Source organism: Sarcophilus harrisii, chromosome 2 (genome assembly GCF_902635505.1).
Source record: "Sarcophilus harrisii chromosome 2, mSarHar1.11, whole genome shotgun sequence".
Classification (NCBI taxonomy): Eukaryota; Metazoa; Chordata; class Mammalia; order Dasyuromorphia; family Dasyuridae; genus Sarcophilus; species Sarcophilus harrisii.
Window position 1 is genome coordinate 193,458,859 of NC_045427.1, and position 72,089 is coordinate 193,530,947.

Genomic DNA, 72,089 nt, shown 5'->3' on the forward strand with positions numbered 1-72,089 from the left:
TTAAATCTTTGTTCTGATTTTTCCAAAAGCAAAAATGAAATTGTTTCTGTCCTTGGTACTAATGGTATTTGTACTACCTTTCACACAGAGTTATTGAGAGGGAAAGTATTCTGTATATCAGAAAACACTATAGAAAATTCAGGTATTATTATTGTTGCTATTATCACCTTCCAGGGAATTTATATTGTGATAAGAAGTTCTTAAAGACCAAAGAATAGTAATATCAAAAGGAATGTTGCTATAATAATGGAATGACTATTATTAAGACTATCATTTGGGTACTGGAAACTGCCCAGAATCCCCTCAAAAAATCCCCATCAATGCTACAAACTTCTATAATTCTTTCTAGGTCCTAGGCCAATTCTAAATGGATTTTTTTAAATAAGGAAATACAAAATTTGGAAAGTTTTTTGTTTTGTTGTTTATTTCAAGACAATTGAGTTAGGAATCTAGCATCTAACAAAATCTAGAAACTCTCAGAAATTAAGGCCAGACAAGATAAGAACACTTCATCTGAATCTAATACAAGGTTTTTCACATTCATCTCAGTTTTTCCTTTTAAAGGTAGGTAAGGATACTCCTTTTCCTAAAGTTCTATACTTTACATCAATTTGCCCATATTCATTCAGACATTAGACAATTTAGACAATAAGCCACAAAGCCAGGAAACAAGCTTATAGCTTTTTTAAGTTCCAAATGTATTGTCTTTCCATGACATCATGTTAAATCTGTTATAAGCAGGAGAGAAAATGGATCATTACTGGAAAAGCACAAATTAAAGTGCTATATGTGAGCTAACAACAGAAGGAGTTCATCTTAACATTATGAGGGATAAATGGAAAAAAGAAGCAAAATGAATCTGCAGCCCTGCCTTCTAGTCCTGATTTTTCTATTGATCAGCTGTGTCATCAAAGTTGCATCAGTTTTCTAGGTCTCAGTTCCTCCCCTATAAAGTGAGCTTGGGACCAAGTAATCTAGAAGTTTACTTTTGACTCCAACAGCACAAATGGTATTAACTAAAGCCTATTTTCTTTCACCTCTGAACATTCCATATTTCATACTGTATAGATCAATAAACTTGCATTTATTAAGAACCTGCTATGTGATACACACTGTCCTAAAGGCTAGATATACAAATTGAAAAGATGAAACAACCCCTTTCCTCAAAGAGCTTATGTTCTATCAGGGGAGACATGTACATATGTAATTATGTGTTAAAAATATACAAAATAAATACAGAATAAATTCAAGGTAAAGAGGGAAGATGCTAGCAGTTGCAGGTATCCAGAAAGATCTCATGTAGAAAATCTTCCTTAAACTCTATGTGAAAGGAGGACAGGAAATTATGAGTTGCAGGTTAAAGGGGAATGCAATTCAGGCACCAGGAACAGCCAGTACAAGGGCACAGAGAGGAGAAATGGAAGGTCATGTGTCATGACAGAAAGGAGGCCATGGGAAGAATGAAGCTGGAAGGGTAAGTTGGAACCAGATTGGGAAAGGCTTTTTTTTTTTTTTTTTGAACCATATTATTTCTACTTTATTTTTTTCTTGTTTTTTGTTCTTTTGATCTGTTTCTTCTTTCACAACTGTGATTAATATGGATATTTCACATGGTGATGCACATGTAGACAATGTCAAACTGCCTATCATCTTTGGAAGTAGGGAGGGGAAGGAGTAATGGAGAAAATTTTGTAGTTCGAAACCTTGTAAAAATGAAAGCCAAAATATTTTGACATGTAACTGGGTAAAAAATAAAATATTATTAAAAATAATTATGACTCATCTGGAATTATGCCCAAAAAGTTATCAAACTGTGCATACCCTTTGACCCAGCAGTGCTACTACTGGGCTTCTACCCCAAAAAGATACTAAAGAGAAAGGGACCTGTATGTTCCAAAATGTTTGTGGTAGCCCCCTTTGTAGTGGCCAGAAGCTGGAAAATGAATAGATGCCCATCAATTGGAGAACGGTTGGGTAAATTGTGGTATATGAATGTTATGGAATATTATTGCTCTGTAAAAAGTGACCAGCAGGATGAATACGGAGAGGCTTGGAGAGACTTACATGAACTGATGCTGAGTGAAATGAGCAGAACCAGGAGATCATTATATACTTCAACAATGATATTGTGTGAAAATGTATTCTGATGGAAATGGATTTCTTTGACAAAGAGACCTAACTCAGTTTCAATTGATCAATGATAGATAGAAGCAGCTTCTATCCCAAAGAAAGAACACTGGGAAATGAATGTAAACTGTTTGCATTTTGGTTTTTCTTCCTAGGTTATTTTTACCTTCTGAATCCAATTCTCCCTGTGAAACAAGAGAACTGTTTGGTTCTGCACACATATATTGTATCTAGGATATACTGCGACATATTTAACATATATAGGATTGCTTGCCATCTAGGGGAGGGTGTGGAGGGAGAGAGGTGAAAATTCGGAACAGAAGTGTGAGTGCAAGGGATAATGTTGTAAAAAATTACCCTGGCATGGGTTCTGTCAATAAAAAGTTATTATAATTTAAAAAAAAACTAAAAAAAATAAATAATTATGACTCAATATTGTAAGGTAGCAATAATGTATTTTTTGCTTTCAAACTCATTTTAATCATAATTTAATTATATATAATAAATATATAAAAATTATGTAATAATTTTATATACATTTATAATTTTTGACATTCACTCCTACAAAACCCTGTGTCCTAATTTTTTCCCCTCCCTTCCTCCTCCTCCCCTAGTCAGCAAGTAATCCAGTACATGTTAAACATGTATAGTTCTCCTATACGTATTTCTACAAATATCATGCTGCCCAAGAAAAGTCAGATCCAAAAAGAAAAAAATGAGAAAAAACAAAATGCAAGCAAACAACAATAAGAGTAAATATATTATGTTGTGGTGCACATTCAGTTCACAACACCATTGGAATTGGTCTGAATCACCTTATTGTTGTCAAGAGCCATGTCCAACAGAAGTGATCATTATATAATCTTGCTGTTGCTATTTATAATGATTTCTTAGTTTCTGTTCATTTCGTTTAGCATCAGTTCATGTAGGTCTCTCTAAGTATCTCTGAAATCCTCCTGCTGATCATTTCTTATCAAACAATAATATTCTATAACATTTATATACCATAATTTATTCAGTCATTCTCCAACTGATGAACATCCACTCAGTTTCCAGTTTCTTGCTACTACAAAGAGGGCTGCCACAAACATTTTTGCACATGTAGATCCATTTCCCTCCTTTATGATCTCTTTAGAATAGAAGCCCAGTAGAAACACTGCTGGATCAAAGGGTATGCACAATTTGATAACTTTTTGAACATGGTTTCAAATTGCTCTCCAGAATGGTTGAATCAGTTCACAACTCCACTAAGAATTTATTAGTGTCCCACTCTTCCCACATCCCCTCCAACATTCGTCATTATCTTTTCTTGTTATTTTAGCCAATCTGAGAGGTGTATAGTGGTACTTCAGAGTTGCTTTAATTTGTATTTCTCTGATTAATAATGATTTAAAGTACCTTTTCATATGACTAGAAATGGTTTTAAGTTCTTCATCTGAAAATTGCTGTGAAAGGCTTTTAAATGAGAAATTGAAGACTTTATATGTTATTCTACCAGCATTAGGGAGTGACTGGAGTTTATTGAGTAGGAGACTATTACATATTCTGAACTGTGCTTCAGGAAATTCTCTTTGGTGATTGTGTGAAAGATGGAATGGAATGGGAAAGGAATTGAAACAAGAATACCAATTAGGTGGCCATTGTAAGTCTAGGCAAGAGGTGATGAAGATATGAACCAAGATGGTGGCTATGTAAGTAGAATCAGAGCAAGAGATACCTTTGCAGAAGAGACAATAAAATTTAGAAACTGATTGGATAGCAAGTTGAAAAGAAAGAGAGGAATAAATGTTAACATCAAGGTCACTAAATCTGAAAGAAAAGAAGTAACTTTTACAAAAATAAGAAAATTAAGAAAAAGGATTGATTTGAGGGGAAAGACAGTAATAATTTGGACATGATGAGTCTGAGATGTCTTTAGGATATTTGATTTGGAAATGTCCAATAGACAATTGGTGATCTGAAATTGAACCTTGAGGAAGAGAGTGGGGCTACATAGATATCTCTACAAATCATTTCCATTGTGGTTATAATTCAGGAGAAACTCTCAAGAGAGAGTTTAGATGGAGAAAGGTTCTTAGGAGTAAGCCTTGGGAGACACACATAGTTAAGGAATATAACCTGGATAGTGAACTGGCAAAGTGACCTGAGAAGGAATGTTTAGGCAGGTAAAAGGAAATTGGGGAGAAAGAAAGATGAAAACACAGAGATTATTGAGAAAGAAAATTGTGTTAAATATATCAGAGAAGTCAAGAAAGATCAGAATTGAGAAAAGACCTTCAGATTTCATTACTAAGAAATTACTGGTACCTTCGGGGGGAACATTTTCTGATGATTCTACAGAATACAGAAAAAATGGTAAGAGAGATCTAGATAGAACCATCAAGTGTATCTGTTGCCTAAAGTCCTCATGTCACTAGTGAGACATATTTCATGACTTTTTTAAAGAATTTCCACAAATAGGCAAGGTCTTTGATGATAACATTTCTAATTTCTGACACAAAAGTTCAATGTCAAGGATGCTGATAATAATGAGGGAAGTGCAAACCAGTTACTACTCATTTTAGGCCAAGATTCTCACCACTGATTAGCCATGAAAGAATAAACAAAACATACTGCCTACATAAGAACTGGTCCAATTTAAACTTAGCTCATTTAAATGTAAATGTGGGAACCACTTGGGAGCTGGTCCTAGATGATGATGACAACAACAACAACAACATTTATATAGTGCTTTAATGTTTGCAAAGAACTTTATGTATGTTTTCACATTTGAGCCTTACAACAATCCTAGGATATAGAGGTTATTATCCCCATTTTACAGATGAGAAAAATCTAAAGGCATTCTTTAGCACTATTATGAATAATCATAAAACATAACTATGTAAATATTTTCTTCTCAGCCACTCTGTATAATGTCTAGGCCAATAGTCCCTAAAAATCATATCATTTAGAGGCATCTAGGTAGCACAGTGGATAGAGCATCAACTCTAAAATCAGGTGTTCAAATTTGATCTCAGATACGTATTAGCTGTATGACCCTGGGCAAGTCACTTAACCCCAATTGCCTCCAAAATTAATTTTTAAAAATAGCATTTAGAGTTAGAAGAAGGGATCTTAGAAATTTGTAAGAAAGTGAGTAGAGTGATGGACTAGAGCCCAAGAAAAACAAGATCCCTTCCATATAACTAGCTATATGATTACAGGTAAGTCACTTTACTGTTCTGAGATTTAAGATGCACATCTGGAAAACAGGGCTAATAATATTATCTCTTAAGTTTATTGTGAAGCACAAGTAAACTAGCCTTCTTAAAGTGCTTTGCACATTTCCTAGTACTATTTAAAAAGTAATTATCATTATTTCCTCCAATCCCCACATTTTACAGGTGAGGATACTTGAAGATCAAAGTTAAATGATTTGTTTGAGGTTAAACAGTTAGAGAGAGGAAGACAAAATTTGACTATAACTACTGACTCTCTTTTCCTTCCCTGCAGTAAGTAAACTGTTTTTTCTTGTTTTAAGGCCAAAAATACAAACTTAAGAAGAGTGTGAATGGCTTATCATTGAAAAGTTCATTTGGGGGGATTTGCCAGTTAAACAAAGCCATAATCTATGAAATATAGTTGATATCTCATGGGCATAGTTCTCCATGCCTGCAAACATTTAAAATTGCACTTGTGGTCCATAAAAGATTTATAATGATCTCACCCACAAATATAAATTTTATCCTACACAGGATAAAAAGACCTAGAAGCAGAGGCAGTGAACAGCTGAATGTGAGCACAGTGTCATAAATTCATAACACTTACAGCTTTTTAACAACCTGATCATAAACGTGACTGATTTCAATTTAATTTATGACCCTTTGCAATGGGGTCCAGGAATATCCTTTGAAAACTAATTTTTGTTCTTTTTTTTTTAAAGGAACAATGTTGTACTGTTTGGTTTTCCATGAAGGAAGCTTTGCAGTTGGTTTCTGGAATAAAAATGCTTAACCCACTGGATTGCCACTAAACTAGTTGATAGCCTCTGTTGTGTTGATACCCATTTAGAATTCCAGTGATGTTTTCACACCTTCGTAGATTAAGGGGTTGATCCAAGAAGAGATTAAAGAGATCAGCTAGTCCAAACACCTCATGTCATAAAAAAGGAAGATGAGAGCTAGAGAAGAGCTCATCCTTGCAAAGGTCACAAAAGCAAGAAGTACTAGAGGAATTATTTAAACCCAGGATCTCTGACTCTAAAGATAATATTTTTTCCCATTACACTACTTATTTGGTGCTTAATCCTTCCTGCAGCTTGTCCTCTTCATCCCTCAATATACCTCTTAGTCATCAAAGACATATCTTTATTTAGTACTTGACATATTTCCTCAATGTGTTGTCTCTTCTTTTCATAAAGAACTTGTTTCCCTGAAGAAAAGATAGCTTTGGAGAGAGAGTGTGTAGATTTGAGTTATTAGTCTGTCACTCATTAGTTATATAACCTTGGGGAGGATATCTGTTCTCTTTGGGCCTCAATTTACTCTTTTACCAAATGAGTGGAATGGACCATTTAAAGATACTTAATGTTTTGCATACCATGGACTCTGGGAGGGTAGTCCCTAAAACTATTGTAGTCTGTTGGCTTACATTCAAAATCGAAGGAAATTCTCCTTTCAGTTAGAAGTTAGTGGACTTTTTAAATAGTATTTTTCCCATTCAATTTCATGAACCTCTAGAATTCTAAAATGCCTAAGAAGCTCTGGCCTGTATATTCTAGTTTTTTACCCTATATCACTCTGCTAAAGATGGGGGGAGGTGAAAAAAACAGTATACTTCAGGCTGTGATAGAGTATCAATACACAGCATGTGCATTTCAGATAATCAGTCATTAGATGCACAAGTTTGCAATTGACTGTGGGAAAGCAGCATGTCCTGAGGAAGGGATGATCAATGGAATTCCAAATCCAAAGACCTGTGTTTGAATCCCAGCTTCCTTACATGGTCATATTATCTGTATGATATGGGCAACCAATTAACTTCCCTGAGCTCATCTCATTACTAGAAAAAATGGAGAAAAGAATAACTATTGCATCTAGTTTTTATGATTGCTATGAGTGATCCTGGTGTAGTAGGAAGGGCTTTGGATCTGGAATCAGTAGCTACTGTTCAGTTGTTTCAGTCTTGTCTGACTTTATGTCCCCATTTGGGGTTTTCTCAGCAGATACTGGAATGGTTTGCCAGGTCGGTGGGCCTGGTTCAAGTCCTAACTCTAACTCTAACACATACTATTTGTTTAGTCTTGGCCCAGTCACCTCTGTACCTCACTTCTTTATTGATCAAATGGCTTCAGGTCTAAACTTATGATCTGAATTAGATAATTAAAGGAAAATATGGTGACTAGCAGATAGAAGACTAAGGAGATAGAAGATAAGAGAAAAGAAAAGGGGAATTTATTTAGGTAGAAGAAGAGAGTGAAGGAGAAAGAAAACAAGAGAAAAAGAAAGACTGAAGTGAAGTCTAGGAGGTTCCCAATCATAAGAGGATTCACAATAAACACCTGGTAATATAGCTCTCGACTACGGAGGCAGGCTCAGTTTTCCCCTTCTTCCACAACTCCTGCCAGAATCTGTGGCCCAGTTCTAATGTGAACAGTGACAAATGCACTACAGAGGACATTGCTTCCTCTTCAGGATAACGTTCCTATTCAGAAACCAATGAGGATAACGTTCCTATTCAGAAACCAATGTCTGCGCAGGTGAGAATGCTAATTTTTTCTCTACATTAATAATTTGGAAATTATATCAAGTTATCAACTTTATTAAGAAATACCCTTTGCTCTTCTTTAGAAGAACACTTCATGAAAACTGTATCATCACATAAATGGGCAGACTTATTTTTCTTTTAAAATACTTTTCTAATCTCTATCTTGAGCCTTTATTATAAAATTATAAAACTTGGTACTGGTACAAAGGTTGTAATCCTGCATTATTACTGTTTAGTGATAATTTTGAGATGGTTCATTTTAGTCCATGTAATATCTAGCATTAACTTCAAGTAGTGCACAGAAAAGAGTATTGACTTGGAGTCAAAGGCCATGACTTGATCCCAAGTACACTGTTTATAAATTGGGTGTCCTTCTATAAATACCTGTGAATCTCACTTTCTACCTCTATAAAATAAAAAAAGTTGGACTAGATTGGGATCCTTAAGTCAGGGTCTATAAACTTATTTTTAAAAATACTGAATAGTTATTTAATTGGTTTCCTTTGTGATCCTATAGATTTTATTTTATGCATTTAAAACATCATTATGAGAGTTCAAATGCTTTACATATTGTCAAAGGGGTCCATCCTTTACACACACACAAAAAGTAAAAATCTCTAGTCTAGATGACTTCTAAGGTCCCTTTCAATTCTAAAGCCAAGAATTCTACAAAGACTTTTTAGTATCCAAAGACAAATTATAGAAGAAGTTGAAGTTTTATTCTCAATGGAATTCCAATTCTTTTGTTGTCCATTTTCCTGGTTCTAATGGCAGCAATTATGCTTTCACAGGCTTTCTTTTTGTTACATTAATCTTTGAAAAGCTGAAATTTTAGTTTTGAAAATGATGTCCCAAGAAGGGACAGAATAAAGTTGTACTTTACTAGGAGTCTGGATATCTGGGTTCTTGTTTGAGCTCTACTAGTAACTGGCCCCAGAACTTCAGGGAAATCTCATTACTTCTTTGGCCTTCATTTTCTACCTTGTCCAGATGGAGAGCATTCAGAGGAGCATTCAAGATGATTAAGGAACTCAAGATTATGAAATCTGAGGATAGGTTGAAGCAAATGGGATATTTCAGCTGAAAAAAAAAAGGAATAAAGGGAGAACTGAAAGGAGGGAGAAAGGGACCTATCTTCACATATTTAAAGGCCTGTGAAATAGAATAGGAATTCAACTTCTAATATAATAACAGCTAGCATTTATATAATGTTCTAAGATTTGCAAAGCACATTACATATATTGTGTGATAAACATAATGACGTACCATCTCCACCAAACCTCCTGACTTTAGAGCATACTTTATTCTTGGGTTCCACACACTAGAAGGACCCTGTTTCCATCCTCTGATTGGTCATTTTCTCCCAGAACCTCCACTTTAAGAGAAATTTTTAGGCCAGCCTGTTTCACTAGTTTCTGGACTAAACTCCTGATTCCCCTGGATTTTTTTTTCTACAATGCTTTTATGCATGGGATACCTTCATGTTTTAACTTTACTTTGTCTCTTTTTTGTATGTTGTTTCCCCCATTAGAATGTAAGCTCCTTGAGACAGAAACTATCTTTCTTTTTGTTCAGAGTTCTATTTCTTTCTAAACTTTCTTCAGAGTTCTAAACTTTCAAACACGGTCATATTAAGCACAATAAATAATTGCACACTTGATTCACAAAAAATGTAGAAAAAGACTTGCCCAATGCCTAACAGGTATTAAGTATTTTAGGCAGGACTTAATCAGGTTTGACCCACGGCCAATGTTCTACTCAGTAGGACATCTCACTATCTTATTATTCTGTTTGGCTCTAAAGGGCAGGTGTGGAAACAACACATAGACATTATGAAGGGATTTAGGCTATTTTTTCCAATTCATAATTAAGTGACCTCTGAAGTCCTTGCAGCTCTGTATCCAAGATCCTATGTCTTCAAAAGATCTCATCAATTAGTGTAGGAGCACTTAAATTTGGCTTTTATCATATGCTTAACTCATGATAGAAAGCTTAAGGTCTATTTGAAACAAGGAGAAGGAAGAGAAGAAGGAGGAGTTGGAGGAAGAGGAGGATGAAAAAGAGGAAGAGGAAGGGGAAGAGGAGGAGGAGAAGGAGAAGAAAAGAGGGGGAGGGAGCGAGAAAGTCATAGGGAACAGAGAAAAGAGCAAGAACAGGGTAGCGATCTTTGTCCCACTTGTCCCACTTTCTTTTATGGTCATTAAACAACAAGAAAACCTCCAACCTGGAACTCACAGAGCATCTCTGGCATGTCAGTGTTGGTAATTGGACACCCTGAATGTCTTTGCTAATTCTGGTTAAAGCAATGAAGGAGAATCATATTTTCTAATGTGAGAGCAAATGCAGAGAAATTTAACTTTGGTGATTCTCCAACCAAACTTTGGCTCTATCCAAAAGGAAAAATCATTTGAAGAAGAAACTCAGTGCCAATGCAAGGCTCTATGTGGTAGGAAGTAGAATCTTCCCAAGGAGCCACATATATACCTAGGTGAGTCTACTTCTAAATAAAATGATGATTTAGATAAATTAAAAGTTATAGGTAGTTAAACCATAGTCAAGGAATTCAACTAAATCCACCCTAAACAGCTTCATGTAGGAAAGGAATAGTTTTCTCTTTTCTTACCTAATCCTCATGTTATGATGCTTCATCTAAGGAAGAGAAGGCTTTCACAGTCATAATAATCCTAGGTGGAAGCAGACACTATGGAATATTCTTGTTCAAACACTGAAGTTGCCAGGATCATCCATCGCATTCTGAGACATTTCTGGTCAGCTTGACTTTTGTCTTGCTATGGGACTTTCCTGACTCATAAAGACAAAAGGAAGCTGATGATGCTGACTCACTTAAAGGCAATTCACTTTCAAGTCACCAGATTACCTGTGATGTCATTGGTCCTCTTCAAAAACAAAGAACAAACAACAACTAGCCTAGACATTCACAGGCTTAGTATGGCAAAGCAGTCATCATAGAAGGTGATGATCATTTGGAGTTGTAAACAAACAGGGTTGAATTGTCAACCCTGTTTTGCCAACCTTATTTAATAATCTTTCAATAACTATCTATTAAGGGTTGATGGAGTGCCAGGCATTCTTTTAAACACTGAAGATAGAGATTGAAACAAAAACAGGTTGTGGTCTCTAGAAGCTTATGGTCTAAGATTTTAGAGATGATGATGTACTAAGAAAAAAAATAGAGAAATGATCACTTATAAGTCAGATAATGATCATTGCTAGTGTGCATGTAAAATATGCCTTGTAGAGCACTGTGCCATATGTTCCTATGCGCAGTTCATGACTAGCAAGTTTTGTTACATAACATGTTATTGTAGTTATATAGCTAATATACGACATTAAACATGTCACATTGCTCCATATACGTACCGTGTTATGTATTGCATAAGACTTGTGATTTGGTCTCTGGAGTATTATATGTTTTTCATTACATGCTAAGTCCTTTATTTCAAATGATCCTGTTTTCTGTATGCCATTATACAGTGGTGATATACTACAAATGAGACAATTAGTGGCAATCTATTAAACATCAATTTCGGAGGCATGCGATGTAGTTGATAGCGCATGTGAAAAATATTTAAGTATGTCTCCCACATACATCATGTAATTACTGGGACTGAAAAAATGTTTACTCTAGGGAGACCTGACTGTAAATTATTACTGGAGAGTAGACAAAGCTGACCAGCCTTTTCTGTTTCCCGAAACCAGACAAGTCTTTTTAAATGACCCAGAACAGAGGACTAGGATAGGGACAGATGGGAAGCAGTTTCCTCATCACAGTTCAACTTGGTTTCTCTTCTCTCTGAAGTGGAGTCCTGGGAATTCTTTCCTAAGTCATTCCAGAGACTATCAGATGAGAAGAAGGAAACCATAACCACAGCTAGACATGGTTTTTTTGTTTGTTTTTTTGTTTGTTTTTTAGTATTTTAACATTTACAAAGCCATATTATCTCAGAGAACAGGACCTTAAGTCAGAAAGGCCTATGTGCAAATCCTGCCTCAGATATTCACTGGCTGTGTGACCCTAGACAAGTTATTTAACCTTTTTGGGGGGAAGGAGAATGTGAGGGTTGGGAGAGATCCTCAGTTTTCTGTCTCTAAAATGAGAGGCTGAACTTGGTCTCTAAGGTACCTTCCAGCTCTAAAATCTATGATCCTATGACCTTTGACCCTATAAACTCTGGCAAATGCCCATGAGAAAAGAGATGGGCAAATTACTAATCCTGTTTTACAGATGAGGAAATCAAAACTGAAAGAGGTTAAATAACTTGAGCAGATCTGGGATCCAAACACTAGTCCTCTGTTTTCAAAAGCAAACATCTTCCTTCTTTAAAAGTGAATATTTTTTTAAAAAATAAGGGAATTTCGACTTTAATATTTCAAATGACCACTCTCCTCTGGTTCTTTCCTTAGTTGTCTAGGTTGTTAGTAGATTATTTTCCAGGTCTTATTCGCTAACCATGGGTATCTATCTTAGACCCTCTTATCTTCTCCCAAAAAACTTAAGTTTGAGTTAACTTAAGTTATCATCTCTAACCTTCATCTATCTTCAACTATCATCTTCTAACCATAATCTCTTTCTTCACCTTCAGTCTCCTATTTCCTTCTGCCTAATGGAAAATTTGATTTTCATTGTCCAACAAACATCCTGAGCTCAACATATCCAAAACTCACCTCATTATCTTTTCCCCAAAACCTACACTTCTTTTGAACTTCCAATACCTATTACAAGCCATCTCAGATCAACATGATTTTTGTCTTGTCACTGGACTTTGAGGATTCTGGAAGGATGAAGCTGATAACTTTGGGCAACTCTGACTCAATTAAATCCAATTAATGTTCAAGGCAAACCATCAGCCTGTGATAATATGGGTCCTCTTCAAAACCTAAGGACAAACAACAATTGCTGAGGGCACCATCTTGCCACCAGTCACCCAGGCTTGCTACTTAGATATCTTATTTAACTCCTGACTTTTTCTCCTATGTCCTATCTGTTGCTAAATTTTGTCAAATTTTGCCTTTCCATACTCTCTTGTAAAGACTCCCTTCTCCCTTCTGACACTAACAACCATGGCACAGGATCTCATCACCTCATACTTGGATAATTGTAACATCATTCTGATTGACCTTTCTTCTTTAAATCTCTCCTCTCTCTAATTCATCCTCTATTCAGCTATCAAACAGAGCTTTCCAAAGCTCAGGTCAGATCATGTTACTCTGACCCTCTTCAATAAATTCTTAAGCATTCTCTCCTATCTTCCAATAAAACATACAACCATCTGCTTGGATTTTAAAGCTTTTCATAAGCTAGATTCTTCCTTTATTTCTAGTCTTCTTATATCTTACTCCCCTACATATGGCTTTCTTGCTATTCCATATAAATATATGTGTGTATATTACAAATACACACACACATTGTACATTGTTGTTTGTATGTTATTCCCCTAGTTATATCATGAACCCCTTGGAGGCCAAGGATGCTTTTGCCTTTCTTTGTATCCCAGCATTTAGCATGGTGCCTGACATATAATAAACACTTAATAAATGCTTGTTGACTTGATTTTTACAACAAAATTTGAGAAGTAGATTTTTTTTCCTTTTTTCATTACCCTACACACAAACTCAAGAGTACGGAAATCCTTTGTTTATATTCCTTCAGACATAACTAGTAATTCAAATAATAGCTTATGTTGGATCTGCTTTAGATGCTTGAAACAGAATTTCATTTTAGAAGAAGTATGTTCCTATCTGCTAATAATAATAACTTTTTTTTCCTCTGGGTCTAGCAGTTCATTTACACTCTGGATGATTCTTTAATAACCTTGAATATGCCATGGGATTTTAAGAACTTCCTCTTTCTTTTTGAACCCCTCTTATGTTACAATTTTCCTCCTAGCAGAGATGAATCTTTTATCTGTTGTACCCTTAATACCACTGCTAATCTCAGTATAGAAAAGCTTCATAATTTGAAAAGGAGAAGTTTAACAGGACATGGAGCTGATTGTTTGCACAATCAGCCCATCTAATTGAGCTACAGTATTCTAAGCCATGCTCGCATACGGAGAGACAATTTTTCCTTCATTTTCCATTTTATCAGAAAATTAACCTTCATTTAAAACGCTGGAGTTGAAAACACTTTTATAGCTACAGTTTTGCTGCTGTTCATAAGAATCTGAATTTTAAATTTGCCATCAGTCCTTTGAAAATGGAGCAAACTGCAGGATGCTTCAGGGAACAGGTGTTTATGATCAAACAGACGTCAGGATGTGACCCATGTCCAAGGTATTACAATTGCCAACTAAGTGAATGGATAACCAGGTCTTCTCATTGTTCTTTCAACCTTTACAAAAATAATTATGCCTGCTTGCAATTTAACTAATGCCTTTTATTTCTCCCAAGAAACCAAGAGCCTCACCTACATTGTCTTATCTATCTTTCCTAGGACCAAAGGCATTTATTATATCTCTGTATGTGATATATTATGAAATTATTCAGTAGAAAGCTATAACATGACTTGGTGGATTTTTTTAAAGATTTAGACACAGAGCAAGTAAAAAAGTTGTCCAATAAATCAACATACCCAAGTGAATTAAGAAATAAATAGAGATTTATTAAATATCCACTATGTGTTAGGCACTTCAGTAGGCTCTGAGGATATGTAAATAAAAAAATTAAAAATTCCTATTCTCAAATCCCAATTTTAAATGGAACATACTGAGTCAACCATGAAAAAGTAAATGCTTTGGATAAAATTACTTTCTTTAAACTAAAGTATAAAAAATCAAGATCTTTTAAGATTTTTATGACATGATTTATTTTTTAATGGAAAGAAGACTGGATTAGAGTCAGAGTACCTCAATTCAAATATTAATCCTGTTATATATCACCTGTATGCCTTAAAGAAATAATCCCTAGATTCTATATATATAAACTATATCAGATTGCTTGTTGTCTTGGAAAATGGGGTGGGTTAAGGAAGGGAGGGAGAAAAATTTGAAACTAAAAGTCTTACAAAAATGAATGTTCAAAACTAAAACAGAAAAGAAATAGCCTTTACTCTATAAATTTTATAATCCTAATCAAAGAAATTAAAAGGCTAGACTGGAAAATCTAAGGTCCTTTCCAGTTCTGAAATTAACAATTCATAATAATAGCTATCTTTTATATAACCTTTTAAGACTTACAAAATGTTATACATGTTATCTCATTTTATCCTCACAACAATCCTGCAGGATGGAGGATTAGAGATGCCATTATCATACCCATTTTATAGATAAGAAAACTGTGACTTGACCAGGGTTCCATAGTTAGTAAGTATCTGAGAAAGGATTTAAACTCCTGAAGATAAAAACAGAGGTTAAGGTCACACAACTTGTAAATTAATTCTATGTAAGCATATCTATACACATGATTTCTACCACTTGAATATAAATTCCCATACAAATAAGGATTGTTTTTATAGCAACTAGCACAGTACCTGATACATAGTAGGTGGTTAATAAATTTTATTGATTGATTCATTTGGTTGATTCACAAATAATAATTGCTACTTGAAGAGATAGGCAGGTACTTGAAACTGCTGTGAAATAGCAAAATGTAAAGTCTCAGTGAATCATTACTGAAGGATAGAACCTGTTACAGACAGGGTCAAAATTTTGACCTCGAAAAACAGATCTGGGATCCAGAGACTAAGAACTGGACCTGAGAGACCAATGTTAGACAGTTTAGTAAGTGGGTAAGCCAGGCATGTGGTGCTAAAAAGTGGGAGGCACATCTACAAACAATTCCCCCTTCACAGTATCAGATATTGCTTAAAATACTGAACAAGAGGGTCCCAAGGGTAATGGTAATCCTTTCCAAGTAGCCTGAGCTGGAAAGAGACAGAACAATGGTTCCAGAAACAATCATGGAATCTTGAGGAGTACTGGCTTCATTTTTGTTTCTTTGTGACCTACCTGAGGAGTTAGAATTATTTAGACAGAGAACATGATCTTGGTATAAGTTCCATCTCTTCCATAAAATTATCGATTTTGATTTGGAGGGTCATTTTATAGATGAATAAACTGAGGGACTGAGAATGAAAGAAATCTCCCCCTGGCCATGCAGATAATAAATGGCATGGCCAGAATTCAAACCTCAGTCTTAACTTTATTCTAAATCCAGAGCATTTCCAATACTTTTGCCAAGACAGTTTCCTATTCTTTAAGATGGGGGGAGTGAGGGAAATAATACTGACACGGTCTATATCACAGCATCATTGGCCTTTTACTTTGCCAAAAATCAGCCCCCCAGAAAGATTCTCTATGCTTGCATTCCATCCAGTGGTAAAATGGAACATTGCTGGTGATTCAGCTTCTGCCAGGTGCACCAAGGGGGCCTGGCATATACTTTCTGAATAAATAAATATACATCCTGGTCATTGGCCATTTCAGTCAGGATAACAATAATTGCTGTTACTTGCATGATGCTTTAAGTTTGGCAAAGCATTTTACAATTTTTTTTTTCATTTAAGCCTAGCAACAACTTTAATTATGTTCATTTTAGAAATGAGAAATTAAAGATAAAAGAAGACATATAACTTATCCAGTATCTCATAGCTACTGAATGTCAAATTGGATTTAAATACAAATACTTAATGGGTAAAATGTGTTAATAAGGGAAGATAAAAGAGGATCAGGTTGAGCATCTTCCATCTCCCTCAAGGCCAATTCCCCAGTTCAAAGAATCTGGGTTCTTTGCTGTCTAATTTCCAAACTCCTTGGATTCAACTTTCATTTCCTGCTCCACTCTTTCCTGTCTAATCTCCATTCTTTGAGGAGAAGAAGGAGAGATTTCCTGTCTGACACTATGTAACTCTAAGGCTCTCCAGCCTTCTTTGAAAAGTTAAGTGCTACCCTTTACTCAATGATGAACATTCTCAAACCTGTTCATATACTTCATATCCCAGGGATTCTGGATGCTTGGAGGTAATCATCTAAACTTCATGCTCCATCACCCACCTTCTTATTCACTTTAATCTTCCTAACTCCAAATTTCAACTAAATATTATCTAGTGCTTTTGCTGTGTTCCATGGAATGTCTGTTCTATAGGCAACAAATTTCCCTTAATTTTAAATCTTTTTTCTCCAATTTTTATCTACTAGTCATTACTGAAACTTGACGCCACCTGATAACATGTCCTCCCTGTCCATCTTTTCCAGTACTGAATGCACCTTTACTTACTCCTCTTTGCTCATTTTTGAGGCAGGAAAGTTGGAATATTCCTACTCCCAATTGCTGCTTTTAGGGTTTTCCTCTATCTCCATCACTCAGTAATAGCTCCATCTTTGAATTTCATATCTATTTATATCCACCACCCAATCAAAATCCTGGTAGTTTTTGCTATAGACCCCTGGGTCACAACCCTTCCTTCCTCAATGAGTTCAATACTTTGCTCAATTTTTTCTTTTCTTGTCAATGCCTGCCTTCATACTAAGGGAATTCAGCATACATACTGACTAGTCCTCAAACACCCAAACTATTCAAATCCCTCCACCCAATTCATTTTTGTGATCATCTAGCTCACCTCAGTCACACACACAGATGGCTATACCCTTGATTTTGCCATCACCCAAAAAATGTAACACCTCCATATTGAAGAATTGCAAATCCCCTTGTCTGACTATAATATATTATCTTTTCACCTCTCCTTCTGCCTTCATACACCAAACCCTCCTCTCCAATCCTTTAATCCCTCAGTACTCTCTTAGACATCTCCCCTACATTATTGACTCTTTCCTCTTTTCCCTATATTGATCCACTGGTGAAGTAAGTCAACTCTCACTCTTCTGCTCTCATGAATCTCGAGCTTCTTTATCATTTAGCTGATTATTATGTTCTGCCAAGCCTTAACCTTAGATTCCTATCACCATTCATTGCATTTGCTCCCTTACATATATCCATATCCAGTTCAAATTTATGTTACATAATCTCAATTAAACACCTACTGCTGCTAAACTGTCCTTCTAGACCTCCCTTATCAACACACCATCCTACTCTCCATACCAAGTTTTCTAAATTTTTTCATCTCTTCCTAAACCTTTCATGGTTCTCTCCCCCCCATAGTTGACAATCTTGCCTCATATTTTACAAGCGGGTAAAATGAGAACAGTCATCCTGAACTCCCTCTTCTCCTCTCTTCCTCTCATCAATTATATTTTTCTGCCACTAAATCTTCATTTATGTCTCTCTGACATTATGATATGGCCTTTCTCCTTACCAAGGCTAACCTCTCTTAGCCCAAGCAATTCCATTCCATCCTATCACCAACAGATTGCTATCTCTGCTTCATCCAGAACCATACCATCACTTGATCTTTTCATTGCTATTAACTATATCTCTTCTCCCCTTTGTAGCTAAACTCCATAAAAAGGTTGCCTAAAATAGGTACCTGTATTTTCTCTCCTCCTTCTTACAGTCTAGTTTCTGAACCTCTCACTACACCAAGACTATACTCTTCAAAATTGTTATGGACCTCTTAGTTGCCAAATCTCACTGACTTTTCTCACTATTTATTGTCCTCAACTCTCTGCAGCTTTTCACACTGTTTATAATGCTCTCTTCCTTGATACTCTCGTCTCCAGGTTTTCAAGACTACTGTCTCCTGGTTCTCCTCCTATCTATCTGATCATTCTTTTTCAGGGCCTGTTTGATACTTCTTCATTCAGTTTGCACCCTTTTTACCTTATATGTTCCATAGGTGTCTGTCCTAAGATCTCTTTTCTACTTTTCTCCTTCTCTTAATAATCTCCTCAGTTCCTATATATTTAATTCCCTTCTCTAGTCTGACAATTTTCAGATCTATCTTGCCCTAACATCTCTACTGATTTCTAAGCTCACATTTCCAAATGCCTTTCAGACATTTCAAACTAGATATTCATAGACATCTTAAACATGTACAAAACAGAACTCATCTTCTCTCTAAACCACCCTCATTATCCTTTTCTTCTCACTATTTCTCATATTCCATATCTACACTATTGCCAAGACCTTTGCCTTGAATTCACCCACCACCATTCTAGTGTGGTCCCTCATCATCTTATACCTGTTGGTAGGTCTGCCTGCCTCTGCTCTCTCCCTCATTCCAATCCAAACTCCATTAAGACGCTAAAATGATTTGTTAAGCACATGTTCCACCATGGCTACCCCCTACCAAACTCCAGCGAGTCCTTATTGCCCAGGACCAATGACAAAATCTTCTTCTTGGCGTTCAAAGCCCTTCATAAGTAAACCTTCTCTTAACTTTACAATATTTTACTCCTTGCCAAGTATTCTTTGATATAGTAATTGTAAGCTACAACTGTTCCATGAATTAAACTCTCCATCTCTTGGTTCCAAACATTTTCTCTGACTGTCCCCCTTACCCAACATGCTCTCCCTCTTAACCTTAACCTACTGGCTTTCCTGGCTTTCATTATGCATGAATTAATATCCCAACTTTTACAGGAAACCTTTCTCAGTCTCTCTTAATTCTTGTTCTTTTTCTCTATCATTCTCTAGTTTTGTTTTTTTTTTTTTGCATGTAGGTAATTTGTGCACATATTCTCTTGTTGTTTCTCCCATTGTACTGTGAGTGTCTTGAAGACAGAGACCATTTTATCTCTTTCTGGGACCTCAGCCTTTAATGAAGTACCTGATATATAAAAATATTTAATAAATATTTGTTGGTTGATTTACTGATAAATATTCCTGGCTGCAAATCCAATACTCTATTCACTGTTTCATAATACTTCTGAAATGTTTGAGTTGACCCAAAATGATCTTATTTCCTTAATGTGATCCTTTCTGGGTTTGTGCCAGTATTCCTCTGTGGCTACTTACAGATTGCATGAAGAGCTTGAGACTGAAGATGTAATTTTTTGTGTACTTGGCCTTCAAATTTAGCAGAATTTGGATCTTTTTAAGTGTTTTAAAAACAATCTGTACTAATGGCACAATGTTCTCATTAATGCCCTTTGAGGGCCAAATTTTTTTCAAATGGCAAAGGAATGTGTTTGCAATTTTACTCGTGGACTCATTTGAGGGTGTAAATACTCTAAGTAGTACAAACAGTTGATATTCCAACTCAGATAATAGCATCCAAAGCTTAGGTAAAGTAAAAGGCATCAAGATTCCACTACTTAATTATTCTCAAATTATATGATACCAATATGTAAATCAGTAAAATGTTTTATGCACACTAGATGTTCATTTTAAAATGTTATAGTATTAAAATACCTTTTGTTTCCATATATCATGTATCACATAACATAGAACATATTGTTATAACAAAAAACAAAAACAAACTGTAAGTCAAGTCAATCAACATAACAACCATGTTTGATAGCATATACAACATTCTAGTCCTAGAATTGCAAACCTCTCTCTTGTAACAAGGACTTGAACCTGGGTTTCCCATACTCCAAAAGCATTCCCATTTCTCATATTTCACTATATTCACATAATACTATTTGCTAAGCCATTTTCCAGTCAATTTAAATTTGTTTTATTTTCAGTTTGAGTTTACCACAAAGGTAAGTTATGAATATATTAACCTGTAGAAGATTTTTTCTTTCTCTTTGGTCTTCTTGGGGCCCAAGCCCAATACTAGGATCACTGACTATGAAAGCTTCATAACCTTTTCATATATTTATAAATTGTTTTTGAGAATAACTGGGCATATTCTCGGCTTCACCTAAAGTGAAATTAATATGCCCTGTTTCCTATAGCTTTTCCAATTCTATTTCCATCTTCTCTCCTCTTTGCAAATTAAATGGGTGTGAGGTGAATCATTAGAATTGCTCCAATTTGCAGTTCTCTTGCTATTAGTGATTCAAATCACTTTCTCATGTGGTGGTCGATGGTGTACAATTCTTTTGAAAACATTTTCTTCATGTCCTTTAAACACTTACCTATTGGAGATGCTTTAAAAAAAAATGTGTGCTGCATATGTTAAAAGATGAATTAAACCATTTTTCACTTCTTTTACTCAAAGATTTTTAGAACAAGAATAAATAGTAGAGACCAACTAGCATGACTCTTACTAAAATAAAGTACCTATAGAGCCAAGAAAGCCTAGGTGCTGATAAGTCATTTCAGTCATGGCCTCTTTGTGACTCCATTTTGGTTTTTCTCGTCAAAGACAGTGGAATGGTTTGTCATTTCCTTGTTCAGCCCATTTACAGAAGAAGAAATGGAGGCAAACAGGGTGAAGGGACTTGCTCAGGGTCACACAGCAAGTGACTGAGGTCATATTTGAACTCTGGTCTTCCTGACGCTAAGCCTGTCATTCTATGCACTGCACTACTTAGCCACCCAAGAGAGCCTAACTCATCTCCAAAAAGATTTGGGGTATGCAGGAGCCCTTAAAGATTATTCACTGCAATTCCTTTATTTTACTAATGTGGAAAATAAGACCCACAGACATTCATAGGATCATAAGATCATAGGTATCAATCAAGAAAGGATTTCACAATGATCATCTGGTTTAAATATCATTTCACAGATAAGGAGACTGAGATTGAGATAGATTAAATAGCCTATCACATAGATAATTCGATTTGAACCCAGGTTCACTGGCTCTTGATACCGTGAACTATCTTCTATATGTAGAATGAGTGAATTGTTCACAGTCACTCAACTAATGAGTACCAGTACCAGTCCCAGGATTCAAATCCAGGACTAGTTAAGTAGAATAAATTGGTATTTCTTCATATTCTGATCACCACACATAAGACCTAGAAGATGTGAGGAAAAACATGCATGACAGAGAGAGAGAGGATAAAGAGACAGAGACAGAGAGAGACAGAGAAAGACAGAAAAAGGGGGGAGAGAGAGAGACAGAGACAGAGAGACAGAGAGAAACACACACAGAGAGAGAGAGAGAGAGAGAGAGAGGAAGATGAGGAGGAGGCAGAGGGGGAGAAACAAAGGGAGATAGAGGAGGAGAAAAGAGAAAGAGGGAGAAGAAGGGGAGAGAGAGATAGATGGAGGGAGAGAGATAAAGGGAGAGAGGGAAAGAGGAAGGGAGAGAAATGAAAGAAGGAAAGGAGAATGGGAAGGAGAAAAGGAGGAAGGGAGGGAAGGGGAAGGAAAGAAAGAGGGAGAGAAGGAAGGAAAAATAGAAAATAGAAGGACATTGCTAGTAAAAGGTTGGGTTGAAACTTTGCTGGAGTATGCCCAGGCTCTCCAGGAAAGACTTGGTCTTGTGCCTGTTGCCACTTTCTGTTAGTGAATCACCCGCAGTAGGCTAGGTGGAATGTCCACTCATCCCTCCTTCTTTATGAATTTGTCTACACTGTAACACAAATTTCATGGTCAAGGAAACATCACTCCCTAAACCTCAGGATCCCTCCTCTATAAAACAAGTGTGATGATGGTGATAGGAATGGTGCTAATTTCCTTTTATATAGGACTTCAGGACTTGAAAAGCACTTTAATATAAAAATGTATTATCTAATTTTTGTCTATTATTTTCCCTATTTACCTCAATGGGATTTTGTGAGGAAAGTATTTGTGGGGGAACTATAAGAAGTAATGATCATTATTATTATCTTGACAGGGGCCAAGGCTCTCAAAGGTTAATTATCTTCTTGACCTAGGTACTCTCCCCTTTCTGGGTTTTTTGAAACACCACTATTCCTTGCTTCTCCTCCTATATGCCTGACCACTCTTTGTCAAATCATAATTTTCACCAATCCAACTAGCTGTGAATGCATCCCAAAATTCCATTTTAGGCCCTTTCTCTCTCTTCCTTCCTCCCTGGTTCCTTCCCTTTATCACCCTCTACCCTTTCTCTCTCTTTTTTATCCTTCTCTTCTCTCTCCTTTTTTCTCTCTCTCTTCTGTTTCTCTGTGTCTTTCCCTCTCCCTTTTTCTCTATATCAATCTCACTCTGTTTATGTTTCTTTGTCTCAGATTTTCTCAACTTATTGTCTCTACAGATGACTCTAATCTTCATGTTTAGCCCTTGTCTATCTCATTTGCTCTGGATCCAAATCATAAACTACTAATTGCACATTTTGAACTGGATGTGCTGTTGTCAGTCATCTCAAACCCAGTATGTTCAAAATAGGTCTCTGAATGCAATATCTTTCTCCAAAAAGACTACTCCTCCTCTAAACTTCCCTATTTCTGCCAGGGGTATCACCATACTTCCAATCACACAGATTTACACACCTGGAGACTTCTCTGATTCTTTCTTCTGCTTAACCCTTCATATCCAATTAGTTGTGAAGGCCTATTTATTCTCCCTCTCCATCGTTCACATCTCACCTTTTCTCTCTGTTCACAGTGCAAGTCCTCATTGCCTCTTGCCTACACTACGGAAAAAGTCTCCTAACCAGCCTTCCTGACTCCAGTCTTTCCTCTTGGGAGTCCATTTTTCTTTTCTTTTTTTTTCTCTAATTATTTTTTTTTAATTTAATAGCCTTTTATTTACAGGATATATACATGGGTAACTTTACAGCGTTAACAATTGCCAAACCTCTTGTTCCAATTTTTCACCTCTTACTCCCCCACCCCCTCCCCTAGATGGCAGGATGACCAGTAGATGTTAAATATATTAAAATATAAATTAGATACACAATAAGTATACCTGACCAAAACGTTATTTTGCTGTAGAAAAAGAATCAGACTCTGAAATATTGTACAATTAGCTTGTGAAGGAAATCAAAAATGCAGGTGTGAATAAATATAGGGATTGGGAATTCAATGTAATGGTTTTTAGTCATCTCCCAGAGTTCTTTTTCTGGGCATAGCTAGTTCAGTTCATTACTGCTCCATTAGAAATGATTTGGTTGATCTCGTTGCTGAGGATGGCCTGATCCATCAGAACTGGTCATCATGTAGTATTGTTGTTGAAGTATATAATGATCTCCTGGTCCTGCTCATTTCACTCAGCATCAGTTCATGTAAGTCTCTCCAGGCCTTTCTGAAATTATCCTGTTGGTCATTTCTTACAGAACAATAATATTCCATAATTTTCATATACCACAATTTATTCAACCATTCTCCAACTTATGGACATCCATTCAGTTTCCAGTTTTTAGCCACTGTTGGGAGTACATTTTTCACAGAATTCCCAAAATATGTTTCCTTATGCAAAAATCTTAATCATTCCTCTGATCAATAAATTCTGGTTGTTTCCTCTTAACTCTGGAATGAAACGCAGATCTTCTATTTGACACTTAAAGCCTTTTACAACCAAGCTCTAATGTATATTTTCAGCCTTATTATATATTACTCTTCTTCACACATGCTCCAACCCAGACAAATTGGTCACCAAATTCTTCCTTACCCATAAAACTCACCAAATACACATAATAGGTTAAAAACCCATAATATAGATGATCTCCAGGACAGTGATAAGCTTCACCATATTAGGACTCTATAATCCAAATCTCTTCACTATGGAAAAGCTGTTTTATTCATAACAAAATCTCAGCCTAGCTATCCTATAGCAGGAAGGCAATATGGTAGTGGATAGAATGATAAACTTAAGTTCCAAAAGACCCGAGTTCAAATTCTCCTTGATTCATACTAGTTGAGCAAGTTGTTTAATCTCAGTTTCCCTAAATAATACATGAATAATAGCACATGAATTGGAGAAAAAATAGCAAACAACTCCAGCTTCTTTGCCAAGAAAACCTGAAATGAATCCATGAAGAATCAAATATGACTGAAATGACTGAATAACAACAATTAAGGATTATTGAGAGACTCAAATTATATAATGAGCATATGATACTTTGCAAGTTTTAAAGTACTGTATCAATGATGAGCAAAATTACCTGTATGTGTTTGGGCAAGTCCCTTCTCTCTGAGCCTTAGTTTCTACTTTAGAAAATAAGTGGATGGGATAACATATTTAATACCCTTTCCATATATAAATGGTTTGATCCTATGGATGCTATCCTTTATAGTCAATGTCAGTAGATTGTGCAATGAGTGAAGTTACCTTGTGACTATGTTTGGTACCAATCCCTACTCTCAATGGGCTTGCCATAAAATGGAAAAGAGTATAAATCATTGTTATTTTTTTGTTCTTCCACTTTCAGAGGACCAATCGCATCATACTGACTTGCTCATGAATTGGATTTGTGAGTCAGAGTTGCATAGAACTGTTCATCTTCCTGAGTCATGAATTCCAGTGGCAATACAAAAATCAAGACAACTGTCAATGACCCAGAAAGCAGTGGATGATGTTGACAGCTTTGATGTTTGACCAAGTACTAAGTGCCCCACAGCACCTGCTTCAGCTGCTTTCATGGTCACTGGAACAAATTTTTCTCATATGCCCATTCTGGCAGGTAAAAGTCTTCACACGCTTGGGGTAAATATGCCCCTAACTCACTGACTGCTTTGTCAATTAGCCCATCTGCCAAGGCAGTTTTATTGGGGTGTGGCCACTGCACATGCTATAACTTCTTGGAATCATAAATGAACACCAAAGGTGGATGAATATCCCTGAAAAGTACTGAGGGTCACACTAGGGATGCTAGTTCTCCCAAACACCCCATACACCCTGAGAACACCTTGAAGGACAGAAATGAGCATTTTAGAGAAGTCAGATTGAATAGTTACTGTCATCATAAAGTGGTTGACGGATATTCTTTCTAGGAACTGCAATGTTGATTTAATTATTATTATTTAATTATTGTTCTTTTCTGTATGCATCCTATAAGCATGCATTTTTTTTCTGCAATACTTCACAGAATTTGGAACACGAATGAACTTTAGAAATCACTTGGTCCAGCACTCTCATTTTACATATCAATAACTGAAACCTAGGGTAAGGAACATGAGATATCCAAGATCATACAGGCAGAATGGATTCAAACAGCATTCATACTTAGTTCTTCTGGCTCCAGATTTAGCACTCTTTCTAATAAATCATACTTTCCTCTTCATGTTTTTTTTCTTTTTCTCTCTTTTTTTCTTTGCTGTACTTAATTTAGTACTGAATCTGATGCTTGTGTCATAAACACAAGCAAATGTCTTGGCTTTCCTAACTCTCCCACTCCACTAATGAATATCTCCCAGGCAACTTCTCTTTTACTGGCATTCATTTAAAAAAAAAAAAAAAAAAACTAGATGATTTGTTAGCAAAGATTAGATTTTACATACAATTCAGTCAACTAAATAAGAACTACTCAACAGGTTTGGATTGGCCATTTTTATCCTTTCAGAGTTTATGAAAGAAAATAAGAGAATTCAAGAGGACTGAACTTAGAGTTCAAACCCCATAATACAACAATTGCTTGACTTTGGATAAATCACTTACCCAGTCTGATCCTCAGTCTTCTCAGTATGAATTGGAGATAAGAATATGTTCAGAGCTAGTCTCGAAATCAAATAAACTAACAAATTATTTTGAAAACCCCAAGCCCTATATAGTCTGTTGTGATGGTGTAGGACTGTAATGCCAGTTACCATGGAGACTGAGGTTAAAGGCTCTCTCAAGCTCGAAAGTTCTGAGTTGCAGAAAACCATTTGGCTGTTAATTGAGAGTCTTCACTAAGTTTGGTGGTTATATGGTGAGCCTCCGTGAGCAAGAGACCACTAAATTGCCTAAGGAGAAGTTAACAAGCCTATATCAGAAGCAGGGCAGGTGAAAGCTCTCAAAATGATTAGTAGTAGCATTAAGCCTAAGAGGTGGAGCCCCAGTACTTCCAGCAGGGACAAGATAGACCTAATTTAAAAAAAAAAAACAAACTCCTTATATAAATATCTATTATTGTCATTGTTATTATTAAACAATACTATATAATATTATTACTCAGACACTAGCTATGTGATCTTGATTTCTATTTACCTCAGTTTCCAATTATAAAACAGAGATAATAATAACCTACCTCACAGGACCTTTTGAGAGGTCCAAATGAGGAAATAAATGCAAAAAGTATCATATGTAAATTATTATATAAATGCTTGCTATATTTTAATCATCCAGCTAGGTGTCAGAGTGAATAGAAAATTGGGTCTGGAGTCAGGAGTTTCAACTACAGCCTCAGATCCTTATTAACTTCCCGAATCTGGGAAAGAATTTTATCTCAGTTTTCTCATCTGTAAAATGAACTACAGAAAGAAATGGCAAACCACCCTAGTAACATTGCCAAGAGAACCCCAGATTGAATCAGAAAGAGTTGGGCATGAATGAATTACAAACTACAAATTATTATAATAATTTTGATTATGAAAGTGAAATCTGATTACTTAGAAAAGTCTCATTAATTATCTCTGATAAGAAATAGAAAGAGACCAAAGAGAAAAAGACCAAAATTCCACCAAAATTATATTTTTTGTTATTTACTATTTAGAACAACAGTATTGAGCTTTTGATTTTCAGAGATGAGATGGAACAGTGAAAAGAGTATTGGATTTTAGTACTGAATTTAGAGCCTAATTTAAGTATTTTCTGTGTTCCTGTGGACAAAGAATTTAACTACTTTGATGCTCAATTTCCTTATCTGCAAAACTTAGAGCATTTGACTACATGATTTCTAGGGTCTTTTCTAGCTATAAATTACAGATCAGTTTAACAAGTGGAATTTCTATTTTTTTTTTAATCTAACTCAGTATTTTACCATTTTTAAAGTGGGAAAGTGATAATTTTCTTCTTGTTTTTTTTTTTCTAGTCACTGTTAAGTCTCCTGTTTTCTTATCAAACCATACTCCCCAAATTTCCTTGGAGTGGAGATGGGAGACAACCAGTGGAGAGAAGGGAACTCAAATTTTTTCTGCCATATCCCACTAGTTTCTGCTGTGCTTTCTGGAATTTTGCCAGTGGCCATTAATTCAATACAATCTAATTGCACTAATTAGCTTGCCCTAGAGTGTGCCCATGTCCTGAATTTGGAAAGGCTATTTAACATGAGCTGCCCCCATGAAGTTTAGGTCTTTCACTCCCCTATGGGGCTCAGGAGAGGCCCTGGTTCAACATTCAACATTTAACAAATATTTTGTGCTTTCCTCTTCTAAAAGGTCAAGAGTTTGAGCCTGAGGGCATGGACCTGCCAGTCAATGGCAATGTCTGCTGGGCTGTCTGATACAGGGACAATAAGAAGCTTTGACTTAAAAAGTGATGTAAAGTGAACCTAGTCTGTTTTGTCTCGGGCCAAGTATCTACTTGTGTCTTGATGGGATGGATGCTCAGTGTGGGGTGTTTCGATAGAGAATTAGGAAGAACTTCATTCTAATTCTGCTGGAGACATAACAGCAAGTCTTAGAGTTGAATTTCTTCAAATGTAAAATGCAGATAATGTAATGCCAGAGAAACTGAGGCAAGTTAGAGATTAGAGAGTTTTTAATATTTTATTTGAAAGAGAAAGATTTACTGGGACCAAATGGATCCATGGTTTGGTCCCAGGGCTGAATGAAACTGTCTCCAAAAATCCAGCAAACAATGTGAGTTCTCAATGACATATAAAGACGGGGCTCAGCTACAGAGGTAGACAGAGGCAGGGGGGAGTCAGAGTGCTGAGAGTGGGAATTGGACTATTGATCCAGTTCTGACAGAATGGGGGGAGGCATGGGAGACATCTGATAAATTGGGATTACATAATGAGGAGAGCTAAATGGGGAGAGCTACCTAACATCTTGATGACACCTAAGATAGAAGGTCTTTCTCCTTATCTGGATCATCATGATTAGAAGGGAGAGGTGGTGTTGCAGCTTTGACCAGAAGAATAGAAACTGAGGCAGAACAATTCAGGGAAACCTAGACAGGACAATTTAGGGAAATTGAGTCAGGACAATTAGGGAAACTGAGTCAGGACAATAAAAGAGAACTGTGGCACAATAATAATAGTGTCTGTAGCACCTGCCTCAAAGGCAAAACCAGAAATGAGCAGAAGTAACAGGATCTGATTTGGATTTGGACTCCCTCAACTGATTTTCAAGCAAGGTGGCCATTGGCCCAAGATTTTGCCAAAAGGATTCCCATATGATTATGGGTTATGACTGGACATCATCTGGACCCAACCCAAAGTTTGAAATTAGGCAATTCTAGATAAGAGTGTCTAAAATAGAGTTGAAATCGTTAGTTTAATTTTGAGAATAAAGAGAGAAATTTTTAAGTCACCTTCAGAGTTATAAAAGTCAATGTGTCAGGAATATGCATTCCTCCGTCACAGGAAAAGCCAGAGAAGGATACAGTAAGTAAGACAGTAGTCTTTGAATAAATTAGCCTAAACTAAACAGTCAATATATTGGAAAACTAAAAAGCAAATCAGGAAGTGGGAAAAGAAGAAGGTAAAATTCTGATAGATTTTGTTCTTTTCAATAATTAAATCTGTGTTTGGATGAATGAATATTCAAGAAGGATTTTACTATGCACATTGAGAGAATGGAAAAGTGTATGGAAGAAAACTTAAATTCTACTGTAGAAGCAGACTGGGATTCTTGCTGTTTATAATCCAGGACATTGTATCACTCATTCCTATGCTTTGTCTAGAACATAATCCCTCCTTATCTTTGCTTCTTAGAATGCTTCTTCAAAACTCAGCTCACTTCTATATAAGCCTCTCCTAAATTTCCCAGGCCTACTGACCTCCCTGTGAATCATTTCTTCTTGTTGTTGTTCAGTCTTTCACCGAATTTTTTATGATTTCATTTGGTATTTCTTGGCAAAGATACTGGAGGGGTTTTCCATTTCCTTTTTTGATTCATTTTACAGATGAGGAAACTGAGGCAAACAAGGTAAAGTGACTTGCATAGGGTCAAACAGCAGGTAAGTGATTGAGGCTGAATTTGAATTCAAGAAGATGAATCTTCCTGACTTCAGACCCAGCACTCTATCCGCTGTGCCCACCATTCCCCTGCCCCAACTTAAAACCTATCTTGTCTTTATGTTAGACATATGTGCACATATATGCATATGCATACTTATGGATGGATGCACACATACATGCACAAACGCATATTTATTTATTTTTTTTATTTTCCTTTTTTTTTTCCTTGCAAACATTTTTTTTATTTTGAAAAAAATTCCTTTACAATATTATCCCTTGCACTCACTTCTGTTCCAACTTTATCCCTCCCTCCTTCTACTCCCCTTCCCCAGATGGCAAGCAGTCCTATACAAGTTAAATATGTCACAGTTTATCCTAGATACAATATATGTGTGCAGAACCGAACAGTTCTCTTGTTGCACAGGAAGAATTGGATTCAGAAGGTAAAAACAACCCAGGAAGAAAAACCAAAATGCAAACAGCTTACACTAATTTCCCAGTGTTCTTTCTTTGGATGTAGCTGCTTCTGTCCATCATTGATCAATTGAAACTGAGTTCGATCTTCTCTTTGTCGAAGAAATCCACTTCCATCAGAATACATCTTCATACAGTATCGTTGTTGAAGTTAATAATGATCTCCTGGTCCTGCTCATTTCACTCAGCATCAGTTCATGTAAGTCCCTCTGGGCCTTTCTGAAATCATCCTGCTGGTCATTTCTTACAGAACAATAATATTCCAATATTCCATTGGAATATTCCAATATTCCATTCATATACCACAATTTACTCAACCATTCTCCAGTTGATGGGCATCCATTCTTTTTCCAGTTTCTCGCCACTACAAACAGGGCTGCCACAAACATTTTGGCACAAACAGGTCCCTTTCCCTTCTTTAGTATCTCTTTGGGATATAAGCCCAGTAATAACACTGCTGAATCAAAAGGTATGCACAGACAAACGCATATTTAAATGTGTGTATATCTAAAATACTATAGAGATGGGAGATATAATAGCTAGATTAACAGATGCAAAATTTTATGAGCATGGGAGATACCACATGACAGACATATATACAAACACATATATAATACATAATGCATAAAATATATTAGCAATATATAATGTAAAATATATGTCTATATTTAGAAGATACATACTATATAGATATATGTGACAAACAGAAGGCAGTTTATATTTATATATATATGATGTTTGGGGCAGGGTTTGTTTCATTTTTGGTTTTATATTTCTTATGTCTACCATAGTTCATGGTATATAATAAGCATATAATAATTGCTTATTAGTTGAGTGAAAGAGATCAGAGGAATATTGTCAGCCTCTACTATCTCCCTATCTGCTAGGTGGTAACAAAAAGTTTATAGAAGCAGGTTAAATGCTTTTTTTTAAAATATTAACTTGATTTACCTTCTTAAAAAAAAAAAAAGTATTTGGTTGATTTATCCCTGACATTGGTTTAATAAGCACCTTGATGGCAGAATGGAAGGAATTATGAACTTTGGAACCAATGCAACTCAACTCACATCCTAGTTTTCCTTACTGTATGACCTCTGATAAGTCACTTCCCCTCTCAAATGTTCTTCTATGAAACTTGTGGATTGAACCAAATGGTATTTTAAGTCTATCTCTGAGTCATATGATGCTGTAATTTCTTAATATAATAGATTTAGATCTACAGAGCATCTTAGAAGATCTCCAGTTCAATCCTCTCATTTTAATAATTAAGAAGTGAGGATTGGAGAAATTAAATAACTTCCTCAAAGGCACCCAGCTCATAAATGGCACACCAAACTTCAAAACTAAGTTCTTGAACTCGAAATCTTTCACTCTTTCCCCAGAATCAAGCTGTTTTTCCTCCTTAAATGTTCAAACAGTATTAATTGTTATAGAGAAAAGAATACTGAATTTGTAGTCAAAGACCTGGATGCAAATACAGTTCTAATTCTACTTTTGTGACTTTAGGCAAATCAATTAATTATCTCTGAGTCTCAGTTTTTTCACTTATAAAATTGAAAGGTTGGACTTATCACACTGGTGAGGTACCTTTCAACTCCAAATCCATCATCCTATATAATTATTCTGAGATAGAAGGCATTTTATTTTCCAGATGGATCATCCTTCTCAAATTCACCCAGAAACTAGAGGACTTGATGAACCCTCACATGGATAGTGTATTCCCCAATTTTCCTAAACACTAAACAGTATGTACACTGTTAGTTCTCTCAACATCCCTCAGGTAGATACATAAAATTCCTAACAAGTAATAAAAGAATAAGTTGTAAAGTAGGAAAGGAAATAGATACCAACCAGCTTAAGCTCATTAAAAAACCCAAATCCAACATTTTCAAAGGTTTTCTTTCCCTGTTCTGTGATTGTCTGGTGGGGAGGGAAAAGCAGTTGTGTATATGCATATATGTATGTGATTGGGGAACATGTGAGCAGTTCTGCTATACATAGCCCAACCCTAAGGATTAGAAGGATTCAGATGGAGCCCACCAAGATCAGGAGGTAAAAGCCCCACTCCCATCCTACTTACCTATCCTGGCTTACCTACTCTTTCTCCCTATCTGCTTATGTTCTCTCCACATTCATACACTATTGCTGTAATAAAGGGGATAATTCCTCTTGACAAAGCAGCAGTTGTCCATTGCAATCCCCTTTCTTTCTTAACAAGCAGCTACCAAGGCAGCATCATGAAACATCCCCAACATCACAGGGGCTGAGAAAATACCAAATGTCATCCCATGCCATGAGAAAAGCAAGACAGACACAATTTCCAAATCCCAGTGGGATCTCCAATCCCAGCTGTGTCTCAGATTTATCCCAGCCTCAGCTATCTTTTAGGTTATGTTGCCTTTGAAATGTATGGACAAGGGGTGAGTGTGTGAGGGGTTGGGGGGGGGGATTTCAGAACTATTTTCAGTCAATGCAAGGTTTTATAAGATTAAACATAAACCTCAAATATGTTGGGGGTTTTCACTCAGATATATTTTTATGTTGTTTACATAAAGGATCTTGAAGATAAATTTGATAAAAAATATGTTACTTCATCAAAAATATGACCTTTTAAAGTTAGAGTAATGGGGTAAGGAGTATAAAAGAAAAAGAAAAAGCTAAAGTTAGTGTTGAATGAATTAATAGCAGGCAGGTGGCTGGGTGGGTGTCATGGCACATAAACACAAGATGCAGCCAAGGTAATTATAATTATAATCTGGCCAGTAATGCTTTCAGCTGAGAATGTGCAAACCATCGTAAGTTTTCACTGAGATGTTCAGTTCAGTACTTTTCCTCTTAGTCTCCCTCATAGCAAAAGAAATCTCAACTTGGATTTAAAATGTGCTCTAATCTATACAGATTGAGAAAGAGTTCCCATTACACCAAGGGGACATTCTTTATGAATCCAGCTGAGTTCACCCACCATTCTTTTCAAACTTGAGTCTAGAGAGTTTCCTAGATCATTGTTTGCACAATAGAATTCATCCCTTTATGCTCCTGTCATCTTTTCATTTCCCCCTTCCCCATAGACACTAGCCTCATAAACTCCCTATTTCCCCCTTCTCTATATTCTCTCATTGTAAAATACAGTATTGTTTTGGGGCAAATGTAAAGTACCTATTAATCAAATCAATGGCAAATGTGTATGCTTATTACAAAAGTCTTCCCTTTAATGTTACTAGATAACTCTCATTAATGCAAAGAATTTAAATGATTATTTTAATTGTTTTGAGGGGGAAAATGAGAAAAACAAAACATATTTCATTGACAAGAATTGATTTGAAAACACTTCTACAGAAGAGAGAAAAATATCATACCCACTCAAGGCTGTTCCATAAATCCAGAGATATTTTTTCCTATTCTCCTTCAACAAACCAAGAGTTATTTTGGGGGCTGTTGGAGGGAAGAATATTGCTTTTTGGGTATTATTGTGGATGCCAGAAATATAGTTCTTTCTCTAGCAAGAAGACTGTATTATTTTTTAAAAGCAATAATTCTGCCTTTCTCCCGTGGGGAGCAAAGCAGCCTCCCATTTTGATTTAAAAGTGTTGTCAAGATGCTGATGCTTCTCATGGCATTAAGTTATTTTTTATTCTCCTTAATTGTTCCTTGAAATTTCAAAATTGGCCTCCTTGCCAAATATCTTTTTTATTGTGTATATCTCACACTGGCTTATGATAATAGGTTTGCTCATGAGGGCTAAGTTTCTGGCATTTGCTTTGTTATGATATTATAATAATAATTAACATTTTGCACTTACTGTATAGCTAGCCTTTGATCCATCTTTTTAACAGAATGTAATAACAATGCTTTGCTACACAACATCATTCTTCCAAGTGCCTCCAAGGACTTGGCAACTCCATATGACAACATGAGCTAGTGGCATTCTCTCATGAGATCCTCCCAACGCCCCCACGGGGTCTTCAGGCAATGAGCATCTTCCTTGTGGAGAAATGAAGCCTCAGAAGGTCAAATGAACTGCCAAACAGTAAAACAATGGCAGAACCATAAATAGAATGTGGGGCTTCTGGTTGTGTTGGTTAGGGGTTTCAAAGAATCAACAGTATTAGTACTTATTTTTTAAAGAAAGGGAAAAATAGAATGCTGTGAAGCCCCAATCCATTCTGCACATCACTATCAACATAGTTCTCTTAATGAATTGCTTTGAGCAAGTCCCCCCTTTACTCAAAAACTTTATTTATTACCAACTAAATAAAATATAAATCTCTTAGCCTGGCATTCAAGGCTTTTTATAATGTGTCTAAAATAAGAGTTTTAAATGTAAGCTCCATGATTTTTTAAAATATATTTTGAAAACTATGATTAATCTCCTTTCTAATTCTATGTATTTTATTCATTAAAAATAGTACTCTGATAAACAGTCCATGACACAAGATTAAGAACCCTTGGTCTAGAACCAGCCTTGTCTTTTACTATATATTATCTTTTATGTACTTCACATTCCATCTAAATAGAAAAACTAGCCATTTTTCTATCCCATTCTTAATTCTTCTTCTACTTCTGTGCCTTACTTCAAACCTTCTCACATACCTGGGATGAAATCTTTTTCAACTCCATGAATTAAAATATTTCCTTAGTTTAAGGCTCATATCCTATTCCTTGAAGCCATTTAATTTCCACAATGGGAAGCTTAGACTAAAAGGAGCTTACACACCAAAGGAACTTTAAAATATTTGTTAAATAAACAAATGAATAAGTGGTCATATTTGAATTATTCTCTCATCATGGATAATTGAATGAAGCTGTCATTATTCAACCCAGATGATGTCATCATAGATTTCAGTCAGACTTTAAGCATATTTGAGAAAATCAAAGATTATTGGAGTAGGTCATTGGTCAAAAGTTATGAGTTATCAGTTAGCATATATGGCTGCAGAAATTGAAGGGTCAATGAGACCTTTCATTATGCAGGAGAAAGACAGTCTGTTTTGGGATCAGGAGATCTGTATTCAAGTCCTATCACTAACATATATATGAATTGCATGTCTCTGAGCAAGTAAATTTGTTTCTTAGAACTGCAAAGCAGCTCTTTAAAACTACATTATATATATTTAACATCTACTGGTCATCCTGCCATCTGGGGGAGGGGGTGGGAGGAAGGAGGGGAAAAATTGGAGCAAGAGGTTTGGCAATTGTCAATGCTGTAAAGTTACCCGTAAATATAACCTATAAATAAAAGGCTATTAAAATTTAAAAAAAAACTACATTATATACCATAGTGGCTAAGTGCTGACTTTCATTGCTAGCAGAACTTAACTCATTTAGTATTATCCCCATCAATAGGAGTTTGAGGAGAAATCATAGGTCCAGATAATAATAATAATAATAACAATAATAACAAATACCCTCCAATGCTTCTTAGGAATAATCTCATCCTAGTACTGGGAGATATTAGTATACTTATAAGACATACATCTTTCTCTAAATCACCAAGATTCAGAGCTGGAAGATGTTAAAGATTGACTAGCCTAATGCTTTCAATTTAACAAAGGGAGAAACTGAGGCTTAGATAGATTAAATACAAATCAAACTGTGCAAGAAAGGTAATCTCTGGGACCTAATTCATAATTTGGGGCTGAAGTAATGTGCAATAAACTATGGTTGGCAATCAAGATATGAGTTACTACTCTGAGAAGCTTGGAGTAAAAAGTATCACCCAAAGAAGGAACAGAGTTGACATCCTAATGAAGAAAATAATAATAAGCAAAGACAGTTAGTCTGGGGTTAAAATAAGGTAGGGTTTATTATGGAGATAAGTCACAGGGCTAGAGGTTCCACATAATAAATTTACTTAATTTATTGTCCTCAGCTTTCTTCAGGGATGTTTTTAGCTCCAGCAGTACAAGACAAATATAATCTTCTTGCTCCTTCTAAACTTCCTGCAGCTGGACAGCTCCTACAACTGCTTACATTCCTCACCATGTTAATAGTTGTCTATCAATAGTGATAGATACTGGAAACACTGAGTGATTAAGTTTGTTAGCTATCTATGCTTAATCTTTCAATTTTTGATTGTCTATCCGAAAAACATTACACTCAACTAAATAATCTTTTTTCCCCTTGAACTGAACAGCATTTTCTGTCTTCATTTGTCCTCCACACTTCAATCCCCAGTGAAAAGGACACAGACACTTTAGTATATAAGTGATTCAATAAAGAGCATTTGTGTCCATAATGAAATATTACAATTCAGTTGTAGAATGTAATTTGGCTCAGATTTACATTCTATCCAATACCATATGAATCTTGATGGACTTTCATTTTAAAAGAGCCTCATTCCATATGTAAATAAAAATAATATGACCCAAAAGACTACAGCTCTGAAAGGGAGATTTCCTTAAACAAAACACATAGCAGAATAATGTATCTGGATCTCCTCCAAAGCTCTAGAAATAAGTTGAAGACTATAGATTGGTATGGAATGCAAAAGCAAAAATTTTCTCCCTGTGAAATCTGATGGCCAGAATGTAAACTAGAAAGAAGAAACCATGATTTAAATTACTTAAATTGAATTTCATTTCCAGAAATTCCTTTTTGTTTTACTTTGGGATAGTAAGTTCCTGAAAGATTACCAAATTTCACTTTACAAAGGACTAGGAAGCTGAAAATCAAAACTTTTTTGACCTCTCAACCAAATTTACTTTGATCTCTCAAAGAAAAGCTTTTATCATTTGGATAAATATAATTGTTACAACATAATGTCATAAGTTGTTACATTTTGGAAAATGCACCTGGAGATCCCTTAATCCAGGATTTGTCCATTTTATACAGTAAAGATTAAGGCCTACAGAAGATCACAATAACGCATATTCATAGAACTTTAAAGTATTTTTGCTCCAAAAGAGCCCAGTAGGGTAGGCAGTAAATGTAAATTGATCTCCTTTTAAAAGATGAGAGAACAGAAGTTTATAAAGATGAAGTGATTGCCTGTGGCTTCCAAGTCAGTAAATGTTATGACTGCAATCCAAGTATTTGGCCTCCAAGTCCAGAACACTTTTCACATTGCCTCTCAAGTTGACGAAGGTCATAGAACTACTTAAATGGCAGTCATTGAGAAGCGAACCCAGGCCTCCTAATTCTGGACCCAAGGCTCTTTCCATTATACCACATTGTCCTTAAAAAGCAGATTCCTTTTGCTTTAACAGAAACAAAGTTAATAATTATTACAATCCAATTTCCTCATGGAACTCATTCTAACAGATTGGAGCCATATATTATCTTCTAGGATTGACCTGAGAAAAACAGCCCTAAATGATGTATGAAGGAGAAAGAAATATCAAAATAAATATCCTGTCATATGAAAAAGCTACATTATTAAAGCAATGACAAAAATCCCAGTTCATCTAGTAGAAAACAAATATGCTTAACTTTATATCCAAAAAGATCTCGATGTTTAAAATCAAACCATAGCCTTAGTGCACACTGATGAGTCAACTCAACTAGGAGAAAAATAAAAAGACAGGGTACAGTATCAGCCACATGCTAAAATGTAGGTGTTGTCTGGGAACAGGGAGTCCTAGATAAAATGCCTCATCCAAGTATTATGAGTTCACAGTTAAGATATCCACATGCCTATTTTGCAAAGGTGCTAAGTTTCTGTCCCCTAAATACAAACCAAATAATGCTTCTGTCCTACGGGCCAAGAGCAGTTCCCTTGGCTACTCTTAGGCTGACTTACTGAACGTCCTCTCAGGCTGTATTAAAAGAACAAAGTATCCAAAAGACTTGGGGGGCCACTGATGTGATATACTATGTCTTGATTTCCCTGAGAGCAAAAGAGAAAAATGCTCACTTGAACAAAAACATGAGTCATCTATTGATTCTGCTCTGTCCATCCCATATTACTTAGATAATAAGGTCTAGAGAACATCACAATAATTCATATTCATATTGAACTTTAAAGTATTTTCCCTCCAAAAGGGCCCTGTAGAGTAGGCAATAAATGTAAATTAATCTCTTTTTAAAAGAGATAGAATCCAACCTCTAGATAACCTAGTACAACCTTCCTATGAAGGCAAAAACTGAGGGGTATGGATGGACCAGGCCCTGGCTTTGTGTAAGTATGTAATAGCCAAGATCCAATCCAGCTCCTCTGATTCCAAATCCAGTATTTTTTTCTGCACCATACTGCAATTTCCTTAGTCTAACTCCTGCAAGCATGCCTCCTGTTAAGCCATCAGACAATAGCAGAAGTGACCAGGCAGCAAAAAAAAATAAAATAAAATGAAATAAAAATTCTCTCAGTCATGATAAAAAGCATAATCCATTTGGAAATCAAGAATTCCACTTGCTGTCCCTCCTTGGTAATCCACAAAAGGAAGGCCAGGGAATGACAGGAAGGAAGTCACTTAAGAATCAGGCCTCAAGCTTGCAACATTATTCACTCTGATAAAATGTTAGTTAATCAAGCTTATTAAAAGTTAAATGGTAGAGTTTAAGTAAAATTGAATGCATTATGTGGGAAACTGCACTTGGTTAAAAAATGTGCTAATCTTCCTGAAGCGGGAACTTGGTTTCCTTTGTAGCTCCCATAATCTCTGTCTCTCTGTATCGTCCTAAATGTGGCCGGGTAATCACTGCAGCATTTCCACAGTATTCCAAGCCTTCGGCAGAGCTGCTTTATCAGAAACAAAGTTTGCAAGGATTGCAAACCATCCTCAGCAGGCCTTGAGCTGAAAACCAGAGACATCTGTCTTTTGTTTAAAAACGAAGACCATATATCTACTTGGTCATGATTTGAGATCTGGGGAGAGGTAGGAAATCTGAATTCCTGATCTACCTCAACAGACAGCAGAAAACAGGAACAGCATTGAGAGGCTGAACATAAAAGGGCAATGTTAATGCTCTCTTTGCACAGGCCCCATTAATATGAAAATTAATGTAATATGATTAGCTGTTCCTCTTCACACTGAGGAGAGGGAACCATGAGAGATTATTTTTTGCCGAAGTGATAAAGCTCCCCTATCTAGTCTCTATCCCCGAGGGAAGCAGCAAAAAGATTTTGATTCGAACAATCATGAACTGGTAAGTGATACAGTTTTGCTGTCTTATAATGACTGTATTAATTTGCGGGCTGTAGCATTTGGCCAGAATAGAGGCCAGAAAGAGATACCGACTGTTATCTCAGCAACAGTTAATATGATGAAAATGCCATTTGGAAATGACTGACTTGCTATCAGGAGCATAACTATAATTCCTCAAGAAATCTCCCTAAATTCCTCTGAAAGTATGGCAACGGTTGTCACTTATAAATAAATGCCATTCTCAATTTTAGTTACAGATCTCCAACCTGAAAAACACATTTTCAAAGAGAAGCCCTTCCTGTACTTTCCATCTCAAATTACTTTTCCAGTTTAGAGAAATGACTTTACTGTGATAAAGAGATTGATTTTTTTCCCACCTTCCTTAGCTTTACCTAAGCAGAGTAGACCCTTATCTATTAATTTGCCAGAGAGATGCTTTTTTTTTTTTTTCAAACAGCAGCATTTCCTTCCCCAAAGTGAGAAATCCCTTTTCAATTTTAATTTGAGTGTTAGGAAGCCAACTGAAAGCAAATGACAAAATGGAAGTTTATACATATTTGGGATTTATCATTGGACTGCAAAGCTCTGAGTGGGTCAGAGCGACAGTCTTCTCAGAATTGTTTGAATTTCATATGACTAATGGAAAAAAGAAACTTTTCTCAGGACAATGAGCTTTCTTATCAGCAGGTGAATTGTAGCTGTTAACAGCATAATTATTCTGTACTGGAATGGTAAAATTTCCAATAAATTCCAGAGTGCAGTTAGATTATGTTTAAGACTTACCTGTTAGAAGGCATTTATAGCTTTTAGGTGCTGAATTATTGTATTTCTATGTTTTTCAAAAAGTTCAGGTTTCAAGCACCACTAGTGTGTTAAGAAAATCCCAAGTCAGAAGCTTCCTTTGATAGAATCTCTGTACCAAAGGTTTCCAGTTTTGGTTGAAGCTATCCCCATCATTCACCAAGAAATGAGTTGAAATATTAAATGGTACTATTCATTTATATCTTTATTCATTGGCTCATTCAACAGACATTTTTTGGATTACCTACTATGTACAAAGTATTAAGCAGTGGAAGAGATATCAAAGTTGAGATAAGTCCATAGCTCTTACTGAGGGAGACTATAGTCAAGACATTGCCACTATTATGTACTGTATTGAATGATAAGAAGGGAAAGGAAGAAAATGAGCATTTATCAAGACCTATTATGTGCTAGGTACTAAATGCTAAGTGTTTTACAAATATTATCTCATTTGATCTTCACAATAACTCTGTGGGGTTATTATACATTTTACAGATGAGAAAACTGAGACAAACAAGTACATTGGAAAGAAGCATGTGATAGTTGAAATTCATCCCAAATTATGGTTTACTGATGCTTTGAGAGAAATCTACTATTAAGACATAGAGAGTTGTTTTCCCCCCTTAATCTTTATACCCTCTCTAAGTTCCATAAAGATTACTCTAGAATGTTACAAAACAGAGGAAAGATCCATTACTGCTGCTGTTTTTCATGGGAACCAAACCTGCCTTAATCTCTGGTTAATTTAAAAGAATTTCTTAAATTCTATCCAACAAGGTCAGGTAATTTAATTGTTTGGCATAGTGCTAATAGAAATACTCAATATTATTTTTTCTTTAGAAAAATCTACAGACAATCAGAGCATGGAAGCACCTGCAAGGCCTTTGAGTATAATCAATACCTAAAAATGAATCCCTTTGACAACATCCCTTAGAAGATGGTTTTCCAGCCTATGATTAAAGAATTCTAGGGAGCAGAAACTTACTACCTCCCAAGGAAGATCATTCCATTTTGAGTCAGCTCTGATTGGTAGGAAAGTGTCCCTTGCATCAAACCTTAATTTACCACTTTGCAACTGCTACCAGGATATTATACTCTAGAATTTGTGTTTAAAAAGGAAATCTTATCTCTTTACCTTCCCATGAAGTCTGTCCAATCCCCCAGTCTCCAAACATCTCTTCTAATTGTGAAGCTTTCTCACCTTCTTTCCTCCATGTAATTTATGTGAGCTTATTATATTTCTTTTGTATATTTGTCTTAGAAGCAGTACAAAGTAATTCAAAGAGCCATATTCTTAAAGGTATTACTTCTCTGAACATCTCTTTGTCCATCTACATAATATATCACCAGTCCTTCCTACACCACAGGATTATTATAGATATCAAATTATTTGATATGAGAAAGCTATTTTTACTCTTACCCTTTACCTTGGGAAGGTTAAAGGGACGGAATCTCTGCTTTTATTGAGGAAATTCCTTCTAACACTTTAGGTTAGTACCTGTTTAGAAACTCACTGTCTAAGTATTCCCTGGGGAACCAAGAGATCAAGTAATTTGCTCAGAGCTATAAAACCAGTATATGTCAGAGGCTTTCAATACCCTACACTATGCTGCCTCTATTGAATGGGTTATATCAGTGTAATTCAACACTTTCATTCTCCTAAAGGGAAATCACTTCATCAGTGTTGTAACTTCTTCCACCAATGCTTATCACTATCTTCCATACTTAAATACATGATTTCTGGTATTTTCAAGACAAAAATACATAAATAAATGAATGAATACATAGATAAATTGTTGTTTCTCCTTGAAGATGACCTTGACATCAGGGATGTGATGCCTTGATATTCAAAAGAATATGATTTGAGAGCTGTACAAGATTACCAGAATCTCTTTCTCCTCCGGAACCATTTGGGTCCAGTGGCCAGATACAAAAAGATGGCCCTGAAAGATAGATAGATATATGAGAGGTAGGTAAACAGAAATATATACCATATATATTATATATGTATATGTGTGTGTATATTTATATATGTGTATATGTATGTGTGTATACATAGATATACAAATATATAATCACTTGGCAATCAACATAATGAAAATAAGACTCAAACTTAATGTTGGTTCTGTATTGGTTCTCATTAATTCATCACTAGACTCATACTCAAAGAACATGTAAATAGGTTATTCAATCCCCTAAACAAAAAATATATTTATTCAGCACCCAATTACTGTTGGCCTCTCATCCTTGTCTATAAAGTTGTTTTTTTTTTAACATTACTCCCCAGCCATCCCACTTTCCAAAATAGAAAATGTTCCCTCTTCTTGAATTCCTTGTAGCATTTTGCCTAGATCCTTCAGTTGTTTTTCACTCATTTGTCTTTGTAATATAATAATTTTTATTATTATTATTATTTATTATTATCTTTGTAATATAATGTATAAATGCCCTTCCATGGTATTCTACCTTAAGTTCCTTGAAATTAAAATGTCTGTGTTACACTTAGAATTGCATTATTAGTGCCCAGTTCAGTGCTTGTACATGAGAGAATTCATCAGTATGTGTCCAGCTGACAGACTTTGAGAGAAAATAGGGTCACTTGCAGCTCACTATAGACTTCCATGAAGAACTTTAGTGGAAGAGTGTATAATTATTAATACTCAATAATCACAAGACCATATGTCTAGAGTTGGAAGGAACTTTTGGGAAGAACTTCAGAGGTCTTCATTTTATAGTTAAGGAAATAGAGGATAATGAATATTAATTGAATAATAGCTGAAGATCACACAGGGAGTAATTAGTAAAGCTGGGATTCAAAGTCCAATTCTCTAAGTTTAGCAAGTTTTTCAATGTACCACATGTGTGACCCTGAAATAGTCACTTAATTTCTCTGTTCCTCAACTTCCTCATCTGGGAATTAAGGGTGTCAGACTAGTTGCCTCTAAAATCTCTTTTAGGGCCTAAATCTATAAACAATGTATTCTTTCAGAAAAAAGTGGGGTGGGAATGAAAGCCATCAGTTTACCCTAATGAATCTCCACCACCCTTCAAAGCTAAATGTCAGTTATGGAAATGTTTTATGAAAGACAATAGGTCCCTGGGCCATATTCTTCTAGAAGACAAAGGACTCTGTCTTTAGGTCAAGTCATATTTCTTTTCAGTTTATGGATAAATTCTATCTCAGTGTCTAGGGACTGAAATGATCAGCTCTCAGTGATTTACATATGCTTTCCATATTCTATCAGAAGCCATGTGAGAGCTGATCAGCAGGTGAAAGGCAGGCTGCCAACTATAAACCCCACCCTTGTCAATCTTCAAGCATTCATGTCAGAAAGGAGGGGCTACTAATGGGACAATGCTGAACTACAACTCTATTTGCACCCTGTCCCCTTCCCCCATCCCAACTCCTCTCTCTGTCTAGCTCTCTAGTGTTCAGTGCTTTCAAAGAAAAGAGGTTCTTTCATAGTGAGCTGTTGAAAAAGGGTCAGAGTTTTGCATTTTAAAAAAGACCCTCAGGATGCTACTGAATATAAAGCCAGATTAGTGCCTGAAAAGTTTCTGAACAATATGCTCTACAAATTTCTCCCACTGCCCTAGATCACAAGATTCAGAGCTGAAAAAGACTTCAGAAGCCTTTTACTCCAATATTAACATTTTACCAATAAGGTAACTGTGCCTCTGAGAGGTGAACCAATTTGTCCAGAGTTACGCAGTAAAGAAGCAGCAGATAAAGACTGATCCAAGTGCCATAATTCTAATCTAATGTCCTAACCACTAAACCAGGAATTCTGTATTTGTAGGACTGTGCAGTAAGGGCTTTATGGTGAAGTTATCAAAAAAGGGTTTATCTCCTTCAATAATACAGCATGATAAATAAGTAAATTTTCATTCTGTAAACTGAATAAATAATAGAATGATAAAAAAAAACATTAATAAATGCTTGTTGAATTCAATTAGACTTCTTGTATGTGTTATTTTTCAAACATATGTAAGATATTGTTTTAGTGGTTGATTGTTTAGTGGATTGATGTTAAAATGTTAGCGAATTCCTAGTCACTTTTTACAAGTATTTATTTTTTCAAACAATGGATGCTAATATTACAAAATCTATTGGTGTTGATACATTTCTAGATACTCAGTTTTTCTGGATAGATGATTCTTGGTTGTAATCCTAGCTCTTTAGCCCTCTGGAATATCATATTCTAAGCCCTCCAATCCTTTAATGTAGAAGATGCTATATCTTGTATTATCCTGACTATGGCTTCACAATATTTAAACTGTGTTTTCTCCTTGAACTGAGAGGTCTGGAAATTGGCTATAATATTCCTGGAATTTTCATTTTGGGATGACTTTCAGCAGGTTATTGTGGATTCTATCAATTTTTACCTTTTGGTTCTAAATTTTCCTTGATGTCTAGGCTTTTTTATGTATTATGACTTTCAAATAGACCAATAATTTTCAAATTATCTCTCCTGTATCTATTTTCCAAGTCAGTTGTTTGTCCAGTGAGAGATTCGCTGCTTCTTCCTTTTTTTATTTAAAAAAATTTTGTTGGATTGTTTCTTGATGTCTCCTAAAGTCAATATTTTCCATTGCCCAGTTTTAACTTTTAAGGAATTATTTTCTTCAATGAGCTTTTATACCTCCTTTTCCATTTAATCAATTCTACTTTTTAAGGAGTTTTCTTCAGTAAATTTTTGTATCTTTTTTTCCCATTTGGTCAATTCTGTTTTTCAAGGTATTCTCTTCATTGGAATTTTGTGCCTATCTTACCGTTTGACCTATTCTGTTTTTTAAAGTGTTATTTCTTTCAGTATGTTTTGTGCCTCTTTTACCAAACTGTTAACTCTTTTTTTTTCAGATTTTCTTGCATCACTCTCATTTCTCTTCCCAATTTTTTCTCTACCTTTCTTACTTTATTTTTAAAATCTTTTTTGAGCTCTTCCATAGCCTGAGATCAATTCCTATTTTTCTTTGAAGCTTTGGATGCACAAATTTTGGTTTTGTCTTCTGAATGTAGGTTTCAATCTTCCTTGAAACCATAGCAACTTTTGATAGTCACAATTTTTTTCTGTTGTTTGCTCATTTTCCAATGTTTTTTCAACTCTTGAATAATTTTTTTTTCATTTTTCAACTCTTAACTTTGTGCTAAAATGAGATTCTGCTTCCCACAAATAAAGGATACTGTCACAAGCTGTAGGGTTTTTGTACGTTTTTTTTTTTTGTTTGTTTGTTTGGTTTGGTTTGGTTTGGTTTGGTTTGGTTTGATTTGGTTCTTCCAAGGTAATATGATCTAGGAAGAGAATTGTTTACTAGTCTCCTGCAATGGTTTGAAAATTACTAAAAAATACTTTTTTCAACCCTAAAACTATGACCAGAGTCCCTACTCTCCTGTAGTTCTTCTGTGTTAGTACTCTGCCTTGCAGTGGGACTAAAACTCAGACTGCAATCCAGATCCAACTGTAGGCAACAAAACAGAGGCTTGCCTTTGATATCAGCAAAAGGACCCCTGTAAATCTCTTTCTGACCTACTGTCTGATCCCCTTAGCATTTGTGGGCTGAGAGGTCTGGGGGAAAAAAAGAAAAAAACACTGGTGCCACTGATTCAGTCATCCCAGGATCTGTTTCTGGCTGACTAAAGCCCAGTCTGATAGATTTAGTTCTTCTCAGCAATACAGTGATCCAAGACAATTCCAAAAGAAAATGCTATTTGCATCCAGAGAGAGAACTATGGAGACTGAATGAGGATTGCAGAATGCTATTTTCACTTGTTTGTTTGTTTGTATTTTCTTTCTCGTGTTTTTCTTTTTGTTCTGATTTTTCTATCACAACATGATTATATTTGTTTAAAATGATTGTACATATATAATTCATATCAGATTGCTTGCTGTCTTGGGGAAAGACAAGATAAGGAAGGGAGGGAGAAAAAAATTTGAAATTCAGACTCTTATAAAAATGAAAGCTGAAAACTATCTTTACATGTAATTGGAAAACAAAATACTAAGGAAAAAATTCTACATCATTTTTCCTATAGAAAGTGAGACTGACATCTCCATATACATTCTACTTAGGGCACAAGAATTTCCATCACATACTCTTTATTGTCATTATATAGGCCAAGATTCAGAGATTAAAAAAAAAAACTTTATGAACAATACTGCTTCCTCCTTTTTTTTTTCCAATACTGGCTGCACATTCTTTGATACCCCCATATTCATTCATGGAAGGAGAGAGAAAATAAACACTCATTAATCCCCATTGCCACTTTAAGATTGTCTCTCAACCATTTTCACAAATCAACCTCTCCTACTTTGAGATCTACACTATCCAAATTTATCAAGCTATCTAGACAATAGTAGCTATTGTCTATAGACCAGAGCATTCTCATTTCTTACTTATTGGTTATGACATCAAACTCACATCTTATCTACATTGCCTCCTCTCATACTAGGGAACACCAAATACTCTTCCTTCCCAGTTCTCCAGTTTATTTTATATTCATGTTGTACTTCTTCACTTTACCTCACAAAACAGCGATGGTAACACTCTTGACCTTCTCATTATCCACAAGTGTTCCATGTCCATGTCCTTGGACTTGATAATTCCTTTGCCTTGTTTTATAAAAAGGCTAGAAAGATTTATACGAACTGATGCTGAATGAAACAAGTAGAACCAAGAATACGTTGTACATAATAGCAAGAATGTGTCATGATCAATTATAAAAGACTTGGTTATTCTGAGCGGTTCAGTGATCCCAAAGCAATCCCAATAGACTTTGAACAGAAAATACCATCTGTATCCAGAAAAAGATCTAAGGAGACCAAATATAAATCAACACATGCTATGTTCATGTTTTTTTTTTATCTCTCCTATGGTTTCTCCCTTTTGCTCTGATTTTTCTCTCCAAAATGATAGATAAAAGATTAAAAAAAAAAGATTATTTCTTTACCTGATCATGATCTTTTGTCATTCCATTTCCCCTATATTATACAATACCAACTTAGTTATTTGTCTTTTTCATGACCTCCATTCCCTCTGCCCTTCCTTCTCTTCCAACTCATCATTTCTGCATTGGCTACACTCATCTTTCAGGCTGCTAGTTGGCACAGGGGATAGAGCGATGAACCCAGAATCAGGAAGGTTGAAACCCAAATCTATTCTCAGCTACTTTTTTAGATCAATTACCCTGGAAAAGGCTATCTGATTTAATTTCCAAAACTGTAAAATGAGGAAAATATTACCACCTACCTCTCAGAGTTGTTGTGAGTACCAATTGAGATGTTTGTAAAGCATCTCAAACAAGGTACAATGTGCCTGGTACCTAGTAAGAACTTAATCATTATTGCTCCATTTCCTTCTCCTTTTCTATATCAATCCATTGGTAAGGCAACTCAACTCTGCACTATCTCTCACCTTCAATTCCCTTACCCTCTCATATTACTGCTAATCACATTTTGTCAAGCCCCAACACTAGATTAATGTCATAGCATGCCTTCTTTTATCCTATAAGGGTTAAAGGCACTAGAGGAAATAATAAAACTGTGTTGACTGGATTCCCTACAAATTTACATGATCTAATTGCAACTAGGATCTCACTACAGCAAAGTAAACACTGTATTTCTAATTGCGTTATAACCTCACCCTGTGCATTACTATTCTAACCTTCTCATCTCTCCTCAAGCTTTTGACAGTATCCCATCTTCAAACAACTAAACACCCTGACTCATACTTCACAAAAAAAAAAAAAAAATCAAAACCTTTAGCTAGGAGTCCTTCTCATCTCACACCATTCAGAAAAATCCCTCCTTTATCTCTTTCTTCCTGGACTTCAGATGAAGGAGTGGCCCTTCTCCTTGCCTAACTCAGCCCTTCTAAATGCATTTCCAATTCCATTGCCTTTTTATTTCTTCAGCAAATCATCCTGATTTATCTTATCTTCAATCTCTTACCCTTACTGACTTCTTCCTTAACATGGCCATGTCTCCTCAATCTTTAAGAAACACCTGCTAGCAATTATCTTACATCTCTCTTTCTCTTCTTGTATAAACAAAAGAAAGCAATATCAACTTGGTGGCTCTACTTCTTCTCCTCTGTCTTCTCAGCCCTCTGTTAATTGGCCCCCAACTTCATCATTCAATCAAAACTGTGCTCTCAAACGTTACTAATAATATTCTTATTGCCAAATCTAATGGCTTTTTCTTATGCATTTAAACTCATATCCTCCTGACTTCAGGAATGCCCCTGGCAAATAATAAAATGTGCCTGCTGAATATGGGTGTTGCTCTAATATCAAGAAAATATCAAAAGAACCAGAGAAATATCTGCAATATATTGAGTAAGTTCTTTATGGAAGAGATGGGTGAAGGTTTGAATAATAGTGAATAATAAGATATGTGTGAGGTTATAGATAATAATAAAACATAAAAATTATAATGGGAACAAAAATTGAAATTAATACAGCACTTAAAAGTTTGTAAAGCAATTTAAAGATATTATCTCATTTAATTCTCAACAGCAATGGTTATAGATTGTTATTGATCCAAAATTTGAAACTGATAGAAAGTAAAAATTATCTGAAAGAGGAGTCCAACCTAACTTCCAAAGATCCTGTTCATATAGCATGAATGAGGTAGCATGAATGAGTCATAACCTCTACCAGTGGAAGGTAGACTAATACTGTTGAGATCATAGGACTCTCAAAGTTCTAAAATATACCAACAAAATGGAATATGGTTGTGTCATTTACAAATCTATAAATACAAAGAATATAAAATAAAATACAAAATATATAAAAACGTAAGAAATTACTTCAGATGGGGTAAACAATACAAGAAGAATGTCTTAGATATACTCTTATGAGGCTCATAAATTAATCAAAATTAATAAAACTTTCTAAATCCACAAACCAATTCATAAGGAGCTCCATGCCCAAATAAGTTGATATTGTATTTATTTCCTCAATATTTGAATTTTTATGACTTTTCTAATCAATATAGGAAGAAATAAATATACTATGATGGAAAGAATAATGGATGTGGAGTCAGATAACCTGAGGCCAAATTTTGCCTCGATTGTGATCTTGGAAACTCTCTTTGGGTATCAGATATCACTTGTACAATGAGAGAGTTAGATAAGATAACCATTCTAAAGTCTCTTGAAATATTTTATCTGAAAATTCATTCCATATTTCAATTAGATTTATAGAGTGTTACTAAGTTAATAATAGTAAACAATAAATAACTTTTATTTTATAATAACTAAACTTAGTGATAACTTGTGTCTCCTCCAAGATTATACAGTGAAACAAAATGATCATGATCTTTGACAAATTTCAAATTTAGCATTTAATTAATTGATTTCAGCAATTGGAGTGCAATCTTTGAAAGGGGGAATGGGGATTTTTAAAATGGCAGCCTTGAAAGATTAAAAAAAAGAATCAAATGATTAATTTCCTTTAAACATAAACCAAAGCAGGTACGCTCTCTGCAGACCCGTTAAACACTGTCAGTTCACAATTGATTGCAGGAGAATGAGCAAACTCATAGAAGAAAATATTTACTAGCTAAGCAAGTGTCCGTGATATATACAGTATGTTCATTCATATCCTTACACCTGTGTCCTGGAAAATGCTAAAACTTGAGCCTGGCTAACATGAGGAGATTCAGAAAAATAGGAGTTGCAATATCACTAAGAAACCTTTGTAGGTCAAGAACATGGATTTCCAACTTGTGAATTTGGGGGTTAAATAAAAACCAAGTCTCTGTCATCTCTTTGCTTGCTAGTCTGTTTGGTTATATGAAAGAAAAATAGAACCAGAATCCAAAGCCGTCAGCAATTGACTTCAGGTGCCATCTGCATATATTCCTGGCACTATTAATTTGCAATTAACGAGGGCCTTATGTTTTATCCCCTGCAACTTACTGTCTTAATGTCTGGGGGAGGGGGTTGTAGCGGAAGGGAACATGCAGGTGGGTGGCAAGCTTTCTAGAAAACATAAATAATCTCTGTTTTTCTACATTTGAATCATTGGAATGAAAGCAACATTGATGGAATTTAAAAAGGTCAGTTGTTGAAAGGGGGAGGGGGAGGAAATAATGATTATGTCACCATTTTCCATAGTTATCTCAAAGGGTGATATTGCATCATCAAAGCTCTGCTGTACTGGAAATTAATGCTGGTTCTGGTTCTTTATTTTAGAACTAAGGATCATAGAATTTAGAGCTCGAAATCTCAAGTCATCTAGTCTACCTCCCTTGATGTAGCCATTTCAGCACTGGACCTTGAATAAGGAAGACTTGAATTCAGATATATGACATTGCACAAGTCTCTGACCTTTCAGTCTCTATTTCTTATCTGAAGTGTGTGAATAATAATATCTACTTCACATCATTTCTGTCAGAATCCACTTTTATAAAATATATTTATAACATATATTTTATAAAAATATATTATAAAACATGTATTATATAAATAAATCAGTTATTCTTGCTATTGTATGCATATCAATTAATCAATAAATATTTATTTAGTGTCTTTGTTATATGTCAGGCTCTGTGGCGTGCTCTGGAGACAGGAAAAAAAAAAAGCTAAAAGACAATCCCTTCCTCAAGGAACTTACAATCTAATGGAGGAGACAACATGCAAACAAATATATACAAATCAAGCTATATATGTGAGAAATAGGAAATATTTAAAAGAAAGACATTGGAATTAAGAGGAATTATGGAAAGTTCCCCATAGATGGTGGGATTTTAGTTGGGATTTAAAGAAAGCCAGAGAGGCTGGTAGTCAAAGTAGAGGAAGAAGAGTCTTCCAGGCATAGGGAAAGTCAGAGAAAATGCTCAAAGCTGAGAAATGGAGTGTATTGTTCAAAGAAGAGTGAGGAGACCTATGTCACTAGATTGAAGAGTATATGTTAAGAAGTAAAGGATAAGAAGACTGGACTAATAGGAGAGATTAGGTTCTAAAGGGCTATGAATGTCAAAAAATATATATATATTTTGTATTTGCTCCTGGAAGCAATAGAAGTAACTGGAGTTTATTGAGTTTGGAAGTGATATGTATGATTGAACCTCTACTTTAGGAAAATCATCTAATGATGGACTGAACGGATTGGAGTGGCAATAGATACAAAGCAGGCAGACTCACCAGCAGGCTATTGCAGTAATTAAGGCATGAGGTGATGAGGGGCAGCACTAGAGTGATGGCAATATCAGAGAAGAAAAGGGGGAATATTTGAGAGATATCAAAAAGATTAAATTTTTCTTGACCTGCATGCTGCAGTCTTTGATACTGTTAATCATCTCCTTCTGACTATTCTTTCTAGGTTTTCATGACACTGCTCTCTCCCAGTTTTCTTCCTGAATATATGAATTCTCTTTCGTAGTTTCCTTTACTGGATCTCATTCATGTCACACTAAGCCACCATGGATGTCCCTCAATGTTCTCTTCTGGGACCTTTTAGCTTTTCTTCCAAAATTATCTTACTTAATTTAATCAGCTCCCTTGAGTTAAGAGATCATCTGCATAAATCCTTCCCAGATCTATAAATTCAGGCTTCTACTAGTCATTTAAAGCTTCATGAATTTGTGTGTCATTCTTGAGCAGGGACCATGCTAATCTTCTCTGTATTGTTCCAATTTTAGTATATATGCTGCTGAAGCAAGCACTAGTCATTTAAAGCTTATCATAACATGTGACCTTCCTATATTTCCAGTCATCTTACCCTATAGTCTCCTTTATGTACCTAATGATCCAACCAGATTGGTCCATTTACTCCACACTCCATCTCTGATCTCCATACCTTTGCATAGGCTATGTTCCATGCTTGGAATGTTCTTCTCCCTCAACTCCACCTCTTGGTTTCCCTAGCTTCTTTCAGGACTCATTTCAAGCTCAACCTGCTGCAGGAGGCCCTCCTGGACCCTGACTGCCAGGGGCTTCCTCCCAGACATTGCCTTCCTTCTGTTTATATACATCTTCTACATACCTAAATTATTTTCATGTTGTCTGTCCCATTAGAATGTGAGCAGAAACTATTTTACCTTTCTTTGTCTCCTTAAAATTTTACAATACCTGGCACTAATTGAAATAGGGAACTATCATTTAGAGACAATTTCCTTTACTAAGGTGGATCTGCACCTCTTCTGAAAGGTATTGTCTTAAGAAGTTGCCCAGAATAAGAACCTTTTCCAGTCACACAAAAAGTAGGTATCTGTTTCTGATACATTGAACCTGGTTCTTTATACCTCTCTTACTCGACAGGACAAACTGTTTCTTTCCTATTTAAGCCAGCCATTTTCTATTTCACTGGGATATGCTGCTCATTTCATCCCACACTGCCTGCCAGACACGGCTCCCACTGATTTCATGAAGGATAGATGCTGCACATGGGGGCTGGGAATCACCCACCTCATTCTGAATCTTGTCAAAGCCCATAGAAGTTTAGAACATTCATAAAAGGCCAGTATCCTAACCTAGCAGTTATGGCCTGCTTCAGACAAAGAATGCTCCGGTGTTGTGTGAGCGTGGCCCAGTTGAAAGAGCTATTGCTACAACTGCAGAAGTCCTGACACTGGTTCTCATACATTCAATGGGACTAGCATTAAGCCCTTACCCTTTTGTACAGTGAATGACACAGGATGGGCAAACAATTGCTCCAGAAAGATTGAAAACACTATTCCTGCTTCTGCCAGAGTATTTGCATTTTTGGAAAAGGTTCTTATTTCTTTCTAAGCTCAGAGTGAGAAGCTTTTAAAAAGCTAAAAATATTCCCCCCAAATTAAAAAAAAATCAACTAGCCTGTTTTCCATTCTTTTTAAGGGGATAGCTCAGCATGCTGAACTATAATTCTTGCATACTAAGTCACAGAATGAAATTGAAAACACTAGAAGTCACAGGATCAAAAGCTTCAGAAGTAGAGAGGATTGTATTGTCATAGATAAAGGGTCATATATCTAGAGCTGGGAGGAGCCTCATAGGCCAGCTAGTCCAGCCATTAAAATTACAGAGAAAGAAACTGAGGTTCACGGAGGGTAAAGATTTTTTTTTAATAGCTTTTTATTTACAAGATGCATGCATGGGTAATTTTTCAGCATTGATAATTACAAAACCTTTTGTTCCAATTTTTCCCCTCCTTCCCTCCACCCTCTACCTTAGATGGCAGGTAGACCAATACATTTTAAATATGTTAAAGTATATGTTTAATACAATATATGTGTACATATCTATACAGTTATTGTGCTGTACAAGAAGAATCAGACTTTGAAATAATATACAATTAACCTGTGAAAGAAATCAAAAATGCAAGCAGACAAAAACAGAGGGATTGGAAATGCTATATAGTGGTTTATACTCAATTTGGGGGTAAAGGTTTTGACCAAAATCACATAGAGTATGGCAGAGCCTGGATTTTAATTCAGGTCTTCTGAGTCTAAATCCTACACTGTTTTTGCACTATACAGACTTTATAGCAGAAATGCTATGGTGTTGAAGAACCATATACTCCAATCTTGCTCCACCCTAACTGACAGCTGCAGACACCAAACTCAGAGGCTGATTCACTCCTGGTGACCAAGTGAGTGATGGGCTAACTGGGGCCTTCCGGCTGTGGTTCACTTTTTCCTACCATATTTTGATACACTCAAAAGTACAACACGGTGTAATACAGTGCTTACCATTAAGTAGTTCACAAACCATTTGAGGATTCCCAGCAGTGGTCTGAGATTAATGCTAAAAAATTCTTTCATGGCATATTAAGCAGTAATCAATAACATTATTAATAATAAAAATGTATATGGCACCTACCTGTTATGTATCAGATACTGTGTTAAATATTTGACAAATATCTTACTTTATTCTTACAACAACCCAGGAAGACTGTGCTATTGTTATCCCTATTGAAGTAAACAAAAGTTACTTGACCAGGATCAAAAAGCTAGCAATTGTATGAGGTCAGATTTGATCTCTGGTCTATTTACTCTGCCACCAGCTACCTCTATCATACTTGAATTAATGACAACATAGGATTCTTGCACAAAAGTCACATTATAAGTGCTACTTACATATTATTTCTATTAAGGATGCTCTGCCTTCATGTCAATGGCAATGCCATTTGATCCAATTGCCATCAGGAATGGCTTCATTGTTGTTGTTCAGTTATTTTTAAAAGTCTTTCCTCACTATTTGTGACTTCATCTGAGGTTTTCTTGGCAAAGATAATGGAGTGTTTTGCCATTTCCTTCTCCAGCTCATTTTATAGATGAGGAAATTGAGGCAAACAGGGTTAAGAGATTTGTGCAGGATTACATAGCTAGCAAATGTCTGAGGACAGATTTGAACTCAAGAAGATTAGTCTTCTTGAATCCAGGTCCAGTACTTTATTCATTGTACCATCTATCTGCCTACTAACTTTAAAATTACTATCAAACCAGAGCAATATTTGAGGTGGATCATTCTGAGATGTAGTGATGTCTAACCTTGGATCACTGATTCTAACCCAGAAAACATTCATGAAATTAAAGTTATTGTATATCTGACAAGGAGCAACTGTGTCCTATTTTTTCTCATATCAATCCTACAAATCAATCAAAAGATACATCTTCATAAAGACATTCCAGTACAATGGACAAATTCCTAGATTTGGCATGAGAATATGGATTCAAATCTGGGTCCCACCTTCTTATTCCCAGGTAGCTCAGTGGATGGAATGCTGGGCTTGGAGTCACTTACTAACAGTATGACCCTGGACAGTCATTTAATCTATGTCTGCCTCAGTTTTCTCAACTGTAAAATGGCAATAAGCACATCTACTTAGCAGAAAAGTTGTGAGGATCATATGAGATATTTGTGAAGAGCTGAGCATAGCTCCTCACACATAATAGGGATTTAATAAACATTTATTCTCATGTAAGAACTTGGAAAGTTATCTACCTTTTCTGAGCTTCACCTTGCTTAAATATTAGACTAAATCTAATATGATATGATAATTACAGCAGAAAAAGTCATCAGATTGAGAAAGAATATAAAGTGAAGAATTAATTGATTTAATGATTGACAATGCATTTTAAGCACTTATTATGTGGCAGATACATGCTATACATAGGTAAACATTTTTTAAAAGTGTGACAGTACTTGCCCTCAAAATTATATTCCAAAAAGGAGAAAGCATTTATAGAAGAGTATCAGCCAGAGGCAGGACTTTGGGGATTGACAGGAAGAAAATAAGGATAGTGATTTGTTTGTTATAACCTTTTTCAGGGAACCAGGTACATGTTTTCTGGGTGACTGATTCCAATGTTGATAGTGTCCTAGAAGAGAGAAGCAATAGAAGGATTGATCCATTCCAAAATGGTATAGTTATTTGATTAAATGAGTTGGGAATCAAGAAGACCAGAGTTCAAATTTTTCTCTGACCTAATAGCTATGTGACCATGAGTAAGTCATCTCATCTCTCTGAGTCTCAGTTTTATTATCTCTTTGCAGATGATTCCCAACTGGATCTATGTAACCCTAGCCTGTTTCCTAAGTTCCAGTCCTAAATTAACAGTTGGCTTTTGGATATCTTCAACTGGATGTCCAAAGCAGAACTTAATATATTTCCAAAAAAAGACCTCCCCCTCTTTCTATTGTAGCTAAGAATAATGTCATCTTCCATTCTCCTAGGTCCAAAACTTCAGAGTCATTCTCAATTCCTCATTCTCAGTCACCATATATCTAATCTGTTGCCAAATTTCATTTTTTCATACACAGGATTTCTTGAACGTATTCTCTTCTCTACATTCACACACTCCCTTATCACATCTGCCCTGGACTCCTGAAGTAGCTTCTAATTGATTTCTATGACTCAATATTCCCAGTACTCCATTTCTTCTTCATTCAAGTGCCAGAGAGGCTTTGCTAATGGATAGGTCTGAAAATGTCATCATCTCAACCAACAAACTCTACTAATGCTCTCTTAGCTCCAGGATCAAATATGAAGTCCTCTACATAGTAATTAAAGCTCTTGACCCTCCCAAATCATCTTAACTTCTTATATTTTCCTCTACTCTACCCTCTTTGCATATAACTACATTGATTTCTATGCCTTTTTCTCATGCTACATTGCTTCTACTGCCTCCAATCACTGACTTAGCCAAATTCCTAGAATAATCTTCTTCTTTATCTATACATCTCAGTTCTCTAGTTTTTTCAAAATATAACTTAAATTCTATCTTCTGCAGGATGCCTTGTCTGGTCCCTTAATCTGCTAGTACTTTCCTTTCTGAGATTATATTCCATCTACTCTATATTGGATATTGAGGTGGTAGGATGGATAGAGTTCTGGGACAGGAGGCAGGAAGTCAGCTTCATGACTTTAAATTCAGCCTTGGACACTTACTAGATGTGTGACTCTAGGCAAGTCACTTTCCCTGTTTGCCTCAGTTTCCTCATGATTAGAGAAGGAACTAGCAAATCACTCTAGTATCTTTGCCAAGAAAAAACCAAATGGGGTCACAAAGATTCAGATGTGAAACAACTGAACACTCTCCGTATATCTTGTATATATTTAGTGATTTCTATGCTCTCTTCCCCATTAGACTCTGGGTTCTTCCAGGACAGGAATTGCTTTTGCCTTTCTTGGTAGTCCCAATGCCCGATCCATAATAAACACTTAATAAATGCTTTTATTGGATTGAATTGTTACCTGAACTGATTGATTTGATTGATTAGTTCCTATTGTTAAGCTTAAATGAAATCAAATATGTAAAGCATGTTAAAAATGTAAAGCACTAGGTAAAGGGCAGTTATAATTATCATCAAATCATCAATCAATTAGCATTTAAATGTCTCCCTCTTTAAATGTGTGATATGTATGTAGATTTAGCAGAGCAGTTAATGAGTAAGTACAGAAAGAACTTGGAGTTGGAAAAGAATGAATGAATAAATGGAAAGGGGGATAGAAAGCATTTATTAAGTACATTCCATGTGAGAGGCACTGTGCTAAGCACGGGAGGATACAAACACAAAAATTAGAGTCCCTGCCTCATTATTCCTATTCTGAAGTTAGGATAAATTATGAACCACTTCCACTGGGAAAAAAAAAAAAAAAAAAAAAAGAATCAACATTTACAAAGCATTTGTCTCACAATCATAAGAATTAAGTAGTGAAAATCACCTTCTCTCCATTTTACTAAAAAAAAAAAAAAAAAAACCAAGACCAACAAGTATATGATCAATGTTCCCACCTTAATAGAACTCCAAATTCAACCCTCATTTCACTAAACCATTACACTTCTCCCCCAAAACAGAATAATAGGATATAGGATGTATCTAAGTTTACATTTCAACATTCATTTAATTCAAAGCTGTCTAATTAATTTCTTTACTTCACTTTTCAAAACTTGTATCTAACCATTCAATAACATCCTCCAGTAATAACCTAAGTAAAGTCAAAAGAATGAATAATTAGACAGGATTTCACATTACAAAAGTACCTCTGATAAATTATACAAGATTTATAACCTATCTCCAAATTCAGTAACGGGTCAACACAACAATATCATAAAAATGTCACCTCCAGAGAGTCAATATCTCAACTGATCCATGAACTCATCATTTTGGACATTGTTTGCTGTTTAGAGATCACAGCCTTTCCACCTCTTCTTCTTTCCTCTTCATTTCTCATTCTTCTTATCCTTGTCTTTGTTCATATGTCTATAATATATACAGGAAATGTCCAAAACACCTGAGACTTTCTTCTAGTTGTTTTATCAAATTTTTTTTTCTGATTCATTACATTTGTTCTCATATTAAAATCATTTCCTACCTGTGCTCCAAGACTGAACTTTCCCTTGGGACAAATAACATCAAAGAAAGTAAAGATATCTATACCCACCCCTCTGCAAAAAAAACAAAAACAAAAACAAACAAACAAAAAAAAGATCCAGTAATGAATACAGCATTTTCCTAATGCTTACCCATTGCTCTTCTCAGCACAAACTCTTTATTTTACTATGTGATATATATCAGTATTCACATTTGCTATATCACCACCCCACCTCCTTTCTCAAGTATATCTTTTAGAAAAATGAAGCCTACTACTGGGTCAATATCCCCCAAAAAAATCATAAGAGGGAAAAGGACCCGCATGTATGAAAATGTTTGTAGCAGCTCTTTTTGTAGTGGCAAGGAACTGGAAATTGAGTAGATATCCATCAGTTGGGGAATTGCTGAGTTTATGGTATATGAATGTAATGGAATATTATTGTTCTATAAGAAATGATAAGCAGGCTGATTTCAGGAAAGCCTGGGAAGACTTGCACAAATTGAAAGAATTGCATGAATTGAAGTGAGCAGAACCGGGAGAAGATCGTTCATAATAACAACAAGATTATGTGATGATCAACTTGATTCTTCTCAACAATGTGGTGATTTAAGGCAATTCCAACAAATTTGGAGCAGAAAATGACATCTGCAGCCAGAGAGAGAACATAGACTGAAAGTGTATCAAAGCATAATATTTTTATCTTTTGTTTCTTTGGATTTTTTTGTGATTTTTTTTCATTTTGGTCTGATTTTTCTTGTGCAACATGACAAATATAGAAATATGTTCATATATTTAACTAAATTTATATAAAATGATGCTTATTAAATGCTTTCATTGAGTGAAATAAAATATAAAAGTAAAAGTTAAAATTTCCATAAACTTTAAGGTTTGTAAAATACTTTACTGAGTTTATCTTGTTTAAACTTCAGAGAAATCCAGTGGCGTAGATATTAAAGATACTATCACCATTATCATCCATCATTATATGAATAGGCTTTAAAGGAAAGGAAATAGAGTCTCAGAGAAACCCAGTTTTTCTTATGGTCAAAAGCCTAGTAAGCCTTACAGGTAGTACTTGAAGCCTGCTCTTTCTTATTCCAAATTCAGTACTTTATCCATCCCAGTATATTGTCTCACAAGATTCACAAAGCAGTTTCATATATATCATCTCAGTCAAGACTAAATAACTCTTTTTAGAAGGTGTCATGAATCAACAGACCTAAGTTTGAATTCCATCTTCATATTTATCAGCTTTGTGATTCTAGTCAAGTACTTTAATCTTTTTAAACCTCAGTTTCCTCATTTGTAAGATAGGGGTACCAGGGGAGATGGTGAGGTAAATAGTTTATTTCATAGTCAAGAAATCTGAAATCAAGCTTGACCTCTATCACTTAGTGGTTCTGTGTGACCCTGAATAAATCACTTTATTTCAAGTATCTCTAGATTTATCATTTACACTGAAAGATTTCAGACTCAGTTATTTTTTGTCTGTGTCTCTTGCTAAGTCACTTAACCACTATTTGCCTTGGTTTGGGGGACAATAATAGCACCTATCCAATGAATAAATCATGATCCAGTAGGAAATGAATTATCTACTGACACACAGACCTAGTGAAAAATTGAGAGCTATAAGTGATATATCCCAATTTCTAAGCTAGTGATCTCACCTCTCTTGTAGTAAAGGCAATAAAAATCGCTAGATTCAAATTCAGTAGATCTCAGTTTGAATCTTAACTGCTATTTTCTGTGGGACCTCCAATTCAATGCAACATACATTTTAAGTACCTACCATATGCCAAATGTTGGGAGGTACAAAGACAAACCAGTTTCTGCCCTCCAAGACTATCTTGAAGTGATAGTGGTGACATTGAAGTTAAGACCTTGGACTTAAATCTCTGAGAACCTCATAAACTTATCTGTAAAGGGAAAGGACCACCCTCTAAAGATCATTGCAACTCAATATCTATAAATTGAAACATTTCCTGACATCCTTGTTCTATTAACCATTATCTTGACTTACTAAGTGTTCATACTGTATTCTCACAACAGATTGTAAAGCCCCTTGAAGGCACAGATGATGTATTTTTTAAATCCTTAGTACCTGGAATGATGTTTTACATCAAATATTGCTTAATAAGTGTTTATTGGAATAACTTCATTATACAAATCCTGTTTTTGATGCTCAGGCAAGTTACAACCTTCCTACCCTTTGATTTTCTCATCCATAAAATAAGGGGGCTAGACTAGATACTTTTAAACTTTGATACCATGGATCATATATTGAACTGCATAAAATCCAAGTACATTAGAGTTGAAACAAACTTTGATGTTGATGATCAACTACTTAGTCCAGTCCCATCATTTTTTTTTATAAAAGAGCATCTTAAGGTTCAGGTTCACCTAGAAGGTCCATATATCAAAGTAATGTTCCAGACAGAACCTAAACCTTTATCTTCCAATGTCCTATCTGGTGTACTTCTCATTACACTGACTTTCCTAAGAAAGAACAAATACTTGTTAACCCTTGAGGCCATAAAAGCTGAAAAATGAAGTCAACTTCAGCACCTCTCTTCAAGAGCTTCTAAAGAATCATCTCAAAGCTCCCAATTTGGAACTTCAAAGAGCTCAGCTTCTATTTTTTCTCAATTAATTAGTTTTGCCAATGAGGAAATTGAGGCACAGAGAAATTAAATGAGTTTTTCAAGGGAATACAAGAGGTTAGAAAAGGTGAGAACCAGGTCTCTCACAACAAAGTCCAGAACTATCAAAGCCTCCTGAAGGTCACAGAAATTATAGATTCTAAAAAAATTAAAAAAGGAAATCATAGACTCTTCCCTCAATCTTCCTATTCTAAGTTAATTACTTAATATCCATGTGTAGGTAATTTCTAAATTTTTAGCACTGCATTGTTTATCTGGTAAATAATATGAAAAAAAATTCTTGAGCCAATCTGGGGCCTCTGAGTTATTATTGGGATTTTCTCTCCTCACTTCAATCCTTACACAAGGCGTTATAATTCCAATCACATAAGCTAAGAAATCTAAATTGGCTCTAATTAACACAGGTTTAATCAATCCATGAGCATGAGCATTTATATTCAATACCTACTATGAATCTAATAATGCTGTACTGGGCACTGGGAAAATAGACAAAAGGAAAAACTGGAACTTTACAGTCTGGGTGGAGGCAATTATATGTACATACACCCACATAATTTTAAGTGATTTTGAGAGAAATATAACTAGCTGGGGGCACTGGAATAGGCCTTCTGTAGAAAAGAAAGCTTGAGATGATTCTTGAAAAGAATCCTCCATCTGAGAGATGGAAATGAAGAGGAACTGCATTATTGGCACATGGACAAGTAATATATAAACATAGTTATGGGATATGGGCTGGGCTGGAGAAGCATTTATTAAATGCTTAACTATTAGCTAAACACTGAAGAGAAAAATAACAAAGTGAAATAGCTTCTACTCTCAAGGAGCTCATGCTTGTTGGAGAAAAAATGCAGAAAGGAGGGTTCATTCAGTTGACGTCATTCAGTTGACATTAGATAGAAAAATCAGATGGTACTTAGGTTCTATTAGGGAAAAAAGTTGGACAGATGGAAAAACCCCAGGGATCCTGGGAAGCAGATGATCCCTGTCAAAAAGAATATTGAGTCCAGGGGTCAAAAGGGAATGAGGCTTTATGATACTTGCAGCAAAGGTGGGAAGAAACTGAGCAATGGAGCAAAGAGTTATGTTGGAAAAAGGAAAAGGTTATGATTCCTCTCTATGGAGTCAACTGGTGACACTAGGCTGACTAGTTCCCGGGACATGGTTCCTAGTACTGGGTTGGGTTGAGGAAGGGGAAGATAAAAAATAATAGAAAGGATAATTTAGTTATTAGGGACAGAGGGAAATGATTAAACCAAAAAGATGAACATTAATGACACTGAATTGTTTTATGAAAAGCCCACCATTTTAGGATGTCATGAATCTTTATCCCAGATCACTGATATGAGGTGTTTAGTAGAGAAGCTTCCTCAACCTTGATGATCACTATTCCTGTACCTCACTTCATGGACTCCTGTGCCACTGTGTTCAGATGCTCTTCTAGGTCTGCCTTTCCCACTCCTCCCACAAGCCCATGGCAGTACAAGCCTCCCCATTTCTATGTAATTAAACCAAAACCTGGCTTTTCTCTCCCCCCCACAATGCATTTATCCCAGATACCAACTATCCCTAGTTTAGGCTCTGATCCTAAAAAGTAATGTCAATTTGACACTGCCACACTGGTCATGTTCCTTGGGGAGGAAATAGAGACACGTGCTGCTTTAAGTTCCTTCTAGACTTCTAGCTATGTTACCAGGAACTAGGAAGGAGGGTACCTGGATATGAGTTTCTTCTTATATCCTCATTAAAGTTGCTGAGCTGACCACTCCAATGATGGCAAACACTGGCCTGAAGTAGTTAAAAATGGCTCAATTATGAGGTATCCTTTTCCCTTCACCCTAATTCCTAAAAGATGCTCCATTAGCAAAGCTTCGTATTGGAGAAAAGAGAGAGAAATGGGGCAGGAAAGATCAAACTCTGTTGTTTATATCCAGGGTACATCCCTATATGATTATATTATGTCAAGTGAGCATCAAATACAAGGCTCTGAATCCACACAGAATGTCTATTTGCCAGCCTCAGGTTAATATTCATTCAATTCTCAATGGAAGCCCTCCCACTCTTCTGGCCCAGGGTAATCCCTGTATCATTGGCTCCCACCGGTTTAGTAAGAAGCTTAAAATGACACCGAATAACTTTGACAATGACCTGCTAATGGCTTTCCATTTCTCAGAAGTATTAAGAGCTATCTTTGTCACTTTTATCTTCTAATGAGATCAATAAATTTAGGGAGCAGACAGAGAGGGAGCCAATCTCAATGCCAGAGCCAAGGGCACAGTTAGAAGTACTGAGATATAAATAATAATCTTGAAATGATAATCAAACCTTGACTTTTACTAAGAATCTGAGTTGTAGAACTTCTGGAATAGCATGACATTTTTGCAGAACCATTGTTGGGATTGAGGGACAGAGAGACTGAAGAGTAAGTACTAAGCCTGAGACAAAAGATCTCTGTTCTAATTCCAACTTTTCAGCTTCCTGGAAGTATGACTATGAACAAATAACTTCCTCTCTTTGGGACTCAAGTCTCCTCATCCAAAAAATGAGATATGACATGAAAAATCGCCCAAATAAAACTGCAAGATTGCCAGATTTCCTGGCAACATGAACAGAGTCCAATATTTTCCCTTTTATTGTATTTTTAAAGCTATAATAATCATTGTAGCTAAAAGTTAGAGCATGAAATCTCATGCAGTCCATCTTTACAATGTGTACCACAAGGCTGAGGATTTTTTCTCTGGAGGAACAACAAACACCTTTGTGTGCCCCAGGAATTCATATCTACTCAGATTTCCCTAGTCTAGACAGGACTGTTCCCCAAAGGACCCTCTAAATTCATTTATAGATCTGAAGATACTAAGGCAGCTGCTTCTTTGTCTGATCACATGCCCTTGGTTTCGGGCAGATAGATTCAGTAACATAGTACACAACGTCATCCTGGGATGAGTAGTAGCCTGCTGGGGTCAAGAATGCAGCAACATTGTTGTCTATAAGGTAAGCTCCATGGAATAATTGATATTTTCATATAGCTTACAGTATATACTAATTAACTATGTAAATCTAAAAAATGAATAAAGGAAGGGGAAGAAGACACTAAGTTAACAAGTGGTACTCTTTTTTTTTCCTTTTATCTATCATATCTAAGAGAAGATTTTCTCTCAACACATAAACAGACAAAGGCAAAGAGGCTTCCTAGAGTAAAAACTCAAAATTCACAGAATCTCAGAATTAGCAATGATCTCAGAGGCTATCCCTCTAACTTTTCCTTCCTTTCCTTTGCCTATGATCCCAAATAACTATGTCCAATTGATATTTACCTAAACAGGTATCTATAAACCTTAAATATAAATAGGAAGGGTCATGTTCTGTTATCTTGCTCAGACAAGGACAAGAAATTAGTTGACTTTTGTTGTGAGATCTCAGAGCAATGAATTAAGATCATGAAAGGCCCATCCATCATGGAAAGAGTTCAGGATTTAGACTGGAGATTCAAGTTCAAATCTTGGCTTTTTAACTTTTAGCCAAATATTTAGCCTCTTTCAAACTCAGTGTTTGCTGCTGTAAAATAAAAATACATTACAGTTTTGAAAACTTAAAATAACATGGAAATGAAATATACTATGTAAAAGAAAGAAGTTTTCAATAAGTTATCTAACCATAACCTATCTCCCTCTGCTAAGCATGCATGTGTATGCATGTTTATGTGTGTGTGTGTGTGTGTGTGTGTGTGTGTGTGTGTTTCTTTAATGAGGTTGTAGCCGCTGGCATCTACAAAATGAAAATATTAACATTTATATGGTGGTGTAGTGCATAGAGATTTGGTCTCAGAGCCCCAAGAATTGAATTCAGGTTCTAACACAAATACATATTAGGCAAGATGCTTCCATTGTGCTCTGTGCAATGTTTTAGACTTTAAACTGGAGTTTCTTCATCTAGGAATTCCCTATATCAATAAAATCCCAGATTGAATCCCTCTCTCTATCTTTCTCATAATAGGAGCTGATGAATAGGACAATCAGGATAAACCTAAATGACTCCATTCCTGCCTCTTACCAACCCCCTTGGCCAGCTGTTTGCCAGCTGCTGAGATAAAGGCCAGGTTATTTATAATCCCCACTATAGGATTTAAAGGAGGCACTGCTTCTGGACCATCCCTTTCCTCCCTCCAGCTCTAGCCCAGAACCATCTGGGGCTCTGTAAGGCAAGCAAACTGCTGTTAGCTTGGAGGCCTGGGGTCAGAGTAGGTCCCAGAGAGGTGGCTGGGGGTGATACCAAAGGCAAGATTTTTACTGGTAAAGCTTTAACTGTGAGGAATCTTCATGTATCTTCATGGGGTCTGACTTCACCCTAATTCTGGGCTTATCTAGTTTAGCTAGTCATCTCTCAGTTAACTGTGTATAAATTATCCTCTTCATTTGAACTTAAAACTTCTTCTAGCCTTTTCATATCACCAAACAGAATGTATCCAAGCCACTGCCCCACACCATGGAGCCATTGTGCCCTAAACCTCAGCTAAATTCATGTGTACAATGGAGAAGGTAGAACACACATTTCCTATCTTACAACACTTTGAGCAAAGTGCTTTGTAAATCTAAAAAGGTGACTGGAATGTGAACTATTGCCATGATTCTGAGAAATGTAAATTAACACTGTGTCACAGGAACACTGTGTCAGATAATTGAAAATTGTCATCAGCCATAGAACCCTATGAAAGAAAATTGTATTCATAGGCATCTCGAAAACAGTTAAAGGTACACAAAACAAGAGAGGATTCTAAATATTGACCAACCAGAAGTGCATGTGAGCACACACATACATACACACACACACACACACACACACACACACACACACACATACAAAGTAAATCTAAACTAAAAATATGAGGCGCATAACAAAAAATATAATAAACAATATTATCACCACCTGCTCTTTCCATACCAAAAAAACACAAAAAAGCTCCTCCTAAACTTCAGGGATGAGAGGTTTCTGGCTCAACTTATCCCCAGCCACACTGTTAAGTCAGCCTGTTTCAATCTATGGGAGCAGAAAAAGGTATGGAACAAAAATGTGACTTGACCATCAGATAATCTCCAAAGATGCTATATCTTGATGCCTGAAGTTCTATGGGCTCTTGTACCTGACAGTTCACTGCTGCTGTAAACTGCCATCAAATGGGGATAAATTATAGTATATGAATATAATGGAGCATACTTCAGGGATGAGAGGTTTCTGGCTCAACTTATCCCCAGCCACACTGTTAAGTCAGCCTGTTTCAATCTATGGGAGCAGAAAAAGGTATGGAACAAAAATGTGACTTGACCATCAGATAATCTCCAAAGATGCTATATCTTGATGCCTGAAGTTCTATGGGCTCTTGTACCTGACAGTTCACTGCTGCTGTAAACTGCCATCAAATGGGGATAAATTATAGTATATGAATATAATGGAGCATATACTATGCTATAAGAAAAGAAGAAACAGATGAGCTCAAAATGAACTAATGCAGAATGAAGTAATCAGAACTATTTTCATTCATACTATAACATCTAGATTCTAAAAAAGAGTTGTTAGGATTCATAAATGATGAATGAAATGAGCAGAATCAGGAAAACTATTTCTAAGATAACAATAACTCTTAAAAGTTGTAAGAAGCATGATCAATACAATAATCAATCAGGATTCCAAAGGACTAAGAAATAAATTCATGTTCTCCAGTGACAAAAAAGTGATAGATTTAGGAGATAGTTATTACTTCTATGTCAAGGCTTCAAAGGGCTGTCAAAGCACTACTTTCTCTCAATCTAAAGTTCTAGGCCCAGCCTGAAGTGAGAGCCACCTCAATTTATTTCTATCAGTCCTTATGGGAGCCAACACAGTCCAGGACTGGCTGCTAGATCCAGGATCTTTCTCTTTTTTTTCTATCTTTCTTTTTTTAGGTTTATAACTGATAGGCTTTCTACAAAATGCCCACATCTCATTTCCTAGACTCCCATGACATTTTCTGAATAATATCATACCCCCTGAACTCTGGGAAATGCAAAAAGAAAATGGATCCTCAGAAATATGACCCACCATAAAGACATATTCAAAGAATTTAGTTCCTCTAAAGCAGAGGTGTTAAAAGCAGGTCACAGGCCTATGACATTCCCAAGGGAAACCTAAATCAAAATAAAATGTAACTGAGAAATATTTAACAAAATAAGATAATGTTAACATGTAGTTTTCTAAGTCTATTTGGGCCTTTTATGGATCCTTATTACATATGGACTGGTGGCCCACATTATTGTTTGACACCATTGCCCTAAAAGGAACTTAAGCCTAAAGGCACTTTCCAAGTACCTCATTTTACATAAGATGAAACCAAAACCCAAATGTAATATACTCGCCATAAAAATGTTATTCCTAGCTCTCAATGTTCTGCCTGGTTAGGAATGAAGGATTTTGAGGGTCACACTATTTGCAATCAATCACATAAAACATCTTGTAATTAGGTGAAATTTCTCACTGAAGGTCACACAGGTAGTAAATAATATAACTGGAATTTAAACCCAAGTCTTCTGACTCTAATTCAACCCTATTTCTAATATACCATTTGAAAAGAAATGTGCTATTTGGTGTGCTTCCAAATATCTATACAAGGATACACGTATTCACATACATGTACTTATAAGCTTTAACTAACAACCCTTATGGTTTTTTTTTCAGATTTATGGCATACACAAAATACAAGAAGACAATTATACTAATTAAAATATATTAATACTGTAATACGATTAAGCATAATTAAAAATCAATTAGGAGAATGCTTACGTGACATTGGATAGAATGAATAACCTTCTGTCACAATGTCCTATTTAGATTATTACTTCAACCATGAAGGGAGGGATGGAAATCTAAATTTATATGTATGTGTGTGTGTGTGTGTGTGTGTGTGTGTGTGTGTATAAATTAAAATGGAGTGGATTTCTAAGTCAAGTAAACCAGAATTTATGGTACATAATGATTTTATCCTCTAAGGTGAGTTTCCCAGCCTTCCCCCCAATACCTTTTTTTTTTTAATAAATAAAATCAGAAACATGTGAATTAACTAAATGAAGTCCCTTTATAAGAAGCCCAACTGCTGAGTCTGCACAGGCCATCATCAGGATATCAGGACTCATTGGCAAAATAATTTCATTTAAATTGTGAAGACTGACATGAGCATATAGAAACCATGGGGTCATGAAGAATCAGACACAATTGAAACAACTCATCAACAATAAAAGAAATTGCATCCATGAGGGGCATCTGAAACCTGCTTAAATTCTGGACATCTGGCATCAAGGTGGTCCCCAGATCACCCTAAGCTTGCCAGCAATGGCAGAGGACAGACCAGGAGGGAACATGATCTCAAGAGGAGGCTAAGAGCATGGGAGGTACACCCCAGGGTGTCTGAAAAGTGGGATCTCCTTTTTACTAGGCATTGAAAACACTATACTCCCTTCCAGGATCTTCTGCCCCTTCATTCCTTTACCAGCCTATACTTCTGATCACAACTGCTACTAGAAGAAAAGTCCACACCATCATCATAATTTTAGTGCCCTGGCAGAAAGGATGTATATCCCAAGTACCTTTTTTCTTATTGCAGATTAAGTCTAATACCAATGCCCTTTCTACCAGACCAAGTTGTCCTCATCTGATGACATGAATTTCTCATGAAAAATTAGAAAGATGAGAAAAAATTTCTATTTTATAGCTCATATTCATTGGTTTCACAATATTGGGGTGAAACACAAAAGCAAGCACTCTTTATATGTAAAACCTCATATCCCTAAACTTCCACACTTATCTCCCGATTTGTCCATGTTTACTGCTAAAGTTGCTTGTAAGGAAAAATCAAGAGACAAGAGTCAAGAAGGAGAATGTAAGTTTGAAGATTTTGAGACATGGATTTTTCCTCTCTTGAGATGAGTGTTAAGTCTTAAGATATTAAGGTGCCAATAGTTGTGTAACTTCACATAAGTTTACCAATATTCTTTCTGGCTCTTGCCACCTGAAAAAAAAGTTAGAGTGGTCTACGTAAATCTATAAAAGGAATCACAGAAATTCAGAGTTGGAAGCTTGAATTTTTATCAATAGCTAGCTAATTCAACACATATATAAAAGTAATTCCCACTATATAATATTACTACGAGGGACCAATTCTCTGCTTATAGACTTCCAAAGAGGGGAAACTTACCACCTCTAGCATTTAACACAGTGCCTGGCATAGATTGCGTACTTAATAAACTCTTATTGAATTGACTGCTTCTTGTGGTAGCCTACTCTATTTTTGAACAATCCTAATCGTTAGGAAGTTTTGAGATTGCTGCGGGGGGTTTTTTTAATGAAATATAGGATAAATTGGACTCTTTGCAACTTTCATGTCTATCAGTTTTCCTTCTTTTATAGAAAACTATATTGTTGTTTTCATTAGTCTTAATCACTAATACTTTAATACATCAGTAAAAACAGGATTGTTTTCACCCAAGAAAAAATAATCAAATATAGCAACAAATTCTCAATGATAGGGACATGGGGATGCACCTAAAATCAAAGTATGTTAGAATTGGAAGGAGACAAAAATGATATAGTCAAATTTTGCCATTTTATAGAGGAGAAAACTGAGGCCCAGAAAGATTAAGTTGCTTGTTCAAGGTCACAGATGAAAAAAAAAAAAATGACACAGCTCAGATTCAAGCCCAGTTCTTCTTTCTCCAAATCCAGTGTTCTTCATAGACCAGACACATCATTTTAGATTGGGGAAGTCTTCTACCTTTTTCCTTCAGTAAGGGCTGACTACTTTTGCTGTTGACTCTAGTTCTTTATTAAAATCATATAGCTTATTTTGCCTTTGGTACCAAACTAGAGTCATTCCTTCCCCTATGCCAACTTTACTCCTGTTAACAGCACAGAGAAACACTGAGAGCATCTCAAAGGTCCTTTCCAATGCTAACATTCTAACTGTTGTCCCCAATGGGCCATCTGACATATTATGCATGATGGGATCATTCTGGATTAAACATTTCAGAAATGTCAGATGTCACAAAAGCAAAATATCAGCTAATCCTTGTGCTGGACCCTCCATCATTTTGCATTTGATCCTCACCAGGAGAATACCTCCTGAAGAAAGGCTGGCATTTTGTGACAGCTCTGATGATGAGTGAGCAAACTCACATTAGAGAAAGGACGAGGTGACCTGATCTTCCTTGTGACTCTCTTCCATGACTCCCTCTCTTCTAGGTCCCTAATAATCCCTCTGCTTTCTTTACCTCTAATTAGCCCTGAAGCTAGCTTTACTTCTCCCTGGGTCAAAGTCATAAGGATTTCTTTTCCCCATTGTCTTCCTAACCTCTGGGATAACCACTTATGATAGGATCATGTTTCACAGAATACAAAAAACCCTAGAATTCATCTGCTCCAACTCTCTCATTTTACAGATGACAAAACTGAGGTCCATTAAGAGAAATAACAGGCCCATGATAACAGCAGTAGGATATGGGAGATAAGATTTAAAACCAGGTACTTTGACTTTGAGTCCAGTTCTCTTTGTATGTATATATGCTACACTCACCCTTTGATCTGTTTGGAATGTTCATTTCTTTTCCCTTTTAGACCAACTGTCATTCATTTCCTTCCCGTCTCTATTCCCTCTGCTGCCATTCCATTGATCATAATCAATAAGCAATCATTATGCACCTATCATGCACAAAGTACTGTGCTATATACTGAGGATACTTTTTTTTTAAATAAAATCAGCCCTATTCTCAAGAATCTTACCAATATAATATCAGATCACCAAAACCATCTGAAGGATTTCTCCCATAGAATTTCTTATTTCAAGGAAAGAAAATATTTTGTCAATTGTAGTATATAACTATGAAACTATACCGTATAGTCCAAAAGAAGAAATTCTGAGATCATAATTTTTGCTGTCTAATAATTCATATGAAGGAATTGAGGGTCACAGAGGTGATTTGTCAAAGATCATTTGGTCAGTATCAGAAACAGACTTAAAACTCGCAGCATCTGACTCCAAATTCAGACTGAACTTACTGAATACTTTTCCTAATTCCTTAAATATCTAAATTGGTCATGCAGCTGAAAAATTCTACATTATTAAGATAAATGTTTTAGGATATGTGGGAAAACTGGAACATTAATACTTTGTTAGTGGAGTTGTGAATTGATCCAGACATTCTGGAAAACAATTTTAAATTATGTCCAAAGGGTTATAAAACTGTGCATAGCCTTTGAACCAGCAGTGTTACTAATAAATCTGTATTCCAAAGAGATCATAAAAAAGAGAAAAGAATACACAAATGTCAGTAGCAACTCTTTTTGTGGTGCCAAGGAATTGGAAATTAAGTAGAATTCTATCATATGGGGAATGGCTGAATAACTCAAGGCCTACAAATTAGTAGAATATTATTGTTTTTTCTCTTATTTTATTAAAAGCTTTTTATTTTCAAAACATATGCATGGATAATTTTTTAACATTGACCTTTGCAAAACTTCGTGTTCTAAATTTGTCCCCTTCTCCACACCCCTCCCCTAAATGGCAAATAATCCAATATATGTTAAAAATGTTAAAAATATATGTTAAATTCAATATATGTATATATTTATACAATCATCTTGCTGCACAAGAAAAATCAGATCAAAAAGGAAAAAAAAATGAGAAAGAAAACAAAATCCAAGCAAACAACAACAAAAAGGGTGAAAATGCTGTGATCCACGCTCAGTCCCCACAGTCCTCTCTCTGTTATTGTTATATAAGAAATGATGAGCAGGCTGATTTCAGAAAAGCCTGGAAAGACTTACATGAATTGATGCTAAGTAAAGTGAGGAGAACTAAAAGAACATAGTACATAGCAACAAGATTATGTGATGGTCAACTGTCATGCACTTAGTTCAGCAATACAGTGATATTGATATATATACATACATGTATGTATGTATATATGTACATGTATATATGTGTATATACATATGTACATGTATGTGTGTGTGTGTGTGTGTAAAGCCAGGAGGCAGAGTTAAGAGAGAAAATATTTTCAAAAAACCAGATTAAGCATATTGGAGAAAACTTACTGTCTCCACTTTTTATATTTATTTTTAAATTTTAAGGGGGTATTCTCCTCAGAGCATCCTAGGGAGACAATATAATTAGTCCTAAATTCATTTTGCAGATGAGAAAACAGAAATTCACAGAGGTTAAGATCCTATGATAAGTAAGCATTAGTGTTTGTATTTGAACCCATATCTTTGTTTTTTTGGGGGGAGTTGAGAAGCAATTGGGGTAAAGTCCAGGGTCACACAGTTAGGAAGAGTTATGTCTTAGGTCAAATTTGAACTCAAGTCCTCCTGATTCTAGAGATGGTGTTCTATTCACTGTACCACCTAGCTACTCCAAACCCATGTCTTTTGTGATTCCAAATCAAGAAGTATCAAAAGATGTGGTGGATCAAGGGAATCCTTCAACTCTCTAGTAATATAATTCATTTAATAGCTCTAGACTTACTAAAAATTCTTAATTTTCAGTTAAATGGTTCAAAAAATGTATATAAAACTTTAACTTTGACTCACTTAAGGTTTTCAAATCCATAAATACT

The 72,089-nt window shown here is 35.7% G+C and overlaps 1 non-coding gene across 1 annotated transcript; it reads right to left on the bottom strand.

Moving 5' to 3' along the window:
• Nucleotides 1-51,552: 51,552 nt before the first annotated feature.
• Nucleotides 51,553-51,659, bottom strand: LOC111718617. Its single transcript, XR_002769138.1, has one exon. It is a non-coding gene; the product is annotated as a U6 spliceosomal RNA (small nuclear RNA).
• Nucleotides 51,660-72,089: the final 20,430 nt, after the last annotated feature.